Here is a 72,089-nt window from a genome sequence, read left to right as displayed (position 1 = left end):
CTCAGAGCCGCGGCCCTGCTTCACAATCCTGTGAGGAACACCCAGGGCTCCCACAGCAGACGGGAAGATATGGGTGGGGGACCTTGGGTCTTGGCTGCCTTGATGGTGCCGCTCAAGTCCACCTCCCGGGCCTCACGGCTGGCTCACTCCATCCAGGTCGGCTTCCCGCTCTGATTATTCCCTCCCCCAAGGTACAGCAGCCAGACTCACAGATGAGTGATCATTGTGGACATGCCTACCCCTAATTTTGTTGGGGGCCAGGACAGGAGTACACACAGAGGCCCACGTTCCATATCTGTAAATATTTAAACATTAAAATCAAGCCTACCAGCCATTACGTAAAGTATGTTGACAAATGTAACTTCACAGTGATGTGAAAGGCCAGGTGCAAGTTTAGAATTCTTGGATTCCGCAGCATTTTGCACTGGAGCACAGCTGGTTCCCGGCCCCCCTCTGCGGGTCCCCTTCCCACCTGTGGAGCTCGGTCCTGCACTGGGAGAGGCCTGGTGCGCGGACATGCTCGCCCTCCAGCCCACCTGGTCCAGTGCTGTCCACTTTCTGCCCTCCCCCAAACTCCCCCAGCAAACAACCACCCCTTGGCCACCTAAGGATGTGAACAGACAGTGATGTGTGCTCTTGAGAGGACCGACAAGGGGAAGAGGTCTGGGCAGTCCCTGGTAGTGAACTTAGGGCTGTCTGGCAGGAAATTCTGGGGTCCCAGGATCCCAGAGTGTATCCAGAGGGAAGAAGAGACTCCAGGTGGGTGTCTCTTTGGTCCTGTGAATGCCTTGCCTTGTGGGCAGAGGTGTGGCTAGAGCAGGGCCCTCTAGATCATGGAACCCAGGCCAGGGGTCTTGATTGCCCAGTTCTAAGGGTACTTCTTATTCTAGAGAGTGGACCAAATCTTGCTTGGTAGAATTGCTTTGTGTCCTTTGAGCTGTCACTCACTTCCTTTTCCTTCTTCTTGTGCAACTACTAGGAAACTTCATTTGGGCTGTTCACCTGCCTGACCCCCATCCTTCCAAGGGTGATGTTTGAAATATTTCACTGCCTATAGGACAGGCAATGACCAGTCAGAGCAGATGCTTACCCATTGCTGAACTGGGGTACTTTGGGTCTTCTGCTGGGCTAGGCATTGACCTGTCTGTTGCCAGGTTATAGGGAGATAGAGGAGGGAACAGGGCCACAAGGAGGGACATTGGGGTGAGGCTTAGGGAAGGGGCCGTTTATCCCCAGCTTTGTTGGAAGTGAAGAGGTGGCTCATAATATGTAACGGCAAGTAATTTCACTGGGAGGAGTCCCCTTTGTCTCTTGCTCTTCTCCTTCTTCCTAAACCTCTCCTGCTTGCAATGATGATGGCTGAAGCTCCAGCAGCCATTTTGTGACCTTGAGGATGGAAGCCTCATGCTAAAGAAAGTAAAACAGAAATATAGAAGGAGCCTGGGACCCTGATGACTGTCGAGTTGTCATACCGGCCTTGGACTGCCCACCGCTGGCCTCTTTTTGATGAGAGAGGATAAACTTCAAATTTGTATAAACCTCTGTAGTTAGATCTCTGTTATTAGCGTTTAAATTTGATTGCTGACTCATTTCAGTTCCGGTTCTCAAGGCTGGTGTCTCCAGTGTCAGGGATGTGGACAGAAAAGGGATCTTCATTTGGCATGTGCCTTCCATGGGCTAGAGGTGTTTTGTCAGCTAACCCTTAAAACCATTCTGGCTCCTAGCATTACTTTCCTCACTTTGACAGCTGAGAAAACTGGTCTGAGAGGTTAGGTGGCTTGACTGGTGGCAGAAATGGGGCCACAGCCTGGATCTTCCTGCTGGCCTCTGGGGACAGTACCTGGGAGGTCCTCCAAGGCTAGGCATTGTTGGCTTGGACTGAGGCCTTTGCAGATCCCACAGCACCTCAAGGGCAGCCAGGCAGGTTCCTGCCTGTCCAGAAAAGTAGGATGTGTATGTGTGTGTTTGTGTCAGAAAGGAGCCTTTAAAAATCTCCTGTCTTTCTCTTTAAAAATCTCCTATCTTTCCCTGTTCTTATCCTTGAGAGAAAAGCCCAGAAAAAAATCTCAGGAGAGCTGTGGAATAGAGGGTAGGGAGAAGCTATGAGGCAGGTAGCAGACAGCCTTCTGCCCTCCCAGTTTGGTGAAGGGAAAATCCCCGGGTAGAGGGGAAACAGAGAAGGAGCCACGTCTGAGGTGGGGGCCTCGGAGGGGCCCGCCAAGGGGCTGGGGCTCCCACAGGCTTGGAGGTCGCCGTGTCCTCTGCAGCAGGAGGACCATTCTCAGAGGCAGCTTTATTGTCCCAAAGGTCATTAGTGGATGCTGGTGGAGCATCACCTGGAGGCTGGTCCTCGCCCCTTCTTGGACCTCTCTTCCCGACACTTCTGTTCCTAGTACATTTTGAAGGGATAGAGAATTGTCCAGAAGCCTGAGGCCCTCACCTTCCTGCATCTCTGCATGAGTTCTACATGACCTGTTTGTCTCTCTCGGGGCCAGAGGCTCTCCCCACTCCTCCCCTCCATCTGCCCGGGGCCTTGCAGAGGTGCAGCAGCCTCTGATGGCCCCCAGAGAGAGCCTGCCCTCGGCAAAACGGCTTCCCGAGCACTGGAGAAAGAGCCGGCCACCGCAGGGCCCTGCGGTTGTGGCCTCCCCTCCCCTGGCCGCCTCTCACAGCGCCTCCCTGTCCCTGACTCCCCTCGGAAAACGTGACCCACCAGGCCCTCCTGACAAGCCCCTGACGCGCCTCCCCCTTCGCGGGCTCCCAGGCGGAGGAGATGGAAAACAGACCCTCCTGAATGTTTAACTTCAGCGGAGATGATAATAACTTTCCCATGGACGCAACTGTATCCTTTCCCTGTGTTCCTGCGGGGATCCCGAGCTCCAGACGGTTCTCATTTGCAGCTCGTTCCTGAGGAGGCCTCATTTCCTCGCCACACACCCCTGATGTGGTCGGGGTCTCCCTCCCACAGCCCGGCCGGGGCGGGGGCACGGGCGTCCCTGAGCTTTTCCCTCACGGCTGCCCGCCCCTCTTTGCCTGTCTGGCCTCCCCAGACCCCTCTCCTGGCCTCTGCCCTTCCCCTCACCCCCACCCGTCCAGTGCCTCAGGCCTTTAAGTCCCCGCTCCCCACGCCCAGGGGCTGTGGTCAGGGCTGGGCTGTTCCCCAGGCAGATGTGCCCCTTCGAGAAGCTTCTCCCACTCAGCTTGGTAGTTGTTGAATGACTGCAGGGGGTCACTGCGAGCGCTGTATCCTGTGCGAATGGCGCCTCCTGGAGTTAAAGACTCCAGGGTCGGCTGGTAGGCCAGAGAAGGAGAGGAGATTCAGAGCTGGAAAGGACCCCAACCCCCTCTTGCCAGTCAGCTCTGCCCCTCAGACTCTTTCCACCACACACCTCTCATAACTTTGATCTCACAGGAAGCCCAGAGGAGTTGAGAAGAGGAAAGGAAAGAACAATCAGACTCTCACGTTTGGTGGTGATGGTTTTGTTTTTGTTTTTTAACATATTCACATTCCTGGCATCTCCCAAGCTTTCAAACCCCCCTGTGAGCATGTGGAGCAGGGGTCTGTTACCAGCCTTTGACAAAACAGATGAGGACCAGGAGCCAGGGAGGTTGAAATGAAAAGCCTGGATGTTAGAGTCAGGTCAGGGCCGCCTAGGTCCTGGTTCTGCCCGCGTCCTGCCGTTTCAGGGTCGGAAGGCAGGCGGGGAAGGAAGTGAGGGTGAGGAGGCCGTGGGCTTAGTAGGGTGGCGCATGGATGGTGGAGCTGGGTTGACCAGGTCGAAGTCTCCTGCTCCACCATTTGTAAGTTGTGTAACCTTGTGTGAACCACTTACTACTCCGTGCCTCGGTTTCCTCATCTGTAAAATGGGGATCGTGATAGGATGGCTATCGTGATAGGATGGTTAGTAAAGGGGAAGTTTGGAACAGGGCCAGACGCGAAGTAGGTGATTTTATTGCTGTTGTTGTTTTCAGACGGGGGCGGGGGAGGGAGTCAAATGAAAGGCCACTTTGAACTTGGTTCCTCCCACCCTCCAGCCCCCTCCCCCCACAACGCACACTTGGAGGTCTTCGAGGACAAGTAGACCCCTGGGACATGGCTGCTCTCGCCTCTGTATCTGGCTGCCACTGAGGTCAGGGCCCAGCGGCTTCTTTCTGGCCCCCACTCGCTGTTTGCAGCTCTCTGGGTCCTGGTAAGCCAGGTACATCGGGGCTCAGGGATCCCGGAACTGCCTTCTTGGTTGTGCAAGAACTACCCACAGAATCCCAAGTGCCCTCAGAGAAGCAAGCGCTCCGAGCAAGCGGTCCTCACGGGCCCAGCTTGCCCTCAAAGGCTGGTCCTTCCAGGAGGTTCTTTTGTCTCAGGCTTGACCCAAGATAAATAGATGTGATTAGGAGTTCAAAGCACTTTCCACTGGTTCAGCCTGAGGGGGCCCTTTGATGTGCTCCCATGCCTTCAACTCCTACCCCATCATCCCCGCCACCTCAGAGTCCTCTCAACTCCTCTCCCAGCTTTCATGCCTGTTCTTTTCGTCTTTTTTAATTTTGGGGGAGGCAATTAGGTTTTTATTTATTTATTTTAATGGAGGTACTGGGGGATGAACCCAGGACCTTGTGCGTGCTAGGCACACACCCTACCACTGAGCTATACCTCCCCCCCACCCCACCCCCTTTCATGCCTGTTCTTATTAAGCTGCTGCCTCAGCTCTCTGTGCAGGGGCGGCCGAGTCTTGCCTATGGAAGAGGAGCTGGGTCCACCCCGCCACCCCCTGCCTCCCGACACCCAGTCGTTTACCAAATCACCAGTTCCAAGCTGAAGCCAGCACGCTGTAGCAGGTCGGCAAAACCCAAACCATTTCATTTTGCACCTCGGTTGCACAACCTGAAATTTTGATATGCTTGTAAATGGTGGACGGGTGAATCACGCCTGCCTCTCGGGCTAGCTAATTAGATGGGGGCCTGCCTGGTCTCCCAGAACTTGGCCCAGGGAAGGGAGGAATCATGATGAGCTTTCTTCTCTTTTCTTTGAATAGGGTAGACAAACCTGTGGAATTTTCCTTAAAACTTGAGAGATGGCTTTGAGAGATGGTGTTGTAATTGCTCAAAATGGACCCTCTGCCACCGATGGGTTCCCCAGCAGGTTTAGGCTGCTAAGCACCCAAACTCAAAGGGAGGGAGGTACGAGGTGGCAAGGCCTCTCCCAGCCTCTTGGGCACATTTCAGGACTGGTCACTGTGGCCAGGTTTCCCCGCCACCAACACAGGCCAAGGGGGCCTCAGCTGGCTGGCTCCTGGGGCTCTCGTTCCACTCCCGGGGCTCCTCCGGCTTGGGGATTTGATGATGAGTGCCTGCGAGGGAGGAACTTCCTCATCAGATGAAAGCGGTTGTAGGGGACACGAGGAGCATTTCTGGGAGAATCTCCAGGAAGGAGGAGGATCCCTGCCCTGAGCTTCCCTGGAGGGTAGACACACGGGGGGTTCTGGCTGCTTTTATGCTTTTACCTCCAGGAGGGCCGGTCTGTCTTTTCTAATCCAAGTGGGAATGATGACCTAGGTTTGTTTGTTAAACAAATATTTAGTGAGTGGCTGCCACGTGCTAGGAGCTGGTCTAGGCAAACTGGAGCCATATCCGTGAGCAAAATGGACAGAGGATTCCACCTCTCACGGAGTTTATCCTCTAGGAAAAGGGGAAGACAAACCATAAACACAACAAATGAGTAAATGATCTCATCTCTTAAAAAGGAGAGAAGTGCTATGGAAACTGTAAAAAGAGAGGAGAAGGGGGGTTGGGAGTGTGAGGTGGGGGCAGTGGCTGAATTGAACAGGATGGTCAGGTAGGCCTCATCACAAAGGTGACATTGGAGCAAAGGCTCAAAGGAAGTAAAGGAGTAGGCTGGGCAGTTATCTGGGGAAAGAGTGTTCCAGCCAGCGGGAAAAGCCAGTGCAAAGGTCCTGAGGCAGGGTCGCCTGGGAGATTCCAGGAGCAGCAAGGAGGCCAGTGTGGCTAAGGCAGAGGGAGGAGGAGAATAGAAGATAAGAGCAGAGATGTGAGAGGTGGGACAGGTTCTTGTACTCTCTTGTACCCAACAGTCTTGGAGATCATTGTCGGGACCTTGGCTTTGACTTTGAGTAAAATGGGGAGTCACTGCAGAGCTTTGAGCAAAGGAGTGACATGAACTGACTGAGGTTTTTTAAAAAAATTTTTTAAATCTTTTAGTTTTTTTATTTTTGGGGGGGAGATAATTAGGTTTATTTATTTGTTTTTCATTCATTCATTTTTAATGGAGGTACTGGGGATTAAACCCAAGACCTTGTGCATGCACTCTACAACTTGAGCTATACCTTCCCCCACAACTTAGGTTTTAAACAGATCACCTTTTTAATACAAACTTCCCAAAATTCTCACGCAGGATAGAAAAGAAATAAGCAATACTAAATTTCAGTGTTGAGTTTCTAATATGCGCTATGTCTTGTGTGTCCCAGTTTCTAACAGTATAGCAGGCTCTTCATTTAAGGAATTCACTGTGTGTGTGTATTGCAGGGGAGGAGGGGGTCCTGTTAGAGACAGGAAGCAAATTCAATTACAACACCAAGGGAAGAAGCACAGAGTTGATGGGAGGAGTCAAAGAAGGTCTCCTGAAGGGATGACAGAACTGGGTTCTCAAGGCTGAATAGGAGTTTTCCAGGTTGGACAAAAGGGGGAAAGGTCATTCCAATAAAGGAAATAACCTGTAGAAAGGAATAGAGGCTTGAAAGAGCAGAGAATTATAAGTAATTCAGGGAATGAGTGGACATTGTACTGTGGAATGTGCCAGAGGGAGTGGGCAGAGATGAAGTTGAAGAGAAAAAGGAGAGTGAGAGAGAGAGAGTGAAGGAGAACAAATGCCCACCTCTTCTCCCATGGCACGTGAAGATATGCTCTCTGCCCAAGCTTCAAACGTCAACAACAAATGTAATCTGGTTTCCGAGATTTCACCTGGCCAAGTCTGATATGTTCTTTGTGCTAGGTTTTGTCCTAGTTTGGGCTGAATTTTTTTTCACTTTCCTGTTTTTATTTATCAAAACTTGTACAAACCTGACCTCATTCACCAACACAAAACATACAACCAGGACACACATGCAGAAGCGGACCCTGAGTGCAAGGAGTTTATTTGGGAGGTGATCCCCAGAGACACCAGTAAGGGTACAGGAGGGAATGAGACAGGGAAGGGAAGAAAAGTGGTAGAGGGTGAGTGAATAAGCGGATGGGAAGCCGACTCAATCCTGCCAGGTCCTCTGGAAGTGAGTGTAGAATTTACCTGAGGGGTGAGGGAGCTGGGGTATTTATCCTCCAACCCTATCAGTCATTAGTTGAGGGCTGCTCCTTCAGAGTGGTAACTCCTTGGCCCTCACAGCCTTCCCTGCAGCCAAGGAAGCTCCCCCAAGACAAAGAGCTGGAGATGCATACCAGGGGCATTTGCATAGGTACCTACAGCATCTGTTACAATTGCCACCTGTTACATCTACACCACTCTTCTGGAGGGGCCTTGAGCCCACCTGTGGATGCCGATGTGGATGGAGTCAAAGGCAGACCAGGCTGAGGCCCACACTCGGATGTTCTGGGCTCCATCTTGCTGTAGTCCACGCGGCACAGGCTCAGGGATAAAGGGACAGTATTTGTCTTGTTGTGTCTGGCTTCTTTCACTTAGCTTAATGTCTTCATGGTTCATCCATGTTCTAGCATATATCAGAATTTCCTTCCTTTTTAAGGCTGAGTGATATTCCATTGCATGGATAGACCACATTTTGCTCATGGCCATGTGGGTTGCCTCTTCTCTTTGGTTATTGTGCATAATGCTGCTTTGAACATGGGTGTGCAAATGTCTGTTCGAACCTCTGCTTGCAATTCTTTGGGGTCTATACCTAGAAGTGGAACGATTAGATCACGCAACAATTCTAGGTGTAACTTGTGGAGAAATCACCATCCTGTTTTCTACAGAGGCCGTGCCATTTTATATCCCCTCCAGCAACACATGAGAATCTCTTCTGAAGACCCTGGGGTACAGCTCTTCCCACCAGCTGGTGAGGTGGCGATGGGCTGAGGACCACCCCCCACATGGAGGGATCATGGCAGGGTCAAGTGAGGACACACCCAGACTTACATGGCCAGGCTTGGTGACAGTTCAGGGGACCCTTTTGGTCTCTGAGTGTCCAGTTCATTCTACTATGGCCGCCTCACTTCAGTTGAACTACGTCATGGTGCTGGACAGCTAGAAGGATGTGGGTTTGAGTCTCACCTTTCCTGGGGCTGTGTGACCTCAGACAAAGGACTTTGCCTTTCTGAGCCTCAGTTTCCTTCTCTGTTCAAACAAATGGGAAGAGTAACAGAGTGGGGACGGGCACGCCATGAAGTAATGGGAGCCTGGGGCTTATTATAGTGCCTGGCAGATGGTCTGTGCTCTGTCGGTGGGGTACCATATTTTTTTTGTCATTATGATCTGTTTCTGGGGATCCTTCTGTGGGTGAGCATCTTGGTGGCAACTTACGCACCTGAAGTCAAGGTTAAGAGCCTACTTGGTGCCCATTTATGGGCTAGGATTGGGGCTGGAGCGTGGTGCTGGACACCATAATACATGGCCCAGGTTCCCCTTTAAGAAAGCACTTACTATCCCGGTTTGTGGGGTGCTTTCAGGGGCCCCTTCTGGCTGTCAGCACCTTTAGGGGCTGTCTCAGCAACAGAGAGTGCCCGAGTCAAAGTCGTACCCTTTCAGTGGCCTTCTAATATGGGGTATAAAGGCCTAGTCATGTGGGCCCACCTCGGGCAACCCTGTGGCAGGCTGACTAATGCCCCACACCCTCCCCAGATGTCCATATCCTAGTTCCGGGAATCTGTGAGTATGTTCGTCACCTCACATGGCAAAAGGGACTTTGCAGGTGTGATTAAGGATCTTGAGATGGAGACATTAGCCTAGATTATACAGGTGGACCCAGTGTAATTACAAGGGGCCTTAGCAGAGCGGGGCAGGAGGAGGATCAGAGTCACAAGAGATGTGATCATGGAAACAGAGGTCAGAGCGATGTGCCTGCTGGCTCTGAAGCTGGAGGCAGGGCCCAGGGCCCAGGGCCAAGAGATGCAGGTAGCCTCTGGAAGCCAGAAAAAGCAAGGAAATGGATTTTCCCCTGAAGCCTCCAGAAGGAACACAATCCGGTTGCCCCCTCGATTTTGGAGTTTGGATCCCTTGAACTCTAAGAGAATAAATTTGTGGTGATGCAAGGCAGCAAGTTTGTGGGACTTCCCTCCAGCAGCAATAGGAAACGAATACAAGTCTGAAGGTGGGTCCAGCTCCAGCGCCCCCGGTGGCGGGGTTGGGGAGTGGGGCCCTGTAGGCTGCTGCTCGGCCTCCCTTGGTCCAGTCCTGCACTCCCCACTCCCCTCCCCAGGAGTCGGTGCCACGGGGTCTCCCTAATGAACATCCTGCATCTTAAGCTCCATCTCAGAGTCTGCTTTCTGGGAAACCGAACCTGCCACAGCTGGCATATACACACACACCACACACACACACACACACACACACACACACACACACGCATATACATACATATAATGTATAGCTTTATTATGGACAATATAAAACAGACACAAAAGTAACGATAGTAATATAATGACCTCCCATGATCTCACTGCCCAGCTCGGACAATCCTCAACTCGTGGCCAATCTTATTTGATCTATAGGAGAATGATAGTTTAAAGGGAGACGCATAGCTCTGGCCCTGGAGACCCTCCCGATCCGGGTGGGGATTTCAGATGGTACAGACATCTCTGAGGCCAAGAAAATGCCAGGCAGCAGTCCCCATGGCAGCGAGTGTGGGGCCAGGGGCGCAGAGAAGCAGCCTTAGAGAAAGGCAGGGAGGAAGAGAGCCGGCCAGAGCCAACGGGGCAGCTCGCATCTTGAAGGGTGGGTCCTAGGTCGCGGGCAAACTTTCCTAAAGGGTCCTGAGTCCAGGGCTGGAGGCAGGTGATGTGAAGGGACAGTGGCAGGCAGCACTGAACAGAGCTGACATCACCTGCCTTTGTGTTACACTCCATTGTCTTTCTAATTTTTTTTTAAAAAATAGGCCTCCACCTGCTTCTATATTAATAATAACAGTGCAAGAATGGTGCCAGGTGCTGGGCCAAGCACGAATCTGCCCAACAACCCAGGAGGCAGATACTCTTTTTATCCCCATTTCACTGAGACTCAATGATTTAAGGCCACTCGGCCAAGGTCCCATGGATGGTGTATTAGTTTCCCAGCATTGCTGTAACAAATTACCAGAGACTGGGTGGCTTGCAACTATAGAAATAGATTCTCTCACAGTCCTGGAGCCCAGCAGTTTGAAATCAAGGTGTTGGCCAGGCTGCGCTCCCTCCCAAGGCTCTAGGGAAGAATCTTTCCTTGCCTCTTCCTGTTTCTGGTGGCCCCAGTCATCCCTTGGCTTGTGGCCACATCACTCCAATCTCTTCCTCTGTCTTCACATGCTCTTCTTTCCTTTCCATGTGACTTTTCTGTGTGTCCCTTGTCAGGACACTTGTCATGGGCTTCCAAGGTCCACTTGGATAATCCAAGATGATTTCATCTCAAGATCCTTACTTTAAATACATCTGCAAACACCCTTTCTTCCCAATAAGCTCACACCCCCAGGTTCCAGGGGTTAAGATGTGGACGTAGCTTTTTGGATGCCAGCGTTCAGTCCACTACAGATGGGAATAGAGGGACCAGGCGTCTGAACCTAAGAAAAAGATCTGCTGTCCCTGGAATGTGATACACTCTTGCCAAGAAGAGCTGGACCAGTAGGAACCGCCTTGTCCTGGTTTTACAACATGGCCACAAGGTCTTTGACGCTCTTCCCATGGAAAGGTGGTGTCACTGCCCTTCACCTTGAATCTGAGTGGGCTTATGACTCACTTGTCACCAAAAGAATGTGGCATGACTTCCAATGGTGCATCAGAAAAGGCAGTGCGGTGTCTACCTTTTTTGCAGAAGCATTTGCTTTTGGAGCCCTGAGCTGTCATGTGAACGGTGGGACTGCCCTGAGGCCACCATCCTGGGAGTTAGCCAAGGCCACAAGGAGAGGTCCCGCGTAGGAGTTCTGACCAATAGCTCTAGCTGAGATAGCTGACAGCCAGCATCCCCTGCCTCCAGATGATTCCAGCCTCCAGCTCTCCAGTCACCCCCAGCCATGGAGTCTCCCCAGCTGAGGCCTCAAATTGTGGCACAGAGACAAGCTGTCCCTGCTGTCCCCTGACTGAATTCCTGACCCATGGAATCTGAGGCTAATAAAATGGCTATTTTAGGCCACTAAGTTTGGGGGTGGTTGGTCCCACAGCAACAGTAATCAGGACACCCCCCTCCTTGTCTAAAGAAAGCCCCAAATAGGAGGTTAGCAGTTCCTGAGAAATAGGTCTGATTCAGAGAGAGGCAAAGAAAATATATCTCGTCTGAACAAGCACCCCTGCCCCAATCCCCAGTGGTTCTCTGATGAGAGATGGGGGCGCGGCGGGTGGCACAGAAAATAGAAACCGCCCTTCCCCCAGGACCCACTCGCAGACGGGCCTCCCGCACCCCCACCCACGAGCTGCCGTCCCTCCAGCCCCTGCCAGAGCAAGGCTCCTGAACGAACGCAGCTACAGTGGAGCCCAGCGGCTGGCGGTTACAACTTCCCATGCAGCTGCGGCTGACTGCAGGCCGCTGGCCACATCCCTCCCCAGGCCCGGCCACCTGACGGACCACATGGCCAGCCCCCAGGGGCCCAGCCTACCCTACCCCAGGAGGCTGGCTGTTCCTCCAGCCCTGCCTTTGCCAGGGCCTGGGGTCTAGTCTGCAGCCCCGGCTGCCAATTACAGCACAGCCCCATTCATTTGCTGGATTGGATCTTTGGATTTTGTCATTTGCTATGCGGAGGTTTTCTTTCTGACTAATTTGTTTACCAGGTTTAATTCTTCAATCATGTTTTCATTTTAAGAGATTTCAGGGTAATTATGAACTTTGAATAAATCCATCTGAGGCACCAAAGTGCACTTGGCTTAGCTCGGCTTTGCTAGGGCCTGCCATTCTGTTGCTACACTTGAGATTTGGTGTGCATAGGGCCTTTCCTGCCCCCTCCCCCACCGACGCCGGCAATTGAAAACAGCTGGGCCTCTAGGAGCCAAGGTCAGGATCTGAGAAAAAGCCACAGCTGAAAACCACACTGGAGTCGGGGAGAGATGGAATCAGGCTGGTGTGTGAGTGAGGTTCCAGAACCTGCGAGATTCTGGCCCCTCTCCACCGCCTCATCCAGTGCTGCTCCCCCGGGCATCTGGCAGAGGGACCCGAGGCCCGGGCTGCCCCAGCATTGCCAGCTGAGTGTTTGTCGAAGCAGCGTGCAGTGACACCTGGGAAAGGACCAGAGGCACAGGCCAGAGGCTGTGCTCTGGCTCCAGCTAGATAGCCCCTGAACAGTGGAGCCAATAGGCAAAGTTTCTGAGCCCTCAGGAGTCAACTAGAAATAGATGAAGGATGATGATGACAATTCCTGTTCTCTCCACTTTGCAGGCTTGTCTTGAAGGAGCTGATGGAGTGGGCGGCATTTCATAAGCTGTATCATTTGGCACAGTTGTGAGGTGATGGTGTTGTGGAACTAAGTCTCTTGGACATATCAGCAGGGTCACACTGGCAGGCTGGGGTGATGTGACACCTGGACAATGAATACAAAGGCAGGAAATGTCACCGGGCCCCTAGATGTCTTGACTCCATCACGATTTCTCAACCAATGCGTCCTGGCTCCTGGGTGTGCTGGGATGGTCTCTATGGAGTGTGTGAGCGTATGAATTGTGACTCTGAATCCCAGTTCTGGCCTCAGCACCTTATCAACGCCACACAGGAGGGCTGCGTGTGTCCCGCATCTTATCAGTACCAACAAATTAGGGTTGCCTAATTTGCATATCCATACCAAACTTACAAGCAAACCCAGCCGGGTGAGTAGTGCAGTGTGTGCAGTAATCATAACTAGGATCAATGGATTAGGCTTAGCTAATTTACATGCAGCCAATCATAGCCAAGGTATAAACAGCAAAGCTGCTGGGGGAGCCAATCACATGAAGGGAATTCACCGCCATAGACCACAAGCCCCTGAGCGTCCCCAGATGGATGGGCACCCACTCCCACTGCAGGGGAGACGCCATGGAGGACTCAGGATTTGCTCTGACAAGGTGCTGGATCCCATCCACCCACAGTGACAGCCAAAGTGACCAAGGGTGAGAGGAAGAGAGTGACTATACTGTCATAGTTTGGGTTCGCTCAAAAGCAAGCCTGAGATGAAGAAGATTCAGGGGCAGAAAGCGCCAGCAGGGGAGTGCAGGTGTACAGGAACACAGCTAATAAAGGATGCACAAGCAAGCCAGGTACCTCTGGGGGCAACTGTCATGGGCTGAAATGCGTCTTCTGAAAATTCATATGTTGAAGTCCTAACCCCCAGGACCTCTGAATGTGATTGTATTGAGAGATAGGGTCTTTAACGAGGTGATTAAAGTAAACTGAGGTTCTTAGGAAGAGCCCTGATCCAATCTGACTGGTATCCATAGGACACAGACACACAGAGAGGATTGACCGTGTGAAGACACAGGGTGGTGAGGAAGCTGGGGGATTTATCCACCAGCTTGCGTCAGTCATCCACTGGGGGCTGTTTCCAGGGGAGCACTGGTTTCCACACCCCAAGTCAGCTGTGGGCACAGGCAAAGCAGCTTTGGTGACCAGTAGAAGCCCCCAGGTGAAGAAGTTCAGGGATTTCCATTTGAAAGTTGGGCCTGGAGGCCCTAAGTGGTAAGAGCGAGGGGACTTGTGGGAGGCAACAGTGACGGCAGCTGGTGCACAGGCCTATGAGATGAATAATGGACTATCTTAGGTACCTGCCTAGGCGCTAAGCTACAGTAGCCTTTAACCCCTGCCCCAGAGGAATATGTGTGGATGTGGCGTGTGTGCTCATAGGAAGGTTTAGATAGAATATATATTATCATATTGGACTATCCCATATAAGGTTATACAACCCTGTAATAAATACAGTTTGCAAAGTTTACCTCTGGTTAGTTTCCATGCCAAAGCCAGTGGGGTAAATGGAACATATAACACAATTCGCTGTGGCCTTGGACCCCTGTAGCTTTGGAGGCCTCCTAGTGAGATTAGGAGCACTTCAGTGCCTCTTCTTAATTTTAGACCCGTGCACTGGGCTCAGCTAGGATGAGGGTGCTTTGAGTCAGGCTTCTTGGTTTGAAGCAACTGAAACAGATGCTACCTGACTTCAGTAGGAGAGGGATTTCTGGAAAGTGTGAGGTAGTCCACCGGCTTGAGAGAAGAGAATAGGACTCATAACCAAGAGCATTCTGGTTGGTGTGAGGTGGGTGCGACTTGTCAGCACACCCCCTCATGCACAGCCTCTGTAGGGCACTGTCGCTGCTGGATTCTTGAGGTTGCCACCATATCACAGTCTCTGCCGCTTTATGATATTTCCTTGAGATTCAGTTGGGGCTCTCTGGGCCTCCCTATCTCTGAGTGGCCTCTCCGCATGGCCTTTCCAACATGGCAGCTCAGGACAGTGGGATTTCTTGCACATCAGCCCAGGGCTTCCAAGAAAGAGAAACAGACTGAAGCTGTATCGCCTTTTATGACTTAGTGTTGGAAATCATGCAGTCTCCCTTCCACCATACTCTGTTCATCCCATGCAAGCCTAAAAAGCCAGTGGATTCCAGGGAAGAGATTAGACTTCTCAGCTCTCTGACAGGAGGACTTTCAAAGGATGGGGGGACATGTTTTAAAACCACCCAGGTGCGCTCGGAGATGGCAAACAGCCACTCGACTTGACAGTTTAATGGGACCAACACATTTTTCCTTTTTGATTATCTGACTTGGCTGCTTGTTTCCCAGGATGCAGAAAGGCCTGGCGCAAACTCCAGGCAGCATGTTAGTAACAAACGTGTTTGCACTTTGGGGGCTGGACCCACCGACTTCAGTTAATCCTGCTTCGTCATTATGCCAGGAAAGCTCATTCCGACCCAAATTTGACTATTGGTTTTTAATTTTGGTGCCATTTTTCATGCTGATGGCTCTTCTGGCTGACAATGAATTACCCTGGGTGCAAATTAAATACAATAGAATTGCTAATCAGGCTATTAGAATACGCTGACAGGAGGAAATCTACAAGTTGTCAGACCTGGGTGGGCTCTCCCCTTGCCTTTGGGACAGAATTCACTTGAATGTGAATGGACCTGTGCATGAGACAGGTTCAAATATTGGAAACAGACACCTGCAGGCAGCCGGAGGGACTGAGCAAGTGGCTGCAAGGCCTGCGATCCTACACTGGCTCGGCTGGTTCTCTTTGCAGGAAAAATCTTGTCCTGTAAGTACACGTGTCCCTGGGGACCGCTGTCTAATGTTCCATACACTCTTCTCATGCAAGGAAGTGTCGAGATTTATCTCCACCTCCAGGCCCACAAGTAAAGCACCAAATATCTGGCACAAGGAACAGTGTTTTCAGATTTCTAAATTTAGACAGAAGGTGAGAATGCACCAGCGGTTTTCCTCTTGTGTCTAATTCCGAGCAAAGATAGAAAGACTCTTAACTGTTGAAGACTTCACGTCTCACGGCCAAAGTTTCTTTGTCTGTGTGTGTGGTTTTTTGTTGTTTTTTTTTTAATCCATACAAAACTGAGGAAATAGATTCAGGAGGCGCTTCCTAAGGGTGCAATGATTGATGCCAAATGGTGGTTCTATAAATCAGGAGGTGTTAGACCTTCAGAGAAGATGGAATATGGTGTTCAAGGGTGAAGATGCAAACCTGGGTGCCTTGCAGTGATGTTTTTTGGGGGAGGGGAGATGTGCTGGAGATCCTTTACAAGTGAGAGGGGGACCCCATTGCATCAATAATAGCTAACACTTATTGAACCCTGCCTGACATATCTGGCCACTTGAAATGCTTGCAACATTTGATCTTCACAGCAGCCCTCTGTGGTGTGGATTATGATCATTGGCCCCATTTAATGGATGGCCATCTTGAGGTTAGGTAACTTTCCACAAGGTCACTCGACAAATTTGTACTTAATCCAGTGGTATTTGATTGGGTTCAGCTGTCAGAGATGGTGGGCCAGGGGCAGGGAAGACTGGCTTAAATAAGAAAGATATTCTTTCTTAGAAAAACGAAGTTTGGTGGTAAGCAGTCTAACTCTGGTACGGCGACTCTATAATCGTTAGCCATGCAAGTTCCTTCTATCTCACTACTCCATCATCTCCAGCATAGGTTCTATGCTTTGGGTTGCCAGATAAAATACAGGACACCAATTAAATTGGAATTTCAGATAAACAACAAAAAATTTTTTTAGTATAAGTGTATCCTGTGCCATATTAAATAATTAACTAAAGTAGTACAATTAAAGTATTAAATTTCTTAATTAAATAAAAATGAAGTAAAAATAAAATCTTTTTATTTGCTCAATTTGGCAACCCTATCTCCACCTCATGGTTCAAGATGGCTGCCCATGCTCCAGCCCTTAGGACCACACTTCAGGCAGCTGGAGGGAAGAGGGTTAAAGAAGGGTCTCCCTCTCTTTAAAGACATTTCATGGAAGTCAATCCCCAAACTACTGCTCACCTCACATTGGCCACATGTGGCTTTTAGGGAGACTGGGAAATATGGCTTTTATTCTGAGCAGCCATGGGCCCAACTGACAGAGCTTCTGTATTAAGAAAAATGGATATCAGGGGTCAACTCAGTGTCTACCACAGCTGGGATTTAAACTCAAGTCAAAATGGCTTTTGAGTCTTGGGGCTTAATCACCCTAACTTCCTGCCTTTTCTCCGTGTCGAAAGGGTAGGGCAGACACGGTGTGTGTTTCGCACAGCTCTTCTCAAATCCTCTTCCCAATTTCTGGGTGCCTCTTCCCTGAATTCCCTGTGCTTTTGCTGCTAACAGGCAGCACGTGCAACACTCTTCAGAGGTCTGCCCTCGGGCTCCTGGAGCCACAAGGACCACACCTGGGAATTGGGATGGCACTTCGCCAATGACTCACTGTGCGGGAGTCTGCAAGCCCCGCTCCCTTGCCTGAGGTCAGGAGGAAGACTAAAGCGTCATTTACACCCCAGAGCCCCGGCGGGGTCAGGCCCAATGTGCGCCCTCACTTGACTGCTTCGCTTTTCTTGTCCTGTTCTCCCTACTCCCTTAACTGGTCTCTCCTGGAGGCACTGTTTTCATCAATCACTTGCACACAAATCCTTGTCGCAGTGTCTTCGTGGCCTAAGATAAGGGTTTACCCTGGAAAATATAAATAGGAAGTGGGGCAGCACTTTTGAAGACAAAGCGGTTCTGTTGTCACATGGCCAAAGGGACTCACAAAACCCTTGCGTTTGAATTAGGTCACACCCCAGCCTTGCCAGCAAATCCTGAGCTGTGACAACTTATACAAACTTCGGCATTTAATTCTTATTCCATTCTTCCTCCAAGCTGTTGGTTTTTTTTTTTTTTTTTAAGGAATATGTATTAGTCCGGGTTTAGTTGGGAAAACAACACTTTGTGCTTCAAATAGGAAGGTGCTTAGGTGCTTAGGAAACAGTTGGAAGCGCAAAGGTCCAGAAAAGCTGATACCGGCTCACAGAGTCCTCCAAACTTCCAGAGCACCAGAGAATACAGTGAATTGCGTGCCGGCCTGCAGGACCAAGGTAGGTGATTCTCAGAGACATGCCTGAGGGTTGCCATGAAAATTTCCACTTGCTATACCCGTCGCATCTGCCTGCTGTTGCTGGAGAAACAGTAATACTGCTTCTTGCCTCGCTTTCGCCTTCCAAGTCTCGTGCAAATACAGTGGCTCCTCCTTACAGGTCCCTCCTGCTATCCGAAAGCGGAGTGTTCCTGTGAAATCTTTCGTAAGCTGAAATGGCGTAAAGCAAAGAAGCCATTACCTTAGGGCACATCTTGCCCACAGATTCACAAAATCAATCGAGATGGAAAAAGCGCAGATGCTTACAGACACAGGTGAAAGCTATAGCGGCTTGATGCTGAGATGCTGCGTGTAGTTCCCAGGGACGGAGCTTGGCGGGGCCACTGTCGTGGCCGCACGTGCGCACTGCCTCTGTAACAGCTCAGCTCACAGCAAAGCAGACACAGAACGCTTTTTTCACTTTTCATCTTTTTTTTTTGTAAAAGTGAGAATCCTCTTCGGATTTCTTTGGGTTAGCGAAAACAGGTACTAATACAGATCTTTAGTAAAAAGGGAAGTGGCATAAAGCAAACTTTAGAAAACCAAGGAATACTGGCATTTGTGGATTCCTTATTTGCAAATTTGCCTACTCGCTAAAATTTATTTGTAACCTCAAGATCAGCACTCAAGGCAAATTCACAGACGTTCACAGGCTTGTGCCGAGGGGTGACGCGCCCGTTCCCAGCTGAGGTTGAACGTGAGGATGCTCTATGTTTTTGTTCTGGATTCCATACTGAAAATGAGTGTCTTTTTTTGTGGTCTGTTGAGTGCCATGTTTTTGAGCTTTCTGTTGGTGACTTTGCTGTTTAAAACAGCGCAAGTGTAATGCTGAAGAGACTGTGATGAGAAATTTGTGTTGTACATTTTGGAAAATTCTCGGCCATTATCTTTATTTTTATTGAAGTAGAGTTGATTTACAGTGTTGTGTGAGTTTCTGGTGTACAGCATAGTGATTCAGTTACACATATATATGTATATGTTCTTTTTCATAGTCTTTTTCATTATAGGTTATTACAAGATATTGAACATAGTTCCCTGTGCTACACAGTAGGATCTTGTTGGTTTTGGCCATTATTTCTTCAAATATTTCCCCTGCCCTCTTCTCTCTCTTCTCCTGGGATTCCTATTACATGTATGTTAAGGCTGATATTCTCCCACAGCGTGGTGAGGCTCTGTTCTGGTTTTTTCCCCTATAATTTTTTTCTCTTTGTGTTTCAGTCTGAGTAGTTTCCATTGACTATCTTCAGACTTACTGATTCTTTCCTCCGCTGTGTCAAGTCTCCTGATGAGCCATTAAAGGCACAGTAGTGTTTTTCATTTCTAGCAATTTCATTTGATTCTTTCTTATAGTTTTATTCTCTCTGATGAAATCACCCATCTGACCTTGCATGTGCTTGTACTTTTTCCACTCAGGCCAGTGTCCAGTGGCTTCCACCCGCAGGCAAACAGGTGCTCACATCTTGTCTCACCTTGGCGCACCTGTCTTTTCTTAGCATTCGGGTTACTTGGTTGCCCTGTGACCTCAGCTCACTGAAGTTCTAGGAAAGCTGTGATTTTTTCAGATTATCCAGAGTGCTGTCGTCGTTGTTGTTTATTTTCAGCATTCTATATCCTAAGTAGATAGCTTTTTTTTTCCCCCAAAGAGAGATGCTTCTGTAGGAAAAGTACAAGAATTAATATTTTGTTAAATTTCTGGTTTCTTTCAGACCCCTGATATGGGCATAGATAACCAAACCAAGGCATCCGTATTTACATGGTGGAATTGAAGAGGAAATTCTCAGTCTCTGTGAGGCTAGCTTATAGGCAGTGGTTAGTGGTGTAAATGACTGATCAAACTTAAATCTTACCTCCGGAATTATATCCTCCCAAAATTCATGTGTTAAAATCCCCCAATGTGACTGTATTTGGAGATAGGCCCTGTAAAGAGGTAATTAAGTTTAAATGAGGTGTAAGGATGGAGCCCTAATCCAATCTGACTGGTGTCCTTACAAGAGGAAGAGACACCAGGGATGTGTGAGCACAGATTTCAGGATTCTGGTCACCGATTACAATGTATAGGTTTGTTTTCCCTACACCACCAAGTAATTCTGGGACACCAGCTGGGTGTCCTACAATTCAGTGCAATTCTGACACTATCTGCCTGGAGACAGCATCAGATCCCATAGGTTAAGGGCTCAGTCCTACAAGACCGCCCCTCCCCCACAATGTTAGACTGCGTTCACAAGCTGAGGTGTCACCTGTGCTTCTGACTGACCAGCTACAGATCGGAAGTTCCAGCGACCCCCTCCTTGGGTTCAATTAATTTGCTAGAGCAGGTCACAGAGCTCAGATTACCGGTTTATTACAAAGGATATTAAAGGATACAAATCAACAGCCAGATGAAGAGATAACACAGGGCAAAGTCCTGAACAAAGGAGTTTCTGTCCTCGTGGAGTTTGGGGCCCAGCATGGCAGCAAGTGGCAGCATTCTGGTCCACCAACCTGAACGCTCTTCCAAATTCCATCCTTTTGGGTTTTTATGGAGGCTTCATTATGTAGGCATGATTGATTAAATCACTGGCTATTGGCAATCCATTAACCCTCCAGCTTCTCTCCCCTTCCTGGAAGCTGGGGTGAGGGGAGGGACTGAAAGTTCCAATCCTCGGATCACATGGTTGGGTCGTGTCGTCGTCCCCCCCCCCCCCCCCCCCCCCCCCCCGCAACCAGACTCCATCCTTAGGTTACCTGTTTGGTTTCCAAAAGCCACCTCATTAACATAACAAAAGACATCTTTATTGCTCTCAACACTTAGGAAACTCCAACAGTTTTAGGAAAGCTCTGTGTCAGAAACAGGGATGAAGACCAAATGTCTATTTATTTTAAATCCCAATATCACAAGAGGAAAGACCAAGGGTGGACATGGTGAGAAAGGGACCATTTATAAGCCAAGGAGAGCTGTCTCAGGAGAAACCAATGCTACCAACCTCTTGATCTTGGACCTTCAGCCTCCAGAATTGTGAGAAAATAAAATTTCTCTTGTTTAAGGCACCCTGTCTGTGGTATTAAGGCAACTCAAGGAGACCAGTACACCCCCAATTGCAGGTGTGGTAGATTCTTAAAGATGGCTCCCAGCCATGTCTCCCAGGATTCACTCCCCTTTGCAAAGTATCTTGAGCTCCTTCCATTAAAAGGTGGAATTACCAGGCCTCAAGGTGAATGTGTAGCTTCCATTTTCACTTGAGGATTTCCAGCGACCACGTAAAGGCTGTCTTGTTGGAGAGAGAAATGACTTGGAGCACAGAGCCCCCAGACGTCTTAGTGAATCTTGACAATCCCATGAGAAGACAGAGGCCCAGACATCCCAGTGGGCCCCCAGCCATTTGAGCCACCCCAACTGGGCCATCAGTTGTGCGGCCTTGTGGGTCCCCCAGCCCCAGACAACATCACGTGGGGCAGAGATGAGTCATCCTCCCACCTCACCTCTGCCCCAGATTCCTGACCCAGAGAGTCATGAGAAATAAAATGGTAGTTGTTTCAGGCGACTAAGTTTTGGGTGATTTGAGAGGTAACAACAGCTAGTTAATATACCAGGGACCTCCAAGTGCCCCACAATGTCCCTTCTTTTTGTCCTCATTAAAAAAAAAAAAAAAAAAAAAGCTCATTTTTCAGCTAGATACATGGCCGCCTGAAATGAAAATTACATTTCTCAACCTTCCTTGCAGCTAGATTCAGCCATATGATTAAGTTCTGGCCAGCGGGGTATACATAGAAAGGGTCTATACAGCCTTCAGGAAATATCTTTGAGGCCTTGATCTTAACAATACACCAGACTCTATTGGAGACTCCACTGCAATTGGAAAGACAACATTTTGCACGTGACTGTTTTTGCATCCTACCTTACCTGAATGAGATGGGTGGCTTTGGTGCCTGTTAGGAGAAAAAAAAAAATAAAACAGCAGCAACCAAAACAGTGTACTATAGGCAAGGTGTGAGGATCAAAAAGTCAATGGAGAAAAAAAGGAGCTAAAAATGATACAGCGCGAGGATGTGGAGAAAAGGGAACCATTGTACACTGTTGGTGGGAATGTAAATTGGTGCAGCCACTGTGGAAAACAGTATGGAGGTTCCTCAAAACACTAAAACTGGAACTACCATGTGATTCCACTTCTGGATATTTATCTGAAAAAAAAAATACTAATTTGGAAATTTATATGCACCACCATGTTCACTGCAGCATTATGTACAACAGCCAAGACATGGAAACAGCCTAAGTGTCCACTGATGGATGAATGGATAAAGAAATTGTGAAATAGATAGATATATATGAAGTGGAATATTACTCAGCCATAAAAAGAAGGAAATCTTGCCATTTGCAACAACATGGACAGACCTCGAGGGCATTATGTTAAGTGAGATAAGTCAGACAGAGAAAGACAAATACCATATGATCTCACTTATATGTGGAATCTAAACAAAACGAAAACAAAACAAACCCCCAGCTCACAGATACAAAGCACAGATTGGTGATTGCCAGGGGTGGGCGAGGGGGTGGGGGGATGAAATAGATGAAGCGGGTCAAAAGGTACAAACTTCCAGTAATAGAATGAATAAAAGATAAGGATGTCATGTATAGCATGGTGACTATGGCTAATAACACTGTATTATATACTTGAAAATTGTTAAAAGAGTAGGTCTTAAAAATCCTCATCACAAGAAAAAAAATTTTTTTGTAATTGTGTGCGGTGATGGATGTTAACTAGACTTATTGTGGTGATCATTTTGCAATATATGCAAATTTTGAATCATTATGTTGTACACCTGAAACTAACATAATGTTATATGTCAATTATACCTCAATTTAAAATTTTTTAAAAAATGACACAGAAGACTGTCTTTAACCCGGTCTTCTAACATTTTGTGTGCCTTGAAAAATAAGTTGTGATGAATCTTCTAGTTCAAAGTGGATTTAAATCAAGACTTTGGGGCCCTTTGTCTGACTTTGGACCTGGAATGTTCTCAGGGTAATAACACAGAGCTGGGACTTGCATCTCAATTACCCAGTCACAGTTTATGCTTGTGATCTCGCTGTAGTAGAACTCACAAAGATCTCATTGTTATATTCTGGTTCTAAGTAAAATGTCCTTCTAGGTGTGGTAGAAAGTTCAGAGGTATCATATGATTAAAACTCTGGATGGGAATCTATGACTGGTATAGATGCCTCTCTAGGGCTCCTCACCCTGTTTGCCATTAAGCCTTGTGCATTCTTCATTTCTCTTGCATCTATTGCCTTCTTTTTCTCCATGGCCTCTTCCCTGTTTTCAGCCTTTGTAATTTCTCTCCCGGGCTTCCTGCCCAGTCCTATCTCCTTGAATCCATTCTCTGCTCTGCAGCCACAGTGATATCTCTAGAAAGTATATCAGCTTCATGACATACCTGTGCTTGAAATCCTAGAAAGTCTCCCCAATCCTTCCATAGGAAGTAGAAAGCCTCATTCAGGCTCTGTGTGATCTAGCACCACATTCTCTCTCTGCCTCATCCCCCTATTCCTCTTCTTTCACATGCTGCCTGTGCTCTAGCCATACTGTATGACTTGAAAACTCCTGAAGCAGCCCAGCTGTCAAAGTGTCAGGGGCTCTTTCTCAGCCCCTTCTTCTAGGCCAACCCTTTGCTACCTTTTAAGACTCAATTTATGTGTTAGGCCACATCCTTGAGATTAGGCCCTTCTTTTTGCATGCCTCTGTCTTTGCACTTCTCGGGCTATTTTCTGATGGTCAGTCTTCCCGTCAGGACTGCAAATTGCTTGCTCTGAGTGCAGTACCCACAGCCATTACCCCTTGCCCTGCCCTTGTATCCTCTCAGCAATGACCGTTTCTGTGCCCAGCAGCATAGGGCAGGCTGAAAGTGCCAGGGACTGTCAATGGCTCCTGAGCACAGCACTCAACCAATGAATGATGGGAGCTGGTGTATAAATACCCCAATTCCCTTGCCCCTTGGGTGGGATAACTCTGAGACATGGCTCTACACCATTACTCTGAGTTTTCCCTGGGGGTGTGAGTTCTGGTTGCCCACAGTGGTAGCCAGTAAAACCTACCCTTCATTGACTGACTTCCCTTCCCTGTCTCACTCTTGTGGTTTCTTGAACCTCCCAAACAAATGGTTAGCTAGTGCTCACTTCTTATCTCAGGATCTGTACCTCTGGGGCAGTCCAAACCACGGTGGTACCTTGTTTTGTCTGCATATATTTCCACAGCACCTAGTTTAGGTCCTTGATAATAATGTGTTGACTGGCCAATGATCTATCTAAATGAACTACAGAATTAATTACTGGTCGGGAGGACCACTCTTCTAGTGTTATCCCCATCCTTCTTGTGGTAGACACAGAGATGTGTGCCCAGGCTCCCCTTCAAGGAAGTCCTTGTTGCCCATGCCTGGGTGTGTGACGAGCAGACAGCCCCCAGTTGTCTCAGTACCGAGAGCCACCTTGCTGTAGGTCGCGGTCTTCCCCGGTAGCCCATGCCTGGTGACTGAGCACAAAGGTATGCTTTCCTAGAAAGTATGAAAAGGCTATGACGATGTGGCCATTTCCGCCTATGGCAGCAAAACTCCAGTGGGGGATCCTTGCTCTGAGACTTTGTGGGGCCCCTGCCAAAGCTCAGCTTCCCCCTCTGCTCTGTCCTGCCTCCCTCACTTCTTTTCATCAGATGTCATTCCTAACAAGCATCATGTCCTTCAAAAGCCTGCTTCCGGAGAGCCCAACCTGCAACGCTTCTCTCCCATCCATTCCATGCCTTAGTCCCTCGCTGTCGCCTCCACAGACTGCTTTTCTGACCCCACCCTATTGTCCACTGCCTCCGCCCAGTAATAATACCTGGATAATCCTTTGCTGTCTACAAAGTATCTCCCCAGATAATATCAGATTCAGTCCTTACAGTAGCCCTGGGGTGGGGGGTAGGTGTCTTTATTCCCATTTTTCAGATGAGGACATTGAAGTTTAGAAAAATGAAGGGATTTGCCCAAGGTCACAGCTTCCAAGTGGAAACTGGAACTCAGAAACCATTGGCAAGCACATAGATGTCAGCAGACCACGTCCCTCTGGGTGGACCGCGGGTACGCAGGCTGGGCAGCATCTACTCCAGGAACCATGTGATATTTGGGTTCAGATGCTGAAGATCCCCATTGACTATTTCCTGGGAACTGTAATGTCCCTCAGTGTCTGAAGCTGAAATAATATGTGAGATGTGCTCTGGAGTCATCTGTGCTGATGAAATAGTTGAGAGGAGAGGCAGAGAGAGGTCCAGGAGTGAGGGCTGGGGACGGGGGTGCTTGCAGGTGACGGAAGAGGATGAGGGAGGAGAGAGGGCACCGCATGGAGAGTGGGGAGTCCATCAGGACTTCACATGATGGGGGGCGCCCCTTCTGCTGTGGGCTGCCTGGTGAAGGGGGGCCAGGGGGCCAGGGGAATGGGGTGTTGGGGCGGGAGATTTCCATCTGGAATTTGAGAGTTCCTCCCTCAGTTGACACAGAGCGGCTTGCCTGTGGAAGTCAGCTGGCAACGCTCTGCCCAGGGGCTTCAGAAGAGCTGCCGCTGAATGAATGAGTTGAGAACAAAGGCTGTTCAAAGTCTTATCAGCTAGTGTTCCCCACAGGCACTGGATGGGCGCACCTAGGGAGGGAAACAAAGGAGGCCCCCAGGGCCCCCCCGGAGACAGACACGGATGAACGGGCAGCTTAGGTTGAGGAAGAAGCCATTTCAGATAAAATCCTGTAGCTTCACTCAGCCTGACCCTGGGGCTGCGGCTCTGGAGTGTGAGTTATACTTCAGGGTGGTCCCACCCGGGCTACCAAACCATCAGTCATTGGCAGGGCTGCCCTGCCCTCGGGAGAGAGATGCTGCCTGCCATTTCCAGCTCTCCCAAATAAAGCTGCTCTGGGAGCCGGAGGGCAGGTCCTCTAAAGAACAGACAGGTGCTGTTTATTGGCAACAAAAGCCCTCTGAAGCCAGTGGGGGCTCAAAAACTGTACAGAAGTATCGGGGAAGCCGGGGGGCAACACTGACATTGGCAACAATGATTCTGAGTAAAGAACAAGCAGTTTTCCTGACCTCCCTCCCCTTCAAGAGCATGACTGCTGCTCCTCCGCTGTGCCTCTCTGGTGTTTGTTACAATCATTGGGCTTCTGCTGTGAGCTCCACTGGAACAGCTTCACATCCCTAGCCATCAGCACGAGGCCTGGTATATGACCTGCCTATGTCACTGTTGCCAAAAGGATGCGAGATAGAATGTTTCCTCCAACAAGACACAAACCACCAATGCCGGGGGGCCAAGACTGAAATGTGGTTCTCTGGGAACAAGGACTGGGGTCTTAGCTGGCTCTGGAATGATCATTTTGAACCTGGGCAGCCTCTCAGCCACCAGCTCATTCCCTTGAATAAGTGATGCCTTATGAGGCTGTCAACTTTGTGTGTGTGGATGCGGTGGAGGGTTGGGGAACAGAGGTGCCTCTCAGCTTCCCCCAGAAGAGCCCAGATGGTTCTGGGCTGAGAGAAGAGTGAGATCAAAGAGATACTGGACGTCTAGGCCAGAGGGAAGCAGACTTTTAGGTTAGGCGAGAAGTCCCCGGTGCAGAGCTGATTCAACTGGAAGTAGCCGGAAGAGAGCTCTGGTGGGTGCACGTACCCCCGCTGTGGCCCCAGCTTGACTTCTTATTCCTTTAAACTTTCAGTATCTAGTTCTTTTTAGATCTGATTGTTAGTCTCCTTCCCAAGCAAGAGGGCTCAGGGGACTGACTCGCGGTAATTAAAATCACTGGAGATTGGTATAAAAAACCTGGAAAGTCATTATTAATTTACAGTGAGAAATCCAGTCATTTACTCATTTACTTATTCCATGAATACTTGAGTGGTGACCTGAGCCAGGCTGGTCATGCATAACCCTAAAGTTCTCTCCGGAAGGTAACATAGCCTGTGGGCAGGAGACCGAAACCACACTGGTTATTTTAACAGAGAGAATTTACTATAGAGAATTGTTAGCTAGATACGGGTCTACCTCATTTGATTTTGCTTCGCTTTATTGTGCTTTTTTTTTTTTTTTTTTTACAAATTGAAGATTTGTGGCAACCCTGCATCGAGCAAGTCTATTGGCACCATTTTCCCAACAGCATTTGTTCACTTTGTGTCTGTGTCACTCTCTGAAGATTCAGATGCTGGTTAGCATTTTTTAGTGATTAAGTATTTTTGAATTAAAATATAGGCATTACTTTTTAGACATAATACTATCGCACATTTAATAGACTACAAGATAATGTAAATATAACTTTTACATGCACTGGGAAACCAAAAACTTCGTGACTCTCTTGATTGCGATACTCACTTTATTGCAGTGGTCTGGAACCTAACAATATCTCCAAGGTATGCCTGTAAAAGGAATTATTAACTAGTCACCAAAGAACCAAAAAAGTAAAAAGGGAACTCTAAAGCATCATGGAGGTTGTCATTTCCGGCAGCAACTACCACTCCTGAGGGAACAAAGGGAACACGTTTGAATGATTAAAACCTCGAAGCTTGGAGCAGGGAATGCATGGGACTGAAATTCAGATGCCAGAGGAAAGGGCGCCTGCTGGCTGGTGCTGGTGTCTGACCCCAGAGGAGGCGCCCCACAGACGTGGGACCCAGACCCCCGAGGAGGGGATGCTGGCTGGTTCCGTGGATGTCAGAAAAACCGCAAACTGGATTCAGCTGCTGCTACAGGAAGGAACTGCTGCTGCTGGAGTGAAGAAACATGGGCGATGCCACTCAGGGGATCAGGAAGCGAACAGGAAGCCAGCAGATCCCAGATTCCCAAAGTAGGAAACAAGCCCCTTCCTCTTCCTCTGGCCTTGAGCCTTTCTCTAGCACCTCCTCTGGGCAGAGCTAACGAGGAGCAGCTGGCAACGCAGAACTGTGCTTTGCAGAGCTCCAGCCCAGCATCATAAAGAAGGGTGGATTTGGAGCTGAGACACAGTGTCTTAGTAACTGGCACATCTCCAAAAAGTCTGAGGTTGAGTGAGAGTGAGCGAACCTCCTCCCCCATAACCTCACTACCAGCTCACACAAAAGCCAGCCTCTGACCAAACGTCACACACAGAGATATTTATTAAATGTGCATTCATTAGCAACTAGGCACAAGAAAGTCCCTGCCACCTGTTCTCTGGGCTTGAGAAGTCCCAGCTCTCAGTCTGCTCTTTGCATGAAAGGTCCACTCAAGGCAGATGCCATGTTCCAGAAGCATCAGGGAACCAGAAATCTTCCAAAACGAAAGGTTGGACCTAACCCCAGGTAGCATCGCTAAGGTGCAGCCTACTAGATTTTGAAAACCTCTTCGTGTAAAAGTGGAGAGTGTCTCGAACATGTGCAAACAAATCCATACATCCTGAATCCCTTTAATTTCACCACCAAGAGCCTATTTCTAACATTCGTCATGCTAATTAACAGGCCACCAATTTCATCAATGAAAACCTGTTTCTGACTTTCACTTTGCTAATTAGCAAAGCCTCGGGTATTGACGAAGCCCTTGTGATCTTGCATTTGGATGTGGCCCCTCTAACGCAGAGCTGGAGAGGGAATTTTCCAAGAGGGCAAATGATTACCTCCAGAACTGAAGCTTTAACTAACGCAGACATAATATCACACCATACAGGTAGAAGTATTTCAAAAATAAAACGCAGACAGGATAACAAGTTCTGTTTGTACCGAGCACCTCCAGGATTTGGTGGTGGACCAGACACTGTCCTTGCTCTGAAGGAGCTCGTGGCCTGGAGACAAATGATGATAAACAGGCGGTTGTAGCATGTGTGAAGTACACCAGTGGGGCGGGGGGTTGGCCAGCATGGTCTGGGCGCTTTTATGTATCTATTTTTTTAGTTTCTGGGCAGAACTTGGGAGGTTCTGCCACCCAGCTGTCAGCAAACCTTTGGTGTAGGTTGGGCTGCCAGATAAAACACAGGATGCCCAGTTCAATTTGCATTTCAGATCAACAACAAATAATTTTTTAGTACAAGTACTTGTATTTTATTTGCTAAATCTGGTGACCCTCCTTTTAGGCAAAGCCAGAAGGAAAGCCAAACCGGGCAGCATTTGGCTTAGTGGGTGTGGATGAGTCAAGGCGGGAGGGTGAGATGGGTTTAGGCTCGGGAGTTATCCATTTTCCATCTGCCTCCCTAGACAAGCCCAAGTGCTTTCAGGTCAGGGGGTCCGCTCCCCAGGGCAGTGCTGGTCCCAAGCCGCATATGGCCTCTCTGAGTTCCCCTTTTATAAAAGCTTCAGAGTAAACCCCTTCTGCCAGCACATTCTTTCTTTAACAGACTCCCAAATAGCTGATTATGTTTTCATAATAGCAATGCTATTTTGCTTTTTTCTTCTCAATAGTTCCCCTGAATGAGATTTGTTTGCTCACCATCTTCCTTTTCTTTGTCTGCTGATGGCTGATCTTATTTTCCTCTTAGGACTCAGGGAGGTAAAGAAACTTACCCAAGGTTACTCAGCTGGGCCTTCGCCCCTCTGGCTTCAAGGACCATGCCCTTTCTGCTGTTTGGTGTCAGTCTGTGTCCTGGAAATTGTGATCCTTGTCACAGGGAAGTAGTTGTTGGGTAAAGTGAAGGACACTGGGCTTGGAGTCACAGGGCTTGGACCTTGTTCAGAAATGGGAACATCAGAGGTGGATCAGCAGCGTGGGGAGGGCTTTGATGCTTAAGATCTACATATGTTGTGGGACTCAGACAGGTTGATCTAACAGAACCTCTTGATAAACCTGAACTCTGGGCACACAGAGCAACCCAAGGCTAGGCCCTGTTAGCGATGTCCCAGCCCGAGGTGGCGCAACAATTCAATGAGCAGCCTTTGAGTCAAAGGCAGGAGACTCTGCTGGTGGGAACTCAGGGCAGGGGGGCTCCTACCCTGCCTTTGCAAAACCAGCCCCCGTATTCTAGCCCTGTGGCTTGGCCATGCCTATACACATCTGGGAGATTCAAGAGGATGGAGGGTGGATTCATGATGTACCTGAGACATCATGATCCTCAAATCCACAAAGCTTCGGCCAGGAAGTGATGGCAGGCTCGAGGGGCAGGGATTAAATGAGCACAGGCTTTATGGCCAGCCAAATGGGAGCCTGAACTTTTCTTTATTAGCTGTGTTCTAGGGTGACTAGACAATCTCTCTGATTAGCAATTTTCCCATGTCAAAATGAGAATTACATTATTCATTTTCTGTGGCTGTTTTAAGAATTAAAGATAATATATGTAAATGTCTAGCACTGCAACTGGCATGTAGCTGTTACTTGATGTGAAACAGTGCTGCCAGAGATGGTGGTGATGGAGGTGATGATGGCGGTGGTGGTAGTGATGATGGAGGTGATGATGGTGGTGGTGGTAGTGATGATGGAGGTGATGATGGTGGTGGTGGTGGTGATGGTGGTGGAGGTAGTGATGGTGATGGAGGTAGTGATGATGGAGGTGATGATGGTGGTGATAGTGATGATGGAGGTGGTGATGGTGGTGGTGATAGAGGTAATGATGATGGTGGTGGTGGAGGCAATAACGCTGGTGGTGGTAGCGGTGACAGTAGTGATGGCAGTGAAGTTGGAGGCTGTTCATATTACCTTGAGTGGTCCCAGACATTGAATCTTGTTGTAACTTATTCAGAGGGAGTGGGCCAAGTGTTTTTGTTACTATTGTTTTAAATTTATTCCTTTTAATTCGCATACCCTATTTCCATTACTTGTCCCTCTTTATGGTCAATCACTTTATTCTGTTTAATGTGAATATTTAATTTGTATTTTCTCAGAAAATGTATGTTGTATTGGGAGCCATGTATGTTTCTTTTACTTTTAAAATCAACTTTATGGAAGTATCATTTACATGCAAATAATGTACCCATTTTAAGTGCACTGTTCTGAGTTTTCACAAACGTATAGCCCATTTAACCACACCCTAATCAAGATAGCAATCATTTCTCTCACCACGAAAAGTTCCATTTTGCAGTCACTCCCCTCCCTCAACCCCAGCTCTAAGCAACACTCCTGTGCTTTTTCTAACTAGATATTAATTTTGTTTGTTCTAGAATTTCACACAGAAACTTATAGTGCATACTCTGTTGTGTCTGGCTTTTTGTTCAATATATTTTTAAGGTTCATGCACATTATTGCATGTATCAATAGTTTGTTCCTTTTAATTGCTGAGGACTATTCTGTTGTATGAATGTAACAATTTATCCATCCTTCCTCTGATATAGTTTAAATGTATGTATATTATGAATTATTATATACATTACATAAATTTATATATATAGTTTAAATTTGCATGTATTTATTTATGGATGTATATTAAATTTATGTTACATATCTCATTTTATTTCTTAGATTCTCCCCTAAGCATTAGCTTTAAGATTCACCCATGTAGCTATATGTACATCTAATCCATTGCTACTAAAAACTTCTGTTTATTCCACGGTGGGCAGCCCCAGCTTTTACCTAACTGCCCCGTCAGTGACAACTAGCCAGGTTGCTCCTGTTGACTGAAAAAAATGCACAACCAGCAGGGAGGGTGATGGTTCAGTGGGAGAGCGCATGCATAGCGTGTACAATTGTGGTCCTGGGTTCAATCCCCGGTATTTCCATTAAAAAAAAATTTTAAAACTACAAAATTTTTTAAATGCACAACCTAAAAGTTGAGAATTAAGTTTTATTTGATGGACAGGCCCCGGAGGCAGCTTCTCAGATAGCTCTGGGGCACTGCTCCCCAGAGGTAAGAGAGGAGCCAGGATATGTAGGAGTTTTTGTAACAAGAACCAGGTAGTCAGAACTTCAAAAGATGACTGTTAAAGAAAACCGGATATCTCAAGTTAATGAATTTAGGGCGTTTCTCGTATGGGAAGATGCAAGAGTCTGAGCCCACTGAAATCATCTCTTTGATATGCACCTTAGTTGCCAGTATCCTGTTCTTTCCCATCCTGAGTCCCCTCGGGGTGCACCTTTGCAGGTGGCTGCAGTGGCTGAGGGCTTGGCAGTGGGCAGCCTGCTTGCCTCCACCCTGAGTTCCTCTCAGGCTCACCATTGGGCTGATGGCTTGATGGCCCAGCCTCTTTTGTTTGCTGATATGGCAGGCAACGTTTTTCATTCACACTCCCCACCACAAAAAACCCTGCATTGAGCATCTTTCTACACGTCGACTGAAATAAATGCACAGCCCAAAAGTTGAGAGTTATGTTTTATTTGGCGGACATTTCAGAGGACTCGAACCCCTTCGAGCCCCGGATGACAGCCTCTCAGATGGCTCTGAGGCACTGATCCGAAGAGGTAGGGGAGGGGCTAGGATGTATAGGAGCTTTACAACCAAGACCAGGTAGTTGGAACAGTAAAAGATTACTTGTTAACTAAAGAAAACCAGGCATCTCAAGTTAAAGAATTTAGTGCTTTTCTATGTATGGGAGGAAGCAAACATTTGGGCTTATTGAATTCATTCCTCTGACAAGCACCTGGCTATCTAGGGCCAGTATCCTGTCCATCCTTATTCTGAGTCCCCTCAGAGGGCACCACTGTGCGTGGCTGCAGAGGCCAGGCTGCAGGCTTGTATTCACTGGGGGGTGGGGCAGCCGCTGATGACTTGATGGCTTCAGCATTCTTTGTCTACTGATGTGGTTTGCAGTATTTTTCGTTCACATACATATACCCTATGGACCTCCGAGATGCCATGGGATATATACCAGGAGGGGAATTGCTGGGTCTTTTCTATGTGTTTACTTACTTTGAGTCAGAGGTGCCAGATTCTACTCCAGAATGGCCACCCCATCTACACTCCCGCCAGCAGTGCCAGGGGCCCTTACCCACAGCTCCCCAGCACTTGGCATTATGCAGCTAGTTTTTGCAATCTAATATACAAGAAGTGATATCTAATTTTTGCAAATTTGCATCTCCCTGATTGCAAATGATTTTGAGCACCTCTCCAAGTGGGTTCCTCTTCTCTACACTGTCAGTTGGAATTTTTTGCCCAGTTTTCTGTTGAGGGTGCTGTTTTTCTTCTCGTTGATTTGCAGGTATTCCTTGTATACTTGCCACATGAATCTGCGGTTGCTTTTAGGGACTGCAAACATTTTCTTCCATTTTTGCCATGTAGCTCTTCACTTTGGGGCGTCTTTCAACTCTTGATTTGGAAGCAGTCACATTTCTTCTTCCGTGTTCAGGTTTGTGCCTTTGAAGTTTGATGTAAGAAGTCTTTCTCTGCCTGTAGATTGTAAATATATTCTCCTACATTTTCTTTCATTAAGTGTATGGTTTTAAGGTTCACTTTTAGGTTCTAAATAGGGGAAACTTTCCTCCTGTGTCGGGAAAAGCCCAGTTCTTCCCTACTGCGTGTGTGTCTTCCCTGTGAGCCTCCTTTATTACTCACATAAAACACCTCCCTTCTGACACTTCTGGTCACCAAATGTGTGGAAGTTGTTTCCTCACACCAAGCAATTCTCTGCTACACCAGCTGGGTGTCCTAGGATTCAACCCAATTCTGACACCATGTACCTGAAGACCGCATCAGATCCCACAGGCTAAGGGCCCAGTCCCACGAGGCTGCCCCCCTCCCCCGCCCCCTCACATATGTCAGATGCCAGTCAGAAGCCCCGGGTGTCACCTGTGCTTCTAACCAACCGGATATATATTGGAGGCTTTAATGACCTTCTCCTCAGGATGTATGAATTTGCTAGAGGAACTCAAGGAAGCATTTAATTTATTAGATTACTGGTTACTTATAAAAGGATATAACTCAGGAAGAGCCGGATGAAGAGATGCAGAGGGCAAGGTATGGAGAAAGAGCGTGGAGCTTCCGAGCCCTCTCTGGGCTCACCTCACCACTCTCCCCACATCTCCACGTGTTCACCAGCCCGGAAGCTCTCCGAACCTTGTCCTTTTGGGTTTTTATGGAGGCTTCATTACATAGGCATGAGTGATAGAATCAGGGGCCATTGGCAACTGAACTCAATCTCCAGCCCCCTCCCCTTCCCTGAGGTTGGGGGGTGGGTCTTAAAGTTGCAACCTTCTAATCACCTGATTGGTTCTTTTGGCAAAGAGTCCCCATCCTTAGGTCACCTAAGGGCTTTCCAAAAATCACCTCATTAACATCACAAAAGACAGTTTTATTGTTTTTAATCACAGGAAATTCCAAGGATTTTAGGAGCTGTGAGCCAGAAAAAACGTGAAGACCAAATATGTATGAGAAATATATTTTGATCATCTGAATGACCAAATCTTTTTTCCTTCCTTCCTTTCTTTTATTTTTTAACACAATTAAGTGACTATCTCCTACTCATACTTAACATCCAAGTAGACTCTACCCGGCCATTGCTGTTCTCAGATAGTCTTTGTAATTGTTTCTTGTGTGTCTTTCCAACATTTATTTCTGAATTTATAAGCAAATTCAAATATATTCTTTTTAAAAAATGCAACTTAGCTCACAGTGAAAAAAAAATGACAATGAATATATATATGTTCATGTATAACTGAAAAATTGTGATCTACACTGGAATTTGACACATTGTAAAATGACTATAACTCAATAAAAAATGTTTAATAAATAAATAAATAATACGACTTACTTAAACTGAAAACAAAAGATACATTTCTTATAAATCACAATATCAAATGTTCTTAATCCAAAGGATTGGGATTCAGTTTTAATTTTTCCCATTTGTTATGTCAGTTTTTTTTTTTCTCATCTCCACACAGGTGATCTCCTAAGCCTTGGCTCTGACATGAGTAGTTGGAAAAAAGAAATCTCTTATTTAGAATTTGAACTTTTTCTTAAATTATGGCATACGTACATAAAAGTTCTCAAATCATAAATGATTTGGTGAATTTCCAAAGGTGAAAACATCATGAAATAGACCCTTGCCTGCACCCCAGAAGCCCTCCATTCACTACCTATCATAGATTAGTGGGGGGTTTTGGTGGGTTTTTTCACTTCATACAAATGGAATTATACTTTATGTTCTCTTGTGTCTGGTATTTTTTCACTCAGTATATGTTTGTAAAATTTATCCATATTGTTGCATCTAATTGCATTTTGTTCCTTTTTATTGCTGTATAGTATTCCATTGCATAATTATCATTTCCACTATTGATGAGCATTTGGGGAGGTTCCGGTTTGGGGCCATATGGAATAGTGCAGCAATGAAAATTCATGTACACATCTTTGGATTAACTTCCGTATACATTTCTACTGGGCCACAGGCTGTGCATATGTTCAGCTTTAGTAGTTTCTGCCAAAAAGCTTTCCAGAATGGTTGTACCAATTGACACTCCCACAGAATGGTTTGAGAGTTCTGGGTGCTCCACGTCTTTGTTAGTACTTGGTATGTCCCATCTTCTTTTCATTTTAGCCATTCTGGTGGGAGCATACTCGTATCTTACTGTGGTTTTGATCGCCATTTCCCTACTGCCTGATGAAGTTGGATGCCTTTTACATATTTAATTGCCACTTGAATAGCTTCGTTTTGGAAGTGTCTGCTCAAGATTTTTGCCCATTTCTCTTTTGCAGTGTTGATGTCTTTTCCTTGTTAATTTGTGAATGTTCTTTATATAGCCTGGATGGAAGTCTTTTTTTCTGATATGTGTACTGACAATGTCCTCTCTCACTCTGTAGGTTGCCTTTTAATTATTTTCATTTCAAATAGTCCAATAGTCCTTTTTTGTGTTCTGTTAAAGACATCTTTGCCCACACCAAGCCATGAAGATATTTTCCTGTAAAAGCTTTATTATATTAGCTTTCATGTTTAGAGCTGCAATTCTTCTGATATTGATGTATGTATATAGTGTGAGAGGGATCCAGATTCTTTTTTTCTCATTTAGATATAAAATCAACCCAGTAACATTTATTTAAAAGATTATCCTTTTCTTCCCCTCACTGAACACTTGAGTCACACTGTCTTAAAGCCAGTGACCTGAATGTTTGTCTGTTTCTGGGTTTTTTATTCTTTTCTATTGATCAGTTTACCCCTGTGCTAGCACCTCACTATATTACCCAGAAAGGGCTTGTATATTCTTGAGTAAGTTAATTCTTAGACACTTCATAGTTTTGTGGCTATTATAAATGATGTTTTGTTTTTATCACATTTTATAGTTTCTAGTTATTTCTGGGGGGGTGGTAAAGAACTGTTACTGAATTTTGTAGGTTGATTTTCTAGCTGGAAACCTTATATACATCTCCTATTGAGTTAAAAGTTTGTTGATTATATTTTTATTTCTAGAGAGATGATCATATCACCTGCAAATAGCAGTTGAATCCTTTTCCTTCTGAAATAATTCTGTGATGGTTCATTTTATGTGTCAACCTGGCTAGACTATGGTGCCAAACTTTTTTTTTGTTAAACACCAATTTAGATGTTGCTGTGAAAAAAAATTTTTTTAGATATGATTAACACTGAGATTAGTAGACTTTGAGTAAAGCAGAATAATGTGGGTGGGCTGTGTGTAATCAGTTGAAGGCTTTAAGAGAAAAAAGACTGACATTCCCAAGGAAGGGAGAATCCTGCCTCCAGAGTCTCTTTGAACTTAAGCTGCAGCATAAGCTCTTCTTTGGGTTTCCAGCCTACCAGCCTACCCAGCAGATTTCAAACTTTCCAGCTCCCATAATCACATGAGCCAATTTCTTAAAGTAAGTCTCTATCCCTATCTATCTATCTAATCTATATATCTGTCTACATCTTATTGGTACCTAGACTAATATAACCTCTTAATTATTTTCATTTTCTAACATTGGTCAGGACTTTCATGCAATCTTAAACAGTAGTAGTGATGAGAACATTCTTGTCTTATTCACAGTCTTAAAAGGAATGTGTCTAAAGTCTGCCCACTGAGTGTATTTGCTGAGGGTTTTGATACATAATTTTTATCAAAGTTTCTTTATATTCCTAGTTTTTGAGGTTTACTGATATTGAACTTTGGTTGAATTTTGGGGATTAAACTTTTATTATGATGAATTAAAAAAAAACCTGTTGAATTCAGTTAGCTAATGTTTTGTTCAGGGTTTATAGATCTATATTCATAAATGAAAAAGCCCTATGAATATCTTTTTAAAATTTTGTCACTAACTAGTTTTGGAATTAAGATTATACTGGCCTCATAAAATGAACTGGACAACTTCACTCTTTTTGTAATCCTTGAAACAATTTCTATAAAATAGGAATTAAGTATTAAAAATTTAATAAAACTCACCTATAAAACTATCAGGGCCTGATATTTTGGGGGAGGGGATGTCTTTGACTATCATTTCAATCACTTTGGACTTGTTGGCCTGGAATCTTCTTCTTGATTAAATTTTGACATTTTATATATTCCTAGAACTTTATTTCATTTTTATTTGCAATATTAGTAGTGCAGAATTATTCATAATGCTTTTCTCATTTTTAATCATTACTTTTGTGTCTGTAGTTATTTCTCCCATATCTTTTTGTATTTTGTTTATTCACATTTTCTCCCTTTTATTCTTGACAATGCTTGACCAGAGGTGTGTCTTTTTAAAAGTCATTTTATAGAATTGTCTCTTGACTTTTAAAACAATGTCTATGGTTTTTGCTGTTCTCTATTTCATAGAGTTCTGCCAGGATGGAGCCAAGTATTTGCAGTTGCTTTCAGTAAGAGCTGATTATGCAAGCAGAAGGTCAACTCCAGTTTCAACGTATCAATAATTGGTAACTGTATCTGTCACAATATAGTCTCACCAAAGCTGCGATTATTCTAGAAAGATGGTCAAATTGTTACCTTGGCCACAGTACATATATCAGGGAACTGTTCACAGGAAAACATGAGAATAGAGTCTAATATTGGAATGACAGCAATATTAATGATACATGCCTGGACTTCCCAGGACTTGTGGTCTATTCAGCAAATGTACTTCCTTCTCCTTGAGAAGACCATGCAATCCTGGCCAAGAATTTTGCAGAACCAATCCAGAGGCAGGACTTTTTGATTGTGATAGGCTCCTTTGCAGAATCACTTGATATTCTCATTGTTCCAGCTCAGACCCCTGCTCTCACATGGTCAGGTCTTCAAAGGGCGATTTACAGCATGGGCATTGCAAGTCATTTACCTCTGGCAATATGTCTGCCTTTGTCTCACTTGAATAGAGAGTATTTATGGACAAGAACTTCATCCCACTGTGACCATCCTCCCCCATACCTCCAGATAAGTGGGCTGATGATGAAGCTGGTACAGTGTGCTAATGATGCTCTGAAGTAGATTACTAGAAAGATGAGCCATAAGGCATGTGAGGTTTCTCACTGCTCCAAATGTCAGACACTATTCAACTTTCATAGCCAGTCCTGCTGAGTTACCATGGGACTATCCGTCAAGAACGGTCTCAGCTGTCTCCGCACAGATAAATAAGTATGATGTCTGAGTGGGATTCTCTCTGTAACTATATTTCACTTACTTTTACCCTATGAGTTAGTCTTTGCAAAGACGTGGGGCTAGGCCAAGGGTGGGGTCTGCTTCTAGAATAATTAATGCCAGGATCCTCAGAGTGCAGTTAGGTAAGTGTGGTATTGTCCAATTGATCAATGGTAAAATCTCCCTCCCAGTCAGAACTTGAGGAAGACAGACCAATAGAAATGTCTCCTTCTGTGTCGCTGGTGTTGATTTTTCAGAGACGCATGAGGATTCCTCAAAGCTGTAAGGATGGAAGCAATAACTGCTCAGTCACTGCCACTATACCCAGTATTTTACTTGGGTAGATCCCAAGAGTACCACTTCAAGACAATTTCCTGGGAAATAGACCCTGAGGCAGAGATTTGCACATGGGAAGCTTACTGAGGAGCACTCATAGGATCTTGTATTTTATCCATTCTGCTAATCCCTAACTTTTAATTGGTGAATTTAATCTATTTACATTTAATGTTATTACTGATAAGGAGGGACTTACTTCTGCTATTTTATTTGTTTCCTGTATGTCTCTAATTTTTTTATTCCTCAATTCCTCTATTACTGCTTTCTTTCATATCAAATGGATATTTTCTAGTGTACCATTTAAATTGCCTTGTCATTTTTTATACTGTATATTTTTGTTATTTTCTTAGCAATTGCCCTAGGGATTCCAATCAACACATTAAATTTATACCAATCCAGTTCAGATCAGTGCCAACTTAATTTTGATAGTATACAAAAACTTTTCTTCTATAGAGATCTGTTCCCCTTTAATGTTGTTATTGTCACAAACTATACTACGTTGTTATATATTATGTGCCCATCAACACAGATATGTCTTTTTAAATCAGATAGGAAAAAGAGGAGTTACAAATAAAAAACACATTAATACTGACTTTTAAACTAATGTAAACAGTTACCTTTACCAGGATGCTTTATTTCTTTGTGTGGATTTGAGTTACTGCTAGTGTCCTTCCATTTAAACCTGAAGGACTCCCTCCAGCATTTCTTGTAGGACAGGTCTGCTAGTGACAGACTCACTCAGCTTCTGTTTATCTGGGAATATCTTAATTTCTCCTTCATTAAAAAACTTTATCAATTATTTTCTTTTGTCAGTTAAATGATTCTTTTTAAAATTTTTTTATCAATTATTTTTATTTGTTCTTTTTCACAGAATTTGTTTCGGAAGAAATTTAGAGCACTAAGTTTTGAGGACAAACTCTGTGAGAGAGAACACAGAATTCAGGTAGGCTTGGAATGGCCTTCATTTTTTCTTTTTCTGGTGCTTTTTATTTTTATTTTTAAATTGGAGTATAGTTGGTTTACAATGTTGTATTAGTTTCAGGTGTACAGCAAAGTGATTCTCATATATAAGAATATATATATTCTTTTTCATATTCTTTTCCATTATAGGTTATTATTAGATATTGAATATAGTTCCCTGTGCTATACAGTAGGTCCTTGTTGTTTATCTATTTTATATATAGTAGTGTGTATCTGTTAATCCCAAACTCCTAATTTATCCCTACCCCCCTTCATTTTTAAGGATAATTTTGCTAGACATAGAATTCTGGGTTTGTTTGTTTTCTTTCAGCACTTTGAATGTGCCATCGCACTGCCTTCTGGCTTCCATGGTTTCTGATGGGTAATCAGCTGTTAATCTATGTCTTAGTCTGCTTGGGCTGCTATAAGAGAATACCATAGTTTGAGTGGCTTATAAACAACAGAAATTTATTTCTCACAGTTCTAGAGTCTGGGAAGTCCAGGGTCAAGGTGCCAGGGGATTCAGCACCCAGTGAGGGCCCAGTCCCTGGTTCACATTCAGATATGTGTTCACTGTTTCCTTGTGTGGTAGAAGGCGTAAGGCAGCTCTCTGGGGTCTCTTTTATAAGGGCACGAATCCCATTCATGAGGGTTCCGTGAGCCTTCCCCCAATCAAATTTGGGAAGTGTGGACATTATTTCTCCAAATGTTCTTTCTGGTTGTTCCTCTAGCTCCTCTTCTTCTTGGACTTCCATTATGCATATGTTAGGATGCCTTGATGATGCCCAGAGTTCTTTTAGGCTTTGTTGACTTTTATTCATTCTTGTTTCTTTCTGTTCCTCAGGCTAGCTGATCTGCACTGACACATTTTTAAGTTTGCTGATTCTTTCTTCCACCTGCTTGAATCTGCCATTGAACTCCTTAGTAAATTTTCATTTCAGTTATTGCACTTTTCAACTCCAGAATTTTTATTTGGTTCCTTTTTTTTTTCTATCTATTGACATTCCTTTTTTGGTGAGACATTGTTCTCATGGTTTCCTTTAGTTCTTTGGACAGATTTAAAATAGCTGATTTAAAGTCTTTTTCTAGTAAGTCCAATGTCTGGGCTTCCTTAGAGACGTTCTATTACTGCTTTTTTTCTGTGTATGAGTTATACTTTCTTGTTTCTTTGCATGCATCATAAGTTTTTTGTTGAAAACTTGACATTTTTAATGTTATAATATGGCAACTCTGGAAATTAAACTCTCTTCTCCCTGCCCCCGCCACCAACCCCAGGATTTTTTGCTGCTGTTTGTTGTAGCAGTTATTTTTTAACAGACTTTTCTGAACTAATTTTGTAAAGTCTATATTCTTTATTGTCTGTGGCCTCTGAAGTCTGATTCCATTAGCTTAACTGTCAACTAGAATTAGAGAAAGATTTATTTAAATTCCTAGAACAACAAAAAAATACTAATAAAAGGAAAAAAAGTTCTGTGTGTACGTTAGGGTACACCTTCAACACTTAGCCAGGTAATTTACCACTTTGCCTTAGCCTTCACTTCCGGCTTGCACAGAGCCTGACTGTCAGACAGACATCAGAGCCTAGGGCCTTCTTAGGACTTTCCTGAGCATCCACACAGCCCTGGGCAGGCATGTGGCCTTCTCGAATCCCAGGAATATCTCAGTTTTCAAAGCCCTTACTCCCAAAGCACCTCATTACGCAGCTTTTTCTCCCAACCTTTTTAGTTAGTCGGTTGTTTGTTTGCCCCAATGGTTATCTATTGCCCCAGATGGCAGTGACTAACATAGATGCCTGTAAATGTTTTCAACAAATGCCTCCAGTAGTCATCTCAACACTGGGAGAGTTCTGAGATAGATGAGATAAAGGCAAGTCCTTTGAGCTGGTCCTTCAGGAAGCCACCAGACAAGTCAAAGTAAACAACCATAATTCTTTGTGAGTAAGGGCCATTCTTCTCCCTCTAGTCCCAGTGCTAGTACTGGGAACATAGGCTGTCATCATCAAGGCCACTGCCATGATGGGGAGAAGATGATAGGACCAAGGTTAGTTAGAATGTCACAAAGGTCACTGTTCTTATTGAGATTCAGCCTGTTTTTCTTGAGTAAACATTCCCCTGGTTGCTGCAACATTTTGGTTACTTTCCAGAGTTCTGAAAAAGTTGATGATGACAGTTTTGACCAGTTTTGTCATGGCTTTTATGGAAAGATAGACTTTTGGTATTTCTTACTTTGCCATTTTTGCTAGCATTAGCCTTTGATATGGAGAAGTGGGCCACTTCTGAAGGCCCAGAGGGTTGAGTGTTTTTTTTTTTACTGTATTGATCCAGATATCCCTATTCTATATCTCAGGGTCCCTCTCCTTCCCAATCAGGGCCATGATCTTGGTACGGCAGACATGTTGGAGTTGAGAATTTTACTTTGTCTAGAGCTCTGCTACTCTTATAACTAACTCCTGGGCCTGACTCTCACCTTTTTCTACCCAGTGGCTGCAGGAGATGAGAGTCTCTTTTAATGCACAGGAGATGAGAGTCTCTTTTAATACTGATGGAAGGGAATTCAGTGGCCTGATGCAATCAGTGTCTTAGGCATTTAAGAGGTACGGGGAAAACAATAATTATAAAGACTATGGAATTGGAAGGATATTTCTGAGCACAACTGATGCGTTGGAGCAAAACAATAAAAAGTTGTGGATGACCAATCACCAATTAAAAGCAAAAAGTCAAAAAGCTATAGGCCTCCATAATGATGCTAATAGATACAATAATACTAAAAACTACTATATTAATCCAAATGAAGTCACAAAAGGAGAGAAAATAAATTCAGAACTTGAAGGACAAATAGAATGTCTTTGGCAAACGATAGCATTAAAATTAAATATATCATTAATCACATTACATGTAAAGTAACAGGGTGTGTGTGTGTGAATATATATATATATATATAATATTCACCAAAAGAAAGCAGATATGACTATAGTCTCAGAGAAATAAACTTTATGGAAAAAAGTATTATTAGATATAAAAAAGAATTTATAAGGATTTTTTTTAAATGTTAGATTCACCAAGAATATATACTAATTTTAAATGCGTATGCTTCTAATAAGAAGGACTCCAAATAAAGCAAAATATAATTACAAAGGGAAAGCTCAATCCTTGATCATAATGGGAGATTTTAACATACTTTTCTTAGTAACTGGTAGCACAAACAGACCAAAATTCGTAAAGATATAGAACATTTGTACAATTCAATTAACAAACATGACTTAGTAGACATATAAAAAACAAGGTACTCAATAACTGTAGAAAATAGCTTCTTTATCAACTCCAGTGAAACAGTTACAAAAATTAACTAGGCTCAGCCATAAAGCAAGTTTCAACACATTTCAAGAAATGGAGCACATTCTCTGGCTATAATGCTTCTAAGCTGGAACTGAATAATTAAAAGATAACTTAAAATCCTCACTTGTTTGGATTAAGGAATACACTGTTAAATGACCAAATAAGACATGACAATGAAAATAAGACAACATCTTGAACTGAATGATAATGAAAATGCTATATACCAAAGCTCGTGAGACACAGCGAAAGTGTTACTAAAGCTAAGACATGTAGAATCTTAAATATATATATTAATAAATGAGAAAGCTTGAAAATTAATGAGCTAAGCACCCATATCAAGAAGGTAGAAAAAGAACAGCAAATTTGAACCAAAGAGAGTGGAACACATGAAATAATAAAGATAAGAGCAGAAATCAATGAAATAAAAAGTAAAGCTATAATAGATTCAACAAAACCGAAAGTGGGTTCTCTGATGACAATGAAACAAAAATTTTAGATGAAATGGACAAATGGCTAGAAAAATGAAACATGTCAAAAGGATTCAAGAAGAAATAGAAAATCTGAATTCTTCTACAACTATTAAGTTAACTGAATCTAAAACTTTTCCATACCCCCCCACTCCCCCCAATCTCTCCCCCCATAAACTCCAGGCCAAATATTTAGAGAAGAAATAATACCAATATTACAAAACTCTTCCAGATAGTAGAAAAAAGAGGGATCATTCCTCTTCTCTGGTAAAGCCCATATTACCTAGATAACAAAATACAACAAGAACGTGATACAAAAGAAAATTTACAGGCCTACCTTTTTCAAGATCATAGATACAAACCATCCTGATCAAATATTAGCAAACTGAACCTAGCAATAAAACATAGGGGGGAAATAAAAGAATAATATACCTTTATCACATAAGATTTAATCCAGAAATGCTTAGTGGCATCAAATTTCAGTTCTGTGTTTTGCTAGTATATATACGTACAATTGATTTTTTTAATTGTAGTCAGCAATTTGCTGATCATTAATTGTAATAGTTTATCTGTGAACTATTTGGGATTTCCTACTCTGTGTACCTAGTAACATCATCTACAAATAATTACAGTTTTATTTCTTCTTTTCTAGTTTTTATACCTTCTGTTTAATTTATTTATTTTTGCATTGCTGCAATGGCTAGAACCAAACAAAAACACCTGTTGGGATTTTGACTATAATTTCATGGAATATAAAGATCAATTTGGGGAGTACTTACATCTTTACAGCATTGATCCATCCACTTCTGGAATATGGTATATTTCTCATTTATTTAATTTTTTTTCTTTTAATTTCTCTCAGTAATGTTTAATAATTTTCTGCAGGACATCTTATGGTCCTTAAAAATTTTTTTTTCCTAGGTACTTGATTGTTTTTGATGCCATTGGGTCACGTCTGGGTTGGTCCCTGTTGCTACTTCGCAGCTGTGGCTGGCAAGTTCTAACCTGCTTCTTGCTGGCACTCATATAGAGGAAGTAAAGCCCCTTTATGCTGAAGGCGGCATACTGCCATCTTCCGGACCACCCTTCCTCTCCTCCACCCATCTGCCTGGTGCCCCCACTTATCTAACTACCTAACAGGTCCATGACAGTGGAAGTCTGGTTCAGGAGAGGAATGTTGGGGGTCTTGAGCTGGAAACTTAAGAGGCCTTAGAAAGAGGGACTCGTGGCACTGAGTCAAAGGAGGAGCAGCAGTTTTCTACAAGGTCCAAGGTTTCGCTGGGGCACTGAGTGGCTGAGGGAGGTTGGGGACAAGAGCAGTGGAGGTGAGGAAGTCAGAGAACCCGGGCAGGGTGAGGGAGGGGGGTGGCGGGGCCAGGCTGGTGGAAGGTTCACCTACCCATAGATGGACCTGGTTCTCTCTTGGATGAACACCCACTTCCCTCGTCATCTTCAGCGCCATCAGCGGAGGTCAAGGAGAAGACCTGTGTTCTTTGCCCCTCTCCCCAGCAGGGGTCAGAGTGGGCGATGGGCCTGGGCCTGGGCCTGGGCCCAGCCCCCGCCCAGCCTCCTACCCAAGTCTCATCACCAGGGATGAAGAAGTCCCATCCAGGGTCACGGATTTATTGAACACCATTCATACCTGTTATGTGGCAGGCATGGTGCTGAGTACTTTATATTTCCTCCCTCCTTTAACCCTTTCAGTAACTGTGAGGAAAGTGTGGTTCATTGGCCCATTTTACAGCTGAGAAAATGGAGGCTCAGAAGATGTAAACCCTGGTCAGCTGAGGCCAGAATCTGAAACCTTGAACTTGCTGGCCCCCCTGGTGGGCCATCTGGAGGGGAACCAGATCCAGCCCAGGACCTCAGCGGTAGAAACGAGGAAATGCAGCCCTCTGCTCTGCACAGGTATTCTTTCGCTCTGCTTTGCCCAGGGTCTCCTCTCCCTGCAAGTCTAGACCCCACTCTCTCCCTGCCCCCCAGACTAGGGTAACCCACGTCCAGCCGGGATGGTTTGGTCTCCCTGGCTGCGGCTCACCCTTCAGCTGCTCCTCTCCCCGCTTTTTTTCTTCTCCTTCAGTGGTTTTGCTCATTTCATGCATGGCACTTGCTCGCCCTCCACTCTCATCCTTGGGGGCCACGAGTACTTCCAATACCTTCTGAGAGCCCAGAACCCTGGCAGGAGGAGATTAGAAGCTGCACTGAGGGTTTGGAATGAGCATTTCTTTAGCAGGGCCCACACATGCGTATTCAATCTGAACATCACCCCCAAACAGATCCATCGACAGACTAGAACACTCTGGGCTCAGCTGACGCCTGGGGAGAAGGAAAAGAGGGATCTCTCAGGCATTTTCCCCATTCAACTCATTCATTCATTCATCAGATGCCTATTGAGCACCTACTGTGTGCCGCTTTCTGCTCTAGGCAGCAGTGAACAACCCAGGTAGAATCCCTGGCTTATGTTCCCTGGTTTTCCCAAAGCATTTGTCTCCCTGTCTCCTCAGTTAAAAAAAAAAAAAAAAAAAAAAGGTAGTGCCCAAGTCTTCCATATACTTCAATTCCCAACACCTAGTATTGGATCTGTTACAGAGAACATGTTCCATAAATGTTAATTGAATGGCTGTTTGAATGAATAAATGAATGGATGGTTGGATGGATGGATTGATGGATAAATGAGTGATGTAAAGTTTTGACATTAATGCCTTAAATTCCATCCCGAGAGGTGATTAAAGTCTCTAATTTTGATTAAGGTCTCCCCATGTTGAAGGCAGATATCCCAGGGAGGGACAGTGGCCAACTGTACTTAGTGCGAAAGTGACAGCTGATGGGAGAACGTGGGTCTGCCAGGACCTGGGATGCAATGTCAAAGCACAGGGGACTTCAGGGAAGCCTAGCGGGGCCGGGCCTGCATACAGCCCCAAATCATCAGGGGGCAGCAGGAGGCACAGAGCAGCTAGGGGAGAGAGCTTGGAGGAAGGTGGGCACTGTTAAAAGAAAAGATTATTCCTGTCATTTGTTAAAGATGGTAAGGCAGACTTTATTTAGGTCCATCACGATGAGTACAGGGACCACTGCAGTGGGGTTTGCAGTGGAGGAGAGAGGCTGGGGCCAAGTAGGGGTTTATAGCCTAGGAGCGGGGTGGCTGTCAATGGATGGGAATTAGAGGAAATACCAGGGTTTGAGGGATTCTGGCTAAACCGAGTTGACAGGATGTTTGCTGAAGGTAGGGAGGATGATAAGAAGGGTGGAGGATGAGGGATTTGATGAGACATCAAAGGTGTGGATTTGGGCTAAACTGACTCAGCAGGCATCTCGCTAAAACTGGGTTAAGTGGGCAGAGCCACCGGACCAGGAACAGAGCCGAGGCTGAATTCTAGTCACAGATCTCGGAGGAGCCTGACTCAAGTTTGGTCAAAGGGGAGAGTCTTTGTCAGCACAAGAAAGGCACCCAGAGCTGCCACCTGCTGCTGGCCCTGGAGGGGTGGGGGGCTGGGAGGAAAGGAAAGAGCTCAGGATCTTCCTCAGGACAAAAATCCTGGTCACCCCAATGAACAAATGTCACCCGGGAAAGACCACGGGCTCTGGAGTCGACTGCTTGGTTTCAAATCCAGCTCCATCATTGACTGTGTTACCTTGGGCAAGTCACTTAGCCACTCTGTGCCTCCCTTTCACCGTCTTTCCAGTGAGAGTAATGGTGCTGACCTCAGAGAGTTGTTTAAGGATCCTCCAGGGCAGCGGTTCCCAGAGAGGTCTCCAAACCAGCAGCACCACCTGGGAACTGGTTCGAAATGCAAATTCTCGGGCAGCCCCAGCCCTGCTGACTCAGAAACCCAGTCACTTTAATAAGCCTCTAGGGGATTCCAAGGGCCTCAAAAGTTTGAGAAACACAGTGCTGGATCCCACAGGACGAATCCCTTTGTAAGCAAGAAATTCTTTTTCTCCACCCTGAGTACAGAATCAGGGGACCGGGTTTCAGGCCTGCCCTCCGGGTGCACAGTAGAATCACCTGGCCTCTTCCCAGACCAATTACATCAGACTCCCTGAGGGTGGGGGATGCAGGCATCAGCAGCTTTTAAAGCTCCCCAGGTGATTCCAAGTGTAGTGAGGCAGCCTATCAGAAGCCCCTAGAGGGCTTGTTAAATCACAGCGTGCCAGCCCCACCCCCAGAGCACCCGATCCTCTAGGTGTGGGGTAGGGCCCAGGAATCTGCATTTCGAACACGCTGCCAGATGCTGCTGGTACCACACTGTGAGATCCCAGCCTAGGGATAGTTAGCTCAGAATGGAGATGCATGGGAGGGGAGGAGGCTTGGGGAGAAATCCTAGCTTTCTCCCTGCCCCCCACACTGAATTAAACAGGGGACAGCTGGGTCTGAACTTTGCTTGCCCGTGTATTGTTTTCATTATGCTCTGCCTGCACCGGAGGGATGAGCTTGGTTGATATTTGCAGAGAAGCGGAGCTGTGGCAGGGGGTCACCCTCAGAGAAAGCGGGGATAATCTCCACCATCTCAGCAGATCCCCAGGAAAATCAATCAAGAGGAGCCTCCTGGACTGGGGTCCCTTGGGCTGCGTGTGGAACTACCTCCTGGATCCTCTACCTCCATCCTGGTCCTGGCCTCCTGCCTGTGTTCTCTTAGGAGCAGGTGTTTTTTTTTTTTTTTATTTAACTGATTCAATTTCACATCTCCTTGCTCCCAAGCTCCTCTAGTGGGGAGGGAAATAGGGAGCCGAGAGACTGAGATATTTCTGGTGGGCTTTTCAGTCATTCTGAGTTTATTCATTCATTCAACAAACATACATGGCTGTTCTCCAAGGGCACAGGGAGTTTTGCCTGTTTTGTGTTTCCTGCACCGAATGAAATAAAGCACTGCCAATACCGACGAAGCCTTCCTGAGCGCATCTCCCGTCTCTACTCCACAGGTAACCACCAAATGGAACTTGGTGTCTGTCATTTCTAGACACATCTTTATATTTTTGTGACCTCGCTGTGTATTGCTATGTTAAATTCAGTGGTGTGTGGAGACAAAGCTCGTGCCTCCCTGCCACCCTGCTGGCTGGCTGCCGCTGCTCTTGGCTCAACCGTGCGTTTGAGGCTCCCGTCCTTGGCATATGCGTCTTGCCTCGTGCGCCTTCCCTGCTGTTCGGATTGCACGGCGTGAGGAATTGATCTCAGTCTCTGCTAAACCAGGGCCATGGGTATCTCACTGGATCCTCAGTGTAACCCCTATGAGGTAAGTACTGTTACTAACCGTACTTTGTGGATGAGGAATCTAAGTGTGGTTCCCGCACCACTGGCGTGTGCTGGCGCCTGATTCCCTCCTGCGCCTGGACAGCCCCTCCACGGGACCTCGGTTTTCCGCGTCCCTCTTCAGGGAATTTGGGCACTTGCTCAGCATTGCCTTTCATCCACTTCCATGGCTGCGGGGCTGCTCCCAGTCCCCTACCCCCGGAAGGCACTGCTTAAAGGGTGGGGTGACACACTTTCTCATCCTGGGCAGCGTCCTTGGGGAAGGCCCAAGGATGGAGGTCTGGGGCCAAGGGCAGCTCTGGACCTCGGTTGCCAGACCTTGCATCCGCGCTGTTCTCAGCTGGGCCTCCCAAGGCCCGTCGGCCCACAAGGCCAGGAGGCTGCATCTGGCAGGAGGAAGCCAGGGCTCATGCAGGGAGCAGGAGAGCTATACCTGGGGAAAGCCTGCCTCTGCCTCCAGCTACGTGACCTTAGGCAAGCCACTTCCTCTCTTGACCTCAACTTTCTCATCTGAAAAATGGGGCCTCTGCTTTCACATCTGAGGTTCGTGTCTCACATCCGTTCCAGCTCTAAAAACTTATTGGTGTCCTAAGCTGCTACAGAGATGGAAGGGGAGACTCTGGGGTGAGCTCACAGGGTTGAAGGTGAGAGGATCCTACTGGGGGGCGGGGTGCTTTGCTGCCCTGTTGCCAAAGTGACTGAATGATTCTTCAAAGAAAGAAATCCCCTTGTGTTTTTTGGGTCATCGCTGGCCAGGGGAGGTGGAGGGCAGGGAATCCCCGAATCAGGGCTGCCATACTGCATAACTCAGATCTGCTGGTACTCATGTCTTTTTTTTTTTTTTCCTTAAGTTTTTTTTTCACATGGAGGTATTGGGGGTTGAACCCAGGACCTCATGTGCATGCTAAGCGTGTGCTCTACCACTGAGCTATACCCTCCCCCCTGGTACTCATGTCTCAGTGAATCAGTAGAACTTGGTGTTTTAATCACAATAAGAGGAGAGAGCCTGGTGAACAGGGATGCGCAGATGGATAGCAAAGGCGGAGGAGGCCCAGGCCTGCCCTGGCCGCCTTGCCTCAGGTGAGCCTGGAGGGAGTGATGGAAGGCAGGAGCTGCTCCAGGCATCCTGGGGGAAGCTGTTCGCCTGACAGGGAGCGTCACCTGAGGGGCTTGCTGGCAGCTCCCACAGGTGTGTCTCAGGGATCGGCCCGAGCCCGAGCCCCTCTACACTGACTCAGCCTCCTTGCCTCCGCCTTGGAGGTTTCTCTCCCTTTTTCTAACTCCCCTGAGAGCAGGCCCTCTCAGGCGGGCTGTGGCTGTGTTGCTGTCACACAAAAAATCCTTTGCCAAGAAAAAGTCGGATTTGCCTGACATTTGAGGCCTCATCCCGAGTCAGACACACCCACACGTCCAGGCTTCCATTTCCCGGCCCCAGCCCTCAGGTGCATCGGCCCTGGTTGCTGCCGTCCAGGTCCCCCAGCCCATGACCCTGCTGAGGCCTCCTCCATGCAGCAGAGGCTTTCACAGCACATCCTCCCCCGGGATGCCTTCCCTGACTAGCTCAGAACCCCATTAGCACCTGCCGACCCCAGCGCGCGGCACCCCCAGGGTGTGTTACCTGCTCTCTCCTCCTCTCCCTGACCATTGCCTGCAGGACAATCAACCTGTCACCACAGCATCCCAGCCCCGGGCCTGATCCAGTGGGCGCCCTGCTAACGTCTGATGAACACACAGATCTTACCTGTACAACACCCCGCAGGGGTGGGAACGGCGGTTGCCATTTTCTAGATGAAGAAACAGGGGCTTAGAGAGATATTGACTCAGGTCAGGCTGCCGAACGGGTGCCAAGCACGTCCCCCAGCCCTGAAAAATGACCCTGCCTCTCAGGAGACTCAGGAGGAAGTGCTCTAAACGGTCCCACAGCAGCATCTGCCGATGGGTGGCAGTAGCACCCATCAGGGTAGGTGCCATTGGCCAAGGTAGTTGGGGAATGTTTGGAGGTTTTGAATTGTGTGTGTGTTTCCTAACAAGAGTTTTCCTCCTTCCCCTTCCTTCCCCATTCACTACTTCATGGCCCCTGAGGATCGTGGCTAAGAATTTGTTTCCCAAAACTTAAGGTAGTTAAAGAAATTTTCTCAGTGCCCAGAGGGAGCTTTTATTTATTCTTTTTTTTTTTCATTAAAAAAATTTATTAAACTATAGTTGATTTACAATATTGTGTTAGTTTCAGGTGTACAGCTTCAGATTCTTTCCCATTATGGGTTATTACAAGATATTGAATGTAGTTCCCTGTGTTAGACCGCAGGTCCTTTTTTATCTATCTTATATATGGTAGTGTGTGTCTGTAAATCCCAAACTCCTAATTTATCCCTCCCCCTGCTTTCCTCATTGGTAACTGTATGTTTTTTTTTTTCTATGTCTGTGAGTCTCTTTCTGTTTTGTAAATAAGTTGATATGTATTATTTTTTTAGATTCCATGTAGTAAGTGATCTTATATAATATTTGTCTTTCTGTGCCTGACTTTGTTCACTTAGTACGATAATCTTTAGGTCCTTCCATGTTGCTGCAAATGGCATTGTTTCATTCTTTTTTCTGGCTGGGTAATATTCTATTGCATGTATACACCACATCGTCTTTATCCAGTCATTTGTCGATGGGCACTTGGGTTGTTTCCCTGTCTTGGCTTTTGTGAATAGTGCTGCTATGAACATTGGGGTGCTTGTATCTTTTCGAATTAGAGTTTTCATCTTTTGTGGATATATGCCTAGGAGTGAAATTGCTGGATCATATAGTAGTTCCTGTTTTTAGTTTAAGGGGCCTCCGTACTGTTTTCCATAGTGGCCGCACCAATTTACATTCCTACCAACAGTGTAAGAGGGTTCCCTTTTCTCCACCCCCTTTCGGAGGGAGTTTTTAGAAGCCAGTGCAGGGCTGAAGCACCAGGGAGAAACAGAGAGGAAAGTGGAGCTCTCCAGTGCTCCTGGCTGGGAGAGCTGGGCCCTCAATGGGGAGGAGAGAGAGGCCTGTGTGTCTAAGAGCTTCAGGACCAAGGCCTGTATGATAATTGTAGGTGTCAACCTGGCTGGGCCATGGTATGCCCAGATATGTGGCCAAACATTATTCTGAGTGTTTAAGGGTGTTTATAGATGAGACTAACATTTAAACAGGTAGACTTTGAGTAAAGTAGATTGCTCTTCCTAATATGGGTGGGCTTCATCCAATCAGTTGAAGGCCTGAATATAACAAAAGACTAACCTCTCCTGAGCAAGAGAGAATTCATTCTCCCAGCAGATGGCCTTTGGACTTCATCTGCACCATCAGCTCTTCGAGGTCTCTGGCCTGCTGGCTTGCACTGTAGATTTTGGATTTGCCAGTCTCCATAATCTCATGATCTCATAAGCCAATTCCTTATACTCAGTCCCTCTCTCCCTCCCTCTCTCTCTCTCTCTCTCTCTCTCTCTCTCTCTCTCTCTCTCTCTCTCATTGTATTGGTTCTGTTTCTCTGGAGGAAGCCTGCCTAATACAGCCTGCTTCCTGCCAGAGCCTAGGTTGGCTCCAGCATCCATGCCCCAGGGCAGGAGAGAGGCCTTGTGCCCATACAGCAGGAGGGAACTTAAAACCTTGCCTCAAGCCACAACTTATTCTGGGGCCTTGGAATTGGAGCAGCCTTCACCAAACTAAGCAGCTGGTCATCCTCTCTGAGCCCTCCCTCTCACTCTATCACCTGTCAGCCTAGCCCCCAGACCCCAGAGCCTGGAGTTGGCTCAAGCCTTCTGTTCTGCCCATCCTGCCAGACCCAGATGTCAGCAGGAGGCACACCTCTTCCCTGGGCCCCGGGAGCCTGGCCCTTTCTTTGTTGCCAGGGAGCCTTGGAAGACAGGGGAGGGCATTGTCTCTGGACATCCGGGCCCCAGTCACCCTTGGTTTTAGTCTGCTTGGGGTGCCATAACAAAATACCATAGACTGGGTGGCTTAATAGAAACTTATTTCTCACAGTTCTGGAGACTGGAAGTCTGAGATCAGGATGCCAGCATGGTCAGGTTCTGGTGAGGGCTTTCTTCCTGGCTTATGGATGGGTGCCTTCTCCCTGTGTCCTCACATGGTGGGGGAGAGCAAGAGCAAGCTCTCCCTGGTATCTCTGCTTATAAGGGCACCAATCCTATCGAACCAGGCCCCCACCCTTAATTACCTCCTTATAGGTCCTACCTCCAAATGCAGTCACACTGGGGGTTAGGGCTTCAACATGCGGATTTGAAACATGATTCAATCCAAAGCACCCTTGCAGACAAGTTCCTTCCCTTGAAAGCTTCTGTGCAGACGCTGACTAATATGCTGGTGCTCCCAGGGCTCTCACCTGGAGAAACCAGAAGTGCCTTGAAAGGTGATCTGGGGACTTTATACTAAAACCACTTGTAAAGCCCTAGTAGGCTCAGTCTGTCTCAGGTCCCACCCAGGGCTGCCCTCATCAGTCCCACTCATTGGACTCACCCTGATGACAGGTCAGTCGTTGGATGTCTTGTGGGTGCTGCGAGGGCCCAATGCAGGACGGGGGTTGGGGTCAGGCTTAGGTCAGGGGTGGTTTTGTCAAGGGACTCAAGGTTCATGCTAAGCCAAGGGGGGAGTGAAACTCTGTGTGTGTGTGTGTGTGTGAGAGAGAGAGAGAGACAGACAGACAGAGAGAGACTGTGTATTTGTGGTGGAGGAGAGTGTGCTACCTGTACACAAACTTTTTTAAAACTGTTTTATGCTGGCTCTTTGTCCATGGGGCATTGTTCCTCCTAAACTTCTCTGCTTGCTGGCTAAGACTTCTGGATAGTGTTGCCAGATAAAGATACAGGAGGTTGAGTTAAATGAGAATTTCAGATAAACAAGAAAGAATCTTTTCAGTGTATGTCCCATGCAACATTTGGGGGCACACTTCTACTAAAAAAAAATTCTTCATTCTTTACCAAAAATCCACTTTCACTGGTGCCCTGTATTTTTATTTGCTAAATCTGGCAGCCCTACTTATGAAGGATGGGTAGGCTACACGTGGAAATGCAAATCGAGGGGTATTCATAGCTCACGGGGCCTGCACTGTGACTTCCGCAAGTAGGCAAGCAAGCCCTGGATTGTGGGAGGGGCAGCCGCTGTCTGCCGAGACCCTGGGAGGGAAGCAGGCGCTGCTTGGCCCACACGTCCACTGTGGGATGCTGCTGCCACCGTGTCCCTCATTTCAGGCCCTTCACTGCGTAGTTTACTTTCCCGAGATGGGCCTTCAGTAACAGCTAGCCTCACCTGGCCTCCAGCTGGCCGATGGCTTCAGGCAGGCCATTTGGACACCTTTTTTCAGTACAGGGGTTTGTAGACACCCTAGGTCGTGTAGCTTCAAAGACAGTGTCAAAACTGAAGTTTTATTTTTTTAAAATTGAAGTATAGTTCATTTACAATGTTAATTTCTGATGTACAGCATGGTGATTCAGTTATACATGTATATATATATATTATTTTTCATGTTCTTTTTTATTATAGGTTATTACAAGATATTGAATATAGGTCCCTGTGCTATACAGTAGGACCTTCTTTGTTTTACATAGTGGTTTGTATCTGCTAATCCCATACTCCTAATTTATCCCTCCTCCCCATTCCCCCTTGGTAACCCTAGGTTTGTTATCTACGTCTGCGAGTCTGTTTCTGTATTTAAAGTAAGTTCATTTGTCTCACTTTTTTTAGATTCCACATATAAGTGATATATGATATTTTCTTTGTTTGGCTTACATCACTTAGTATGATAATCTCTAGGTCCATTCATTTTGTTGCAAATGGCATTATTTCATTCTTTTTAATGGCTGAGTAGTATTCCATTGTGCATACGTGTGTGTGTGTGTGTGTACACATATACAGAACTTCTTTATCCAGTCATCTGTTGATGGACATTTAGGTTGCTTTCATGTCTTGGCTATTGTAAATAGTGCTGCTATGAACATTGGGGTGCATGTAAAAATGAGGGTTTTGTGGGGTTCTCAGCTCATGGTACCTTCTAGGTAGTCCCATAATGAAGATAAGTCGAATGGTAAGTCCCCCTTGGACCAAAGGGCATAGGGTGTGGCCTCCATGGGCTGGCAGATGGCAAGAGAAAGCCCAGTCTTGGCCTTCTGCTAGGGCAGTGAGTTGGGATAGTCACTTTGCGTTCTCCTAACCTCAGCCTCCCCCTTTGGGGAAGAGATTATGCAAATATCTGCCTCATACAGCAGTTGTAAGACTTCAGTGGAAATGATATATAAAAAGAGTCTGGCATAGTGTCTGGCCAATGGAGTCGAGAGAAGGTGAGCTGGGACCTCAGTGGTTTCAGGTACCGACAAGGTGCTTGTCTTAGTCAGCTCGGCCTTAAACAACAGATATTTAGTTCTCACAATTATGGAGGCTGGAAGTCCAAGATCAAGATGCCAGATGATTCAGTTCCTGGTGAGGGCCCTCTTCCTGGTTTGCAGGTGGCTGCCTTCTCACTGTGTCTTCACATGGCAGAGAGAGAGAGAAAGAGAACCAGCTGCCTCCTCTTAGAAGGGCACCCATCCCATCATGAGGGCCCCACTCTCATCCTACCCTCTTGACCTCATCTAATCCTAATCACCTCCCAAAAACCTTACCTCCAAATACTCCCCTGTTGGGGATTAGAATTTCAACATAGGAATTTGAGAGGGGACACAAACATTTGGTCCCTAACAGTCTCTTCCAACCAACATGTTTCTGTTGGCTGTGATTGTAAGACTAAGGTGCACACTATCTTGGTAAACTCTCCAGAAATAAAGTGCCCAAGAATATTTCAGAGACATCTAGTTCACTATCTGCATGCTGATTTGCTCATTTAAGGGAGAGCAGTCAGTAGACTCTTGTTAAGGAACCAAGGCAAAAGTAGTACAAAAGAGAGAGAGAGAAAAAAAAAAAACTACAGGTGACTTGGAGACAGTGAGTCTTGTTTGCATATTTCGGGGGCAAAATGATTCAGTGGCAGCTGGTAAAGAGGTCAGTCTAGGTTGTCTCTCCTCAAGCAGGCCAAGTAGGGAAGCAAAGAACAGTTTCAGTTGTTTATGAGTTCTCCAGAAAACCTTGAGAATTTAGCTGTCATGGTAGGGAGGACCCAGGATTCCCATCCTCTGGTGTGCATACCCTGGATAATCTCCTCTCCTTGAGTGTGAGTGGGATTGGGGAAGGTGATGAGAGACAGCTCCTATGACTGGCAGAGGGGGTTTTGCAGATGTAATTAAGGTCCCTAATCAGTTGACTTTGAGTTAACTTAAGTTAATTATCCTGGGTGGGCTTGACCTAATCAGATGAGCCCTTCAAAGTCAAAGAGGGTAAAGCATTAGTGAGGCTCTCTTGCTGTCCTTGAGGAAGAAAGCAAACAGCCATATTGTGAACTGCCCACGGAGGGGGCCACAAGGCAAGGACCTGAGGGTGTCCTCAAAGAGCTGAAAGAGATCTCCAGCCAATGGCTATCAAGAAAATAAGACCTGAGTCCTACAACCACAAGAAACCAAATTCTGCCAACAACAAGTGTGAGCTTGGAAGAGGACTCCAAGCTCCAGAAAGGAAGACTGTGGACAGACCCCTTGATGCAGCCTTATGAGACCCTGAGCAGAAAACCCAGTTCCACTGGGCCTGGATTTCTGACCTACTGAAATTGAGATAAATGTGTGTTGTTTTAAGCCACTAAGTTTGTGGCAATATGTTACATAACAATAGAAAAGGAATATGGCTGTGGAGTGTTTTTGCTGGGCCCCAGGCTGTCTCCGTACACCTTCTACTCACGTCCTACAAGCACCGCCACTTTTTCTGTATCATTTCCTCCATCAGAATTCTCAGTAGGCAGTAAATCTGCATTGTTCTCATCTTCCCCAAATTCTTCTTTGTAGCGTATTTCTCCTCCCATCCTACAACTATACGTAAGCCTCCCTTTTCTAAGAAAACTTCCTTTAACCCTGCCTCCTCACCCCAAATGGTGTCATTTCTCTTTTCTTTGAAGTGCCAGATTTCTTGAGAGAGGAGTCCACACTTCCTCACTTCCACTTCCCGCATAGCTCACCACAACTGGCATTGCCTCCTTCCCAACAGACAGTTGCTAATGACCTTCTGATGACCACGTTCAATGACCTCCGTGCAATCCTCTGTCTCCCAGAATAGATAGCTGTGTGGACACTCATTGCTTGCTCACCTAGCTTCCATTCACCCTTCATAATAGCATCTAGATTGTCCTTCACAGACACTTTTTCCTCCTCCATTGCCTAGCAACTGAGTGATTTGTGAGGGATTGACCCCTCCAGGGATGGGTCCAATTGACCAGAGCCAGGTCAGCCTGATCCTCTCCCTTTTACCATAGTGATTCTTTCAAGGGTGGGCATGGGAAGATGAAAGGAAACAAGACCCTTGATGATATCATTAAGCCGCTGGATTAAACTCACCTTGCAGCCTATTTTTTTTTTTAATTGAAGTATAGTCAGTTTACAATGTTGTATCAATTTCTGGTATCTAACATAAATGTTCTAGTCACACATGTACATACGTATATTCCTTTTCATATTCTTTTTCATTATGGATTACCACAAGACATTGAATATAGATAGTTCCCTGTGCTATACAGTAGGACCTTGTAGTTTGTCTGTTTTATATATAGTAATTAGTATCTGCAAATCTCGACCTCCCAATTTATCCCTCCCCACCCCTGAAGCCTATTCTGATCATGTACTTTCCAGTTGTGTGAGCCAGTAAGTCTTCCTTTACATTAACATGCGTTGTCTTTTCTGTTCCATAAAGGATCCTCACTGACGCACATCTCCATAGCATTCAATATTGTTGACTATCTTCTGCTTGAGTAATGGAAAACCCAAATTATCATGTCTTAAGCATGTTAGAAGTTTTGTGGTTTGGTTTTGTTTTCTCTTGGGTAATAAGAATTCTGAAGGGAATTGGTTGCTGGTGTTTGTAGTCATTTCAACAGCTTAAAGAAGTCAGAGTAGTTCTCTTGGCTTTCTCCTCATGATGCCAAGATGGCTTCTGCAGGTGCAGCCATCACATCCACAGTCAAGACAGAAAGGAGGAGGGAGGGCAGGAGAGGTACCTTCACCAGCTGGCTTCTACTAATGTCTCACTGGCTGGAGCTGCATCACATGGCTGCCACTAGCTGCAAGGGAGTCAGGCTTTCTGGACCCTGGAATAGAGGCAAGTCAGCTAGAGGAGGGTCAGGGTAGAGTCAGAGTGAGCCAACTTTAGAGGGTCCTCTTCAAGACCCCAGGGCTCCTTCACTGACTCTTCCTCATCCCACAGCCTCACTGTCAGACTCCCAGGCACACTCTCTGGACCTCTGCTGTCTTGGGCAGGCTTATCAGCTGCTGGAGGACTCCAGATGTCTGCCCCCAGGCCCACTGTCCCTCCTGTTTGCTCAGCTGTCTGCGCACCCCCCTCCACCTGATGTCCCAGAGGCGCCTGGCCCTTTACGCCACCTCCCTCTCATCACTGTTAAGCCCAAAGTCAACATCACCTCCCCACATCTCATCAGACTTGCCCGGAGTCGGCTGCCATAGTCAGTAACCAGGACCCTAGAATCGTGCTGGCGCTTGTAATTCTGGAAAGAAGGACAGCTACCTTCTAGGGCCTCACAGCTGGAGGAGAGGCACGTGGGGAGAGGGCTGGTGCATCTGGAGCGAGAGAGCTTGGGAAGAAATGTTGCACAGTTGCTGTGAACTCTTTTTCTGGTTTGGACGAAAATTCCCACACAATGGGACTCCCACGGGGTGATTTTTTTTTTTTTTTAACCCACCTGCCCTCTAGGCTTTGAGGCCCTATAATAATGATCCCAGGAACAGGCCTCTGATTTTCCAAGGTCTGGCCAGACCTCTTGGCCTCAGATGGTTCCCCAGCCTCCAGAGGATGTGAGGATGGCCAGCAGTATAGCTCTGACTTTGCTCAGAAAGTAGCACAAAATCAGTACCCAGATGTGCTGCTGAGAGAAGGCAGGCAGGGCAGGGAGGGAGGGAGGGAGGGAGAGAGGCAGAGAGGGAAGGAGGGAGGGAGGGAGGGAGGCACATGCCTGGGAGTGTGAGAAGCCCAGGGCTCACGGGGCTGCCTTCCTCTGTCTGTAACCTCAGGTCACCTCCCTCTGTGGGCCTCAATTTCCTCTTCTGCGAAAGAAGGCCTGGATTAGATCAGTCCCCAGGCCTCTTCTAGCCCTGACGGTCTGTGATTTTCTAATTTCCTTCAGACTCCGGGGGCCTGCAGACCCCATGCTAATGTGGATGAATAAAACATGGGCGTCCTAAAGCTCTAAATATTGCAAGTATTTGCTTTGGATTTGTTCTCACTTAACTGTGTGGTAAGCGGCGTCCAGCTGGGGCCCACAGCCTCCTGTTTGGATTGTTCCAGGGTGGCCGGGCTCCCCCAGGAGGCTGATGGCTCCTGGGGGCAGCCCTGCCTCCACCGACCCGCCCCCAGGGGACTTTGTTTTGTGGCCTCAACCCCAAACCCACCTCATCAGTTCCCCTGCCCTTTGGCGCTCCAGGCCCTGATCCCACCACCTTGGGGACATTTCTCTTGGGTGTCTGCGCTGGCACCTTCAGGCATCACGTGTCCACCTGGCTCCATGCTGGAGGCTGCATATTCCTGTGTCTCTTCTGTGGGGATTCAACAGATACAATTGTGTTTCTTCTTTTTAAGGTTTTTTTTTTTCCTTAATTTTTTTTTTTTAGTGCAGTTTTAGGTTTTAGGTCATTAACATCTAGCATTAGTTGTGGTACATTTGTCACAAGTGATGAGCCAGTGTTGGCACATTGTTATGTACTAAAGTCTGCGATGTGCATTACAGTTCACTCTCCGTGTTGTACATTCTGGGGGTTTTGCCCAGTGCATCACGCCATGTATCCACCTTTACAGTATCATATGGAATAATTTCCCCGCCCCAAACATCCTCTGTGCCCCATCTATTCCTCCCTTCCTTCTTCCCTGCCCACAACCCCTGGCAACCACCCATCTTCTTACTCTGTAGCTTTGTCTTCCCCCAAGTGTCATCTAGTTGGAATCATACAGCACGTAGCCTTTTTAGACTGAGCTCTTTCACTCCCAGCAATATGCGTTTAAGGTCCCTCCACATCTTTTTGTGACTTGATAGCTCATTGCTTTTTACCATTGAGTACTATTCCATTGTATGGTTGGACCACTCCATAGATGTAATTTTTGATTGATCAACTGGTGGAGAAGACCGAAAGTGTGAGATGAACGGCAATCCTCCAAACACAAAGTCTGTAAGAAAGCTGGATTTCAGGATGTTTCTCGGTAATGCATACAGTGTGTCCAACAAAGAAAATCCAACCAGCTGAGAGTTGAATTTAGAGCATTAGCTATGAGGCAAATTACTTTTATTACAGGAAGTTTCTTCCTTAAATAATTGCATTTAAAACAGGATTCGACTAACAATTTTTCTACAATGTTTTTGGTGTGCATTCACACTAGATGTTATCTATACCGTGTGAGATATTGTGCAAACAGAGATGCTTTGGAGAGTCAAGGGGGTGTGCTATTAATAATTATGTCCAAACAACAGATGTCAGCCAGAACCATCCCAGATAACATAGTCTTTCTATTTATGACTAGTATCTGTCTGCTTAAAATAGCTGAGGGGACATTGGATATTTTTGTGTTTCTCCAAAAGTATTAGATGGTATATGAGTTAAGGTTACACTAGGGTGGTGATGCTTCAAGTAGCAAATCCCGGTTTATTTTTCACTCGCATAAAATCTAAAACACTTATTGCTGATTGGCAGGAGTGGGAGGTGTGTGTGTGTGGGGGCTCTGCTCCATGCAGTCATTCAGGGAACCAGGCTGATGGAGCCTCTGCCATCTTCCACGTGTGCCTTTCAAGTAGGGTGATCAATCATTGTCTGAGAGTGAGGGGTTTCCTGGGGTGCAGATTTTCAGGGCTAAAACTGGGACAGTTTCTGGCAAACTCGGACAGTTGGCCCTATTTCCTATATCCAAGGTTGCCCTGAGGATTGACATCAAAACTGGTTGGGAGGGGAAGAGACAGAGTGGAGAAGGGCGTGGCAGGCATTTATAAGCCAGACAACTCATCACTTCTGCCTGCTTTCTGTTGGCCAGAACACAGTCTCATGGCCACGCCCAGCTGCAAGGGAGACTGGGAAATGTAGTCCAGCTGTGTGCCCCCGAAAAAGGGAAGTTGTTTTGGTGATGAACTAGCTGTCTCTGCCTTGGAAGGGAACGGAATAATGTCTTGTTTTACTAGTGGGCCCTCAGACTGACTTCTCTCTCAGCTGGCATATGTCTGGGAGGGATTAGTGCCCGCCCACCTTTATAAAATTTTTTTTTTTTTTTTTTTAGTTTAGAGAAAAATATTTATTTACTTTAAAATGACAAAAGGGAGCTTTGCATCTCATTTTTTTCACCTATTTAACCATGATCACGGAAAATAGAGATCAGCTACAAAAAGCCATAGCCCGGGCATAACTTGTTTTCAACTTAAAACAAATTCTTTGGAAAATAGAGGACTGTGGAGTAGTGACTCATAGCCCTGGCTTTACATTTAAGTCACTTAGGACATGCAAGCGATGCAGGTGTCCATCAACAGATGAATGGATAGAAAGAAGTACTCTGTGTGTACAATGGAATATCATTCATCCATTGAAGAAAAAAGCATGAAAATTTGCCATCTGGAACAGCATGGGTAGACCTGAAGGGTATTCTGCAAAATGAAATAAGTCAGACAAAGAAAGACAAATACCGTAAGATATCACTTATATGTGGAATCCAAAAAATACAGCAAACTAGAGAATATAGCCCAAAAAGGAGCAGACTCACAGATACAGAGAACAAACGAATGGTCACCAGAAGGGACCATTATACAGTATCGAGGTAGGAGATTAAGAGATACAAACCGTTAGGTCCACCTTTATAAATTTAAGTCTCATTTGCCTAGCAGTCAAGAGAGTCAATTCTGAGTGCCCACGTGGCCCAGGCCTCTGCCGATGGGCAGTCTGGAGCACGCTGAGGAGGTGGGGGGCACGGATTGTAGAGGTTACACCTGGGGGGCCACAGAAACTCACCAGAAGAGAATCAGGTTGCAAAGCAGGGAGGTGCCACGTTGGAGGGTCTGGTTGTGCTGCAAACTGAAAACTCGGGATCTGTGAAGCCATCACAGTACATTCCAGCGCCCATGTTGAGTACACATCTAGCAATATAATTAGTCTTGAACATGACTGCTTTTTCCAGGCCAAACCATCAGCAGGTCGTTTGGTGGAAGCTGAGCTTTCCCGTGGCAGTTAGTTCTCTTAACGACGGTTAGCTCTTCTAGCATCCCTGAGAAGTGGGTTACGGCTATCGGCCCCAGGTTGGGGGAAGCAACTGTGTGCAGGGTGACACCATAGGCTTGACTTGTGTGGGTTCTGTCCTTCCCCGGGTGCCTTTGATGCAGCCAGGGGACCTGGTCGGGAAGATGGTTTTCAGGTGTCTGACTCCAGGGCCTCAGACACAGGGGATCCCTGCCCTCCCTGGTGAGGGCAAGTCTGGGCAGAGAGGGAAATGATGCTAATTTCACTCCTCCCCCCCCCCCCCTTCATGCCTCCGGTGTGAGGCAAATCTGGGGAGCTAATGTGAGCGGATGTCAACAAGACCACCCCGGACAGCCCCAGCTGGAGGGACTTTGGTTTCTGCAGCCCCCACCCAAGGTACCAAGGGTTGCCTTTTCAGAGCCTGGGCTTGTGACTCAGGCCTTTCCTTCCATAACTCTCTCCTTGGGTCACAGACTCCACTGGCCACTGTATTCGTTTCCTGTGGCTGCTGTAACAAACGACCGCAAACTCGGTGGCTTAAATCAATTACCGCAAACTTGGCAGCTCACAGTTCTGGAGGCCAGAAGTCTCAAATCGGTATCACTGGGCTGAAATCAAGGCGTCAGCAGGGCTGCTCTCCCTTTAGAGGTTCCAGGGGAGAATCTGTTCGTTGCCTCTTCCAGCTGCTGGTGGCTGCCGGCCTTCCTTGGCTTGTGTGGGCATCGCTGCAGTCTCTGCCTCGGTGATCACGTGGCCTTCTCGCCTCTACAGTCTCCCTCTGTCTCCCTTTTATAAGGATGCTTGTGATAGCATTTCTTCCCATTTGAGATACCATAATTTTCCCACCTCAAGATCCTTAATTGAATCACATTTGCAAAGTCCTTTTTTGCCATATAAGGCAACGTTCGAGGGATTAAGATATTGACATCTTGTTTTTGTTTTTGTTTTGAAGTGAGGCATTGTTCAGCTTCCCACAGCCAATAAGGCACAAAATACAGTTGACCCTCGGACAAGGTGGGGATTAGAGGCTCCAGCCCTCCCTGCGGTGGGTCCATATGCACACACGGTCCGCATCCGTGGATTCAATCAACCGAGGATGGTTTAGTATTGAAAAAAATATGCATATAAGTGGACCTGCACAATTCAAATCTGTGTTATTCAACAGTCAACTGTACTTCAAACAGTGTGGGTCCCTCTGAGTATACACGGTGGGTGCACTGTCGAGCGCAAGTTTGTGTGCCCCACGCGCAGTGTGGCCAAGCAAACCAAAACATCAGAGTTTGGAGCAGAGAAAGTTTTGTTGCAGGGCCAAGCAAGGAGAACACGCAGCTTGCGCTTAAAAAAAAAAAAACAACAACAAAACAAACGAGCAAAAAACCCAAACTCCCTGATGGTATTCGGGAAAAGCTTTTATAGGCTAAATTTGGGATGAGGGCTGCAGGATGTGGGACTTTTTTCTGATTGGCTGGAGGTGACATCACAGGGCGGTGCTCCAGGAATCTTGGGCTCAGCCTGAAGTTACCATCCTCCACCTGGGCCGGGGCCTTAGCTCCAGCTCAGGAACTCAAAGATACTGTTCTGTACATCCCTTGAGGGGGAGCCAGGACCTTGCCTCATCCCTGCATTATTGTTTCTTGACTGCGCCTCCCTTGTTTCTGCGTTCCCTTACTTCCCTAAACAGAAACTGAGTCTGTCCTTTGGAACTCAGGGAAAATGACACAGAAAGGATTTGTACCCAGGAAGGCCCCACAGGCTCCTGCTGGGTTTCTGTCAGAGAGGATGGACAGAAGCCGCCTGCTCTGTACCTGGTGCTCCTGATCTCATTTAATTCTTCTAGAGCCCTCTGAGCGGGTGTTATTCACTCCATTTGGCGCTGTGAGACTCAGAGAGGTTAAGTGACTTACTTAATGTAACACAGTGGGTAAGAGATGAAACAGGACTTAAACGACAGGGCTGCCTGGTTCCAGAGCCTAGGTTCTTTCCGTGGAAACACAGTTTAGTTCTGGGAGGACTGGACTCCGTTGGAATGCAGATGACCAGGCACGTGGGTCTTTTTGCCTCTGTTGGAGAGTCTGGCCTTTTTTTTTTTTTTTAATTTTTTTTTAATTTTTTAATTTTTTATTTTTTTATTTTTTATTTTTTAAGAGTCTGGCCTTTTTGCCTGTGTGATATTCTGATTTATAATAAGAAATGTCTATTTGGCCTTTTCCCCCCTTTTCTGGCACTTAACTCCTAAAACCCTTGGAATTTCCTAAGTGATGACAGCCTAAAGGTGTCTTTTGTTGTGTTAATGAAGTGACTTTTAGAAAGCACCTAAGGAGGGGGCTGGTTGCCAGGAGAACCAACCACAGGATTAGAAGGTTCTAACTTTCAGTGCCACCCTGTGCCCTCTGGGGAGGGGAGAGGAGCCAGAGATGGAATCAGTACTCAGTGGCCAGTGACTTAATCAATCATGGCTCTGTCATGAAGCCTCCATAAAAACCCAAAAAAGGATGGAGTCTGAAGAACTTCTGGGTCAGTGAACACAGGGAAATGTGGCAGAGAGCCCAGAGAGGGCACGGAAGCTCTGTGCCCTTTCCCTACACCTTGCCCTGTGCATTTCCTCATCTGGCTGTTTCTGAGTTACGTCGTTTTATAACAAACCAGTAATCTAGTAGGTAAAATATTTCTGAGTCCTTCGAGTCGCTCTAGCATATTAATCAAACCCAAGGAATAGGTCATGAGAGCCTCTGATTTATTTGCCAGGTGGTCAGAAGTTCAGGTAGCAACTTGGGCTTGTGACTGGTGGCTGACGTTGGGGCCAGGGGGCAGTGTTGTGGGACTGAGCCCTTAACCTGGGGGATCTGATGTTATTTCTGGGTAGATTGTATCAGAATTGAGTTGAATTGTAGCACACCCAGCTGGTGTCTGGAGCATTGCTTGGATGTGTCGGGGAAGACCCCACCTGGACAAACATGTGTTGACGGAAATAAATGCACAGCCTAAAAGTTGAGAGTTACGTTTTATTTAACGGACATTTCAGAGGACTCGAACCCCTTCGAGCCCGGGGTGACAGCCTCTCAGATGACTCTAAGGCACTGAACCGAAGAGGTAGGGGAGGGGCTAGGATATATAGGAGCTTTACAACAAAGACCTGGTAGTTGGAACATTAAAAGATTACTTGTTAACTGAAGAAAACCAGGCATCTCAAGTTAAAGAATTTAGTGCTTTTCTATGTATGGGAGGGAGCAAACATTTGGGCTTATTGAATTCATTCCTTTGACAGGCATCTAGCTATCTAGGGCCAGTATCCTGTCCTTTCTTATTCTGAGTCCCCTCAGGGTGCACCACTGTGCGTGGCTGCAGAGGCCAGGCTGCAGGCTTGTATTCACTGGGGGGTGGGGCAGCCGCTGATGACTGGATGGCTTCAGCATTCTTTATTTGCTGATATGGTTTGCAGTATTTTTCCTTCACACACATTAGAAATTAGGCCCAGGAACCCAAAAGAGTTGGTGTCAGTGAAGTGAGATTTGCTAAAACGGCCCTGGCTCACAGAAAGATGTGGTTTGGGAAGAGAAAGGATGAAAGGGTGGAGGATGAGGAACCTTTGAGCCCTAAGTGGCCACATGGTCACCCGGGCTTTACAACAGCAGCCAAGCTGCAATCAGTTACTACAGCTGGACCCAGCTCCGGGGCAGCTGGTTCCCCGGATGCCTAGGGAAATGCAAACTGATTAGAAGGAGGCAAAATATTCATTCCCTTGGTGGTGGTTTTCTGTAATAGCTAAACCAAAAGTAAAAGAGAATGCTCGGTCGGACTTTGATGCTAGACCAAGCTCAGATTTCAGTGAGCCTGATTGTGGCCACTAGCCTCACAGCTGCCCTCCCAGGTAAAAATCAAGGTAGGGGAAGGAGAAACCCAAGAAACTATGGAAACCAGAGGGTAGAGTGTGAAGGAACTGTGAACTAATTTAGGAGGAGCACCTTTGCTTTTGTTGCCGGAGAATAAGTTCTTGTCTCGGGTGGGAAAGAATTCAAGAGAGAGGCAGAGTAGTAAGGTGAACGTAAGTTTATTCTGGGAGATACACGCTCCATAGACAGCACACAGTCAGTCTCACTCAGAAGGGAGAGCGTCCCTGAGGCGTAGGAGTGGCTAGATTTTATGGGCCAGCTAATTTCATATGCTGCCAGTGGGAGGATCATTCCAACTATGTTGGGAAAGGAGTGGGGATTTCCAGGAAGTGGGCCCCTGCCCACTTCTTGGGCTCTTATGGACAGCCTAGGAACTGTCATGGTGCCCGTGGGTGTGTCATTTAGCATGCTCATGTATAACAGTGAGCCTGGAATAAGGCCCAAGGTCTCCTGGAAGTTGAATCTTCTGCCATCTTGGTTGTAACCAGTTTGTCCTGTCCTCAATTGCTGTGTCATTCCTTCAGTGGCTGTGCTGTGCCCCCTTCCCTCCTGTCTCCACTTTGGATGCTGCAGAGTGGAAGAGTATGTTTGGGTTGATGCAGGACCCTCGACTCACTATGGAGCAATCACAGGTGGCTCTCTGTGATCTGGACACACAAGGGATTAGTCCCGAGGGAACAGCCAGCTGGGCGGACTGGATAAAAGCCACTGTAATGTGTGTTTATCCTGAGGGGGGAGGCTGTCCTTCACCCGTATGAATGCCAAGTGGAATACACAGGATAAGCAAGCCATCTGGACTGGCTTTATGATGACCGAGATATTCACCCGCTGAATATGTCCATTACCCAGATCGTGGTAAACATGGTTAAGGGGATCTTTTTCACATGGGCAACCCGTCATTGTTACCAAACCCAAAAAACCGTTCAGGAAGGTTTACTGAATTTGGTTTCTCAGCTGCCCCCCATAGTGTCACTGGAGAGTAGGTTCTTGTCTTGCGCAGAAAAGGATTCAAGAGCGAGTCATAGTAAAGTGAAAGCAAGTTTATTTAAAGAGATACACGTTCTGCGGACCGAATGCAGTCTCATAAGGGAAGCCGGCCCGCGGTGTGAGGGTGGTTGGTTTTTATGGGCTGGGTAATCTCATATGCTAACAATTGGGAGGATTATTCTAACTGTTTTGAGGAAGGCATGGGGATTTTCAGGAACTGGGCCCCCACCCACTTTTTGGCCTTTTATGGTCAGCCTGGAAGCTGTCATAGCACCTGTGGGTGTGTCATTTCGCATGCTCATGTATTACAATGAGTCTATAATGAAGCTCAAGGTGTATTGCAAGTCGAATCTTCTGCCGTTTTGGGCCTAGTTGGTTCTAACCGGCTTATGTCATAACCTCAACGCTATGTCACTCTTTTAATGGTTGTGCCTGGCCCCCTCCCTCCTGTCACAATAAGTCTTACAGGTGCCAATCAAAACATTGATTAATTAACAAGAGAATGGGGAGAGGCTGAGAGCTGAGTCAAGGGACTCTTCCTAACAAGGTGGAAATTTTAAGTGATTATTAAGAAATAAGGTAAATAAAGCAAATATTGTCAAAGGAAAAGAGGAAAAGTCCCAGCAGGGTGGAAATCTTTAGAATCTTTAGATGTGATGAATAAAACTGGACATTGATGGGGTTGAAACAAAGGTTTTAACACAGATTCCCTAAGGTTGGGTAGGCCAAAGGACCCCCTGCTGGTCCCCCAACATTAAACAAGTCCACTCTATATGCACCAATCTGGAGAAATTTAAAAAGCTGGAAGGCAGGGATTATGATGGGAAATCTGACTAGCAGTTACTTGGGGGCAGCACTTTGGCAGGTTAATCAACTTAAAGATTGACAAAAGGGCCAGGGTCCCTTGTTTGGACCTCTCACTAGGGACCCAGTGCCTTTTGCACAAGAGTGGGTACAATGGTTGGGGCTGGAGAAGAGAGGTTCCCAGGACCCCTTGATCCGGGAATCCCATGAACCCACTGATGACCTCACTCAGCCTACAGCCAGATTGAGAGGATATAGAAATGTAAGGGTGGATAAGATTATGAAAGTTGAAATGTCTAAGCAGGTAGTATGTAAAAAAGTTGTGTCAATAGAAAAGAAACTTGATTACCAGTGGGGGAAGGGGGTGGGGAGGGATAAATTGGGAGTTCGAGATTTGTAGACACTTAACTACTACATGAGAGATATAAACAACAAGGTCCTACCGTGTAGCACAGGGAATTATGTTCAATATCATGTAGTAACCTATAATGAAAAAAAATGAAAATGAATATATGGATGTATATGTATGACTGAAACGTTACGCTGTACACCAGAAATTGATGCAACATTGTAAACCTGACTATACTTCAATTTAAAAAAAAAAGTTGTGTCAGTAGTACCTGAATATTTTATGGAAATGGCTATTTTGTCTGGCTGGGGAGCACGTCCCCTACTTAGTGTTGTAAAAATCACAACCTGCGGATGAAGCTCCAGTTAGAACATAAGAGTTGATGGGATGAAGGCAGAGGTTTGCAGACTTGGGGTGCTGGAACAGGCTTCACATGATGCGCTAGTGTCTCTTTACCTGAGGGTGTCATGGGGACGGACACTGTGTCTGACTGGGGATGTGTCCCCTGCCTGGTATGGTAAAACAGAAGGCATGGAACTCCTGCCGTCAAGCACTGTTCATTGGTCTTGCTAAATGGGCGTCCGTAAGACTGCCGGAGCCCACACAGTGGAACAGATGCCAGGGCGCTGGTGGGGACAGATTCCCTGTGCAGCGGCCTTTCGTGGAGTGTGGACTGGGGCTTGTGGCAGGAGCCTGTGAGCCTCCCAGCGACCACTGCTGGGACTTTAGTTCAAAGTTCCCATTTGAGGGGTATCGAATCCCTTGCAATCAGACATTAATTGAAGCTGCCCCCTGTGACTGAAGGACGTAACATGACCTTGAAACCAGAAATACCCATAATGTCTTGGGTAATGTCAGAGAAACACTCCGCTGGGGGTGGCAGTGCCCAGAAGCGTTCCATACAAATGGAAGTGGCTTATACAGGGCCGTGCTGATCTGGGAGTCCGAGGAGGGGAGAGTCTGGGGCAGGGAGCCTCTCCTCCCCTAGAGCTGACTCTGGAACGGCGGGAGGAGCTGCTGGATTTTGTCGGCACTTGGACACTGTAAACAGTTCTCCACAGACAAGGAAATCACTCCGGGAAATCACTCCGGGAATTGGGGTGCATTAAGGTAGGACATGTCAACCTCCCCATCAGAAGAACCCACTGCCAGGTTTGGCAGGTGACTGGAATCAACAAGCAGATGTCCCCGTGCGCTCGCTGGAGGCGGCCCCCTGGGTGCGTGAAGTGAGTGGACCTGGGGCACTGCAGCCACGCAGAGACGGGCTGGGTCTAGACACAGTCCTCTCGCTCCCTCTGAGGCACAAAATGCCAATAGGAGCTGTTCTGTCCACAAGAGAGCCGGCAAGTGCAGAGGGCTGTGTGGCAGATTCCGGGGGAGAGTCTTGATCACAGCTGGCAAGTGACACTGATGCTGGAAGCCCCTGGGCTACAGATGGGTGCTGACGGGCACGGTGCAGACTGCGGCCTGGGTGCTGCTTACCCGGTAGTAGGTGCAAGCGCTCAGGCTTGATGGGAAAACCAGGAGAGAAGACAGTGCACCAATTTGGACAGCTGACCGTGGGACTCACTTCGAAGCCCATAATGTTTAACGATGGGCAGATACATATCCTCGGAGTACTAGTTTGATAGCACATTGAAACGGGCAGTTACAATAGTGGTTGTGTATAACAGGAGAGAAGAGTGAAGGGCTGGCTTACACGCCTCCACAAGTGTGTGCTCACACTCAGTGTGAACATGAGTGGGGCCAACGGAGTATCCCCACTGGGTAGATTTCTCTGTTTTTCTGGTGGATCTGGGAGGAATGCTTTACATGATTTCCACTTAGATCCCATTGGCAGGTGCCCCATCACATGACCTCAGTCTCACTTCAAGGGAGGTTGGGAAATGTAGTCTTTCTGTGACTCCAGAAAGAAGAAAATGCAACGGGATTTTGCAAACATACAGGGTTATTTCTTTTCAGGACTCTCCTTTTTTTTCCCCCCTTTTTCTTGTTTTTCTTTTTTTTTTTTTTTAAATTGAAGTATAGTTGATTTGCAATGTTTCAGGCATACAGCAAGGTGACTCATTTATCTGTCTACTCAGGACTCTCCATTCTTGTGTATCTTTTCCTGCCAAGTGTCTAGTGTTCCCTCACTTGTCCCCTATGTCACATGCCTCTCCAGATTTCATTTGCACTAAGGAATATAAATAACCAATAATAGCCTAAAATGTGACCCCTCTTAGAGATAGTTGCATGTTAAGCTTTTGACTGGAGGTTTAATGCTATGATGTGGGAATTTCAGGAATGAGTAAGCCAGCGGGGGAAATATTTGGGGGTTTCTGAAATGACAGAGCAAGTCTGTCCTATGTGCCATCTTTTATGCCATTTCACCACTGTTCGGGAGCATTAGAGTGAGACATTTTGAGGTCACCAGGCTAAAGGTATGAGTGGCCATGATGTTAGATGCAACCAGATCATTAACTTTTCCTCTGCCTGTCTAAAGGTATTGAAGTGAAGTGGGAAGAGATGACTGTCCACTCCATCTGATTTGGAATCAGCTTTTAAATTACCCATCTGTCATCCCTCCTTCCCTCTCTCCCTCTCTCCAACAGAATGAAAGAGGCTTAATCCAGACTGGGTCTAAGTGACCCTGAAGAGGGAATTGGGGAGGATTTCCCTGAGGTTCTGAGAAGATTGAGGTTTCTGTTTCTCACTGTCAGACTCTGGCTTTCCCATGGCTATCTTGGCACCTCTTAGCTCCAGCTGGACGAGAAGGAATGGAAAGCTCATTATGAGAACCTCTTTCATTGGCTGCACCGTCCCCCAACACCCATTCCAGCCCTGTGGTACATTTACACTGTGGCTGCCAAGTCAGGCTTGAACTACATTTCCCGGAATTCCTTTCTCTGCCCAATTCTGTGGGCGGCAGGAGAAATTTGCATGAGATTTGGAAGGTGGAGGTGAAGCGGCAGCCACTTTTATACTCTGCAGCTGGGTGTGAGCCTGGGGCTATAGGAACTTTCCCGTGTTGTGGCTGATCTGGCTCACCTTTTTGGCCCCAGGGCATAGCCAGGCCCTTATGTTCTTCAGCTCTTGCTGGATCTTTTCCTTTGGCTTCTCCAGATCCTGGGCCAAGTGCTTGTGCTGTCGGGGCCGAGGGTGCCAGCTTTTCCTGCAGGTGACCCATATCAGGGAGTCTGGAGGCAGTGAAAGGTGGATTCTAGCTGCCATGGTGGGTACCACTTTGTCTTTGCACCGTACCACACCAGCCTCCAAGATGGCCCCCCATGAGTCCTGCCTTCTGGTATTCATACCCTTGAGTTATCCCTTCCAAATTGCCCTGAGTTAGTTGTATGACCAATATTAGTATGGCAGAAGCAATGGGATGTCACTTATGAATTAGGTTACAAAAGACAGTGCACCTTCTGTCTTAGTCTCTTTCTCTCTCTTCCTCCCTTCCACCCTCTCTCCCTTTTTCTCTGAGATCTCTTGATCTGGGGAAAGCCAGCTGCCTTGTCAGGAGTAGCCCAATGGAGAGGCCCACATGGTTAGAGTCGTTTGACCAAAAGCCAGCAAGGCACTTGAGGACTCCCATCAACAGACATGTGAGTGAGCCATCTTGGAAGCAGATGTTCTAGCCCCATTCCAGGTTTCAGATGACCGCAGGCTCCAACTGACACCTTAACTGCAACCTCATGAACAGACCCTGAACTGGAACCACTCCACTAAGCCACTCGCAGATTCCTGACCCTCAGAAACTGTGAGATAATAAGCATTTTTTATTTCAAGTAACAAAAATTTGATATAATTTATTACACGGCAATAAATAACTATTTCAATGTCCATCTTTCATCCCAGCTGCTGGCCTTGCTGCCTTCAGGCCCTCCACCAGATGCAAGTCAATGGTCTTACACGGGCAGCTTAACCATCTCCCACAATAAATCCTTTATTCTGTATCACTGAGTGGTTCTACTTCCTTGATCAAACCCTGCCTGATACCCCCATGAAGAGATTCCCCAATCTTTCCATCATTGGTTTCCCCTATAGCAGAGGTTCTCCACTTTTGATCAGAACCACCTAGAGAGCTTAAAACAAAACAAAACAAAACAAAAAACAATGCCTAGGTCTTATCTCCAGAAATCCTGACTTAATTGGTCTGAGGTGTGACCTAGGCATCAGGATTGCTTAAAACTCCCAGGTGCTTTTAATATGTGGGCAGGTTTGAGAGCTAGTGACCTAGTCAGGCTGACTCCACCAGTCCTGCCAGGACCCCACTTCTCCAGCTTTCCTTGGGCCGGGGCTTGGGCCCG

The 72,089-nt window shown here is 46.5% G+C and overlaps 1 long non-coding RNA gene across 2 annotated transcripts; it reads left to right on the top strand.

Moving 5' to 3' along the window:
• The first annotated feature begins 47,610 nt into the window (after nt 1–47,610).
• Nucleotides 47,611–71,539, top strand: LOC116661973. Of its 2 annotated transcripts, XR_004317935.1 has the most exons (4): nt 47,611–47,852; nt 48,024–48,129; nt 48,220–48,440; nt 71,429–71,539. It is a non-coding gene; the product is annotated as an uncharacterized LOC116661973 (long non-coding RNA). The 2 variants fall into 2 exon arrangements; XR_004317934.1 differs by having other exon boundaries at nt 47,611–48,129.
• Nucleotides 71,540–72,089: the final 550 nt, after the last annotated feature.

This window comes from Camelus ferus, chromosome X (assembly GCF_009834535.1).
Source record: "Camelus ferus isolate YT-003-E chromosome X, BCGSAC_Cfer_1.0, whole genome shotgun sequence".
Classification (NCBI taxonomy): domain Eukaryota; kingdom Metazoa; phylum Chordata; class Mammalia; order Artiodactyla; family Camelidae; genus Camelus; species Camelus ferus.
This window is presented reverse-complemented; position numbering and strand designations above follow the sequence as displayed.